The sequence below is a fragment of the Eretmochelys imbricata genome, chromosome 4, assembly GCF_965152235.1.
Source record: "Eretmochelys imbricata isolate rEreImb1 chromosome 4, rEreImb1.hap1, whole genome shotgun sequence".
NCBI lineage: Eukaryota > Metazoa > Chordata > Testudines > Cheloniidae > Eretmochelys > Eretmochelys imbricata.
The window spans coordinates 45,530,807-45,602,895 of NC_135575.1; positions in this window are offsets into that span (position 1 = coordinate 45,530,807).

A 72,089-nucleotide genomic window follows, 5' to 3' on the forward strand; every position below is an offset into this window, starting at 1 on the left:
GGCTCAGAAGATGACCTTAGCAGGTGTATTTTGAATGGATTAGAGTGGGATGTGTACATCTCAGGGAACTGAGGAGGTTATAGGAATTGAGATGGGAGATGATGGGGGACTGGAAGGGAGATTTCTTGTCTTGACAGAAAAAAAAGTCATATGTTGGAAAGGTTGTGCAGCAAGGAGTGGTACACTTTGGATGTGACAAAGATATGTGGGGCAAAGTAGCTTTGGTTTATTTCTCTTGGGAATGACATGTATCACTTCTTCCCTACAGAGAGAGTTAAAGAACATAAATGCTAAGCACAATACAACATACCTAGTCCAAGTCTAGACAAAGCCTCCCTAGGTAGAAAAAATCTTTTAGTTGTAGGTCTACATTCTGTGCTGGTTCCTCTCAGGAGGTAGCAAAAGTGGCTTTAAATCTCCTGGATTCTGCCTGTTCTATGGCCTTTTCCACATTACTGGATATCTGTAGTGTAAGGCTCCATTGCCACTGTCTGTCTCACCCCTGGCATGTATCCTCTTGCCCCCAGCCCTGCCCCTTGCATGCCATTATGCTTGAGGCTGCTGTGGGGACAGTGTAGTGCTCCATTCTCCCACCCTATGATGCTCCTGTGCAGGGAGAATTTTCCCCAGAGCCACCTTTTACGTCTGCATATAAAAGCCAAAGTGGGGACCAGAATCTGGCCTTAAAAATAATCGCACATCTCTGCCAGGTCCACAGACAGTAGCTCTTCCTCTAGCAGCTGGCTGGCCAGCTTCTGTAGCTCATCTGATATAGTGTCACACATCATCTCTCTTCTCTTGTTCACCCCTCTAATTTGGCTTGCGTCCTCTTGTTTGTTTTGAATAGCCTTTGAAGTTCAGGTATCAAGCCTCCTTACTAACACTTAGAAATAATGTCAGCCTTCTAATCAAACAGCCTTATTCTCTTAGATGGGTCACATTTTTAATAATGATCTGACACTCAGATGAAGGTAGCTCCTTCCCTTGAGATCAAAGTTTATTTGCTCATATCAAAAGGGTTTGGGGTGAATACAGAGCTATACAGCACTTAGGTGTCATCTGGCAACTTCCTACACAATAGGCATCATACCCCTGCTGTGGCTATCTCTTTTTTTGTCTTTCGTCTCCTGACATCCCTTTGGCTAGCAATTCAACTAGGATACAATCTGAGACATCATTTAATTCCCCTTAGATAAAACTGAAAAGTTGCTATATTTCTTCTACATGCTCGAGTAAGATTTTTACCATGGATTATTGCATATAATGCAGATGCTCAGTCACATGCTGAGTCACTCATAGAATCAATTCCCATGCTTCTGTTAAGCTACATTATTGAAATATGGTTCAATCATTCATTGTGGGCCTCTAAATACAGAAATATGCCAAATTTAACCTCTCCATCACAAAGGTCATTCATCATTTTTATTGAATTTCAGCTGTTCAGGTGCCTTTACCTGAGTATTGGAGGTAACAATTTACTCAAATCATAATATTTTTTCCAGGAATCAGTTAAAGTGGGTGTGATGCTACCATATGAGATTCATTGAAGGTAATCAGTTCAGTCAAGTAAATTTTAGTCAAGTAAATTTCCGTATACATGCCATATGAGTAGGTGGTTACAAGACTTACATCAATTTCAATTATATGTGCTGCCTCCTAAGAATGATATGTAGGCTCCTGGGAATGGCAGACTGCACTGTTGCACATTCATTCATGGATTAATGCGGGCGGGTTAGTGGCAAACATCAATATTAAGAAAATGACTTCATCCCACACATGGCCAATGTGGAAAATCCACAATTTAGGATGTACAAGAAATAACACACCCTACTGATATTAACACAACCCGTGTCTAGTTTTATGGTGTTTTATGATCTGGTGATAGAACTTTGTTATTTTGGGAAGATATCAAAATCATAAGCAGTATCACTAGGAGGCAGAATATTTGCATATTTATTAATAAGGGATCTCTGATTAAAATAAAAGTCTCATTTATTGATCAGTCCTCTCTCTTCATTTCAAATAGCAAAACTAAAGAATTTTGCAACATTAAAAAGCTGGAGCTTACCAAAGGTGAGTGAGTTCACCACAGGCCTTGCCACTGGTAGCCATGTCTGCCTCAAGGCCAGACAGCTTTAAATTAGAATCAAAATGATTCTTTCTAGACAGTAACTCACACTGTCAGAGCTGGTCCTAGACATAGCCAGTGGTGGACAACCAACACAAGATTTTGAGTTCAAGAGTTGTTTGGATAATCATCCAAAAGTTCAGAGGGCAGATCTTCAGCTCCTGTAAATTGTCATAGCTCCATCTATGACAATTTATACCCATCGAGGATCTGCATCTAGATGTGTATCTGAATTATCAAAATATTGATGCTGCAAAACCGAGATGGAAATCTCATGTGAACCAGTTTTCTTCCAAGGTTTCCAGCACTTTGCCCAGGTCTACACTACAGTCCTATATGAGTATAACTACGTTGCAAAGGGGTGTGAAAAATCTACATCCCCTGAGTAACGTAGTTATACTGACCTAATCCCCGTCTAGACAGTGCTGTGTCAATGGGAGAGCTTCTCCTGTTGACATAGCTACCACCTCTTGCAGAGGTCCAATTAACTATGCCAACAGGAGACGCTCTCCCATCAGCATAGTAGCAGCTTCGCTAAAGTGCTACAGCAATGCAGCTGTATCCTTGTAGTGCTGTACATGAGCACAAGTCCTTTGTCTTTTGATCTTGGCAGAAGTACAGAACAAACAGTATTTTTGTGTATTTAATCATCACTTCTGGTTGTGATGGGAAACAAGCAGCAGGGACAAAATATTTATCCAAGCATTTCAGAAAAGTTTGGTTAATTTCAAATCTAGAAATGGGAGAAGGCTCAGGAGGGAAGGTACTTATTTTCTCCACACTATTTACCTTCCCTAACATCTATCTCCTGCTATCCCTAGCCTCTTCTACTAATAAACTCATTTTCTAACAGCACTGTACAGATTGTTTGGCTGATAGGCATTCAAGGAGCCAGTATGAGCTACTTGGCTGTTAATAAATTTACTAACTTAAATAAGCTAAAGCAAAACAAAGGAAGAAAAAAAGAAAAAAAAAACATATCATGCAGCTAGCAAACCTTAAACTAAGAAGAGATAAAACAAAAAGAGTGGCAGTTGGTCTTTCAGTGCTGCATGGACAACAGCCAACTGGATGCCAGTTGCTTAGCTGCTGTGAAACAGGAATACCATCTTGCTGTAAATACTTGTAAATAGTCTATCACTAGCAACAGAAACAAACTGATTGTACTGTAAAATACTATTCTTACAATGTCTACTCTGCATGTGTAAACTCTGGGAGGGACAAATGTGAACCACTCACCAGCTGGCCTTTAGAATTTAAATGAGCACTAGCCAACCAGATGAACATGGATTATAGCCAGTAGGAAAAAAAAAAAGTTTGTTCAAACAATGAATAAATAAAAATAAATAGGAAAGTCCTTATTCAGGCAAAACTCCCACAGAAGTCAGTGTGATGTCAGGATTTGCCTCAGTGATAATGCATTTTACATTTACTGTAAAACCAGTAGCAGGCCTAAAGTGATAAACTCATTAATATTATGGAAATTAATATCCGATATGGGAACCTGAAGAAGGGATTAACAGCCACCACAGATACACCTTTCTCCTTGACAACTTACTTTTCTCAATCTACATAATTGTGAACAATATATGACAACTGTTGATGACAAGTAAGCACCACACTGGAGCCCTTGCATTTAAGACGGAGGGTGACTAAATTCTAATAGGTTTGTTTTGCACTGTGGAGCAGTTAGACCCAGGGGGAGAACTTAGTTCCCATTACCAGCAAACATATTTGAATCAGCTCACTCCTGACATAAGTAGGACCAACTCCACTCATTCCAATGAAGTTCAGCCTCCTTACACCAACAATGACTCTGGCTCATTGGCCTAGACCCAGTGAGATTCACGGGCATATACCACCAGGAAAAGTAATAGTGATTTTGATTAATAATGAAAACACATGGTTACATTAATGTATTCGTAGAGGAGTTCACAGACACAGAAAAATTCCCATCTGGATAGGAATCTGAACAGTGGAACTTGGAGCTATCTTGCTGGAATTCTGAAGCATTACTGCATCTGTCAAAGTTTTGCTTCTAGTTTTTATTTTATTATTTTATCCATCCAGGTTCAAAACAATATAAGCTATGCCTACAGTATAAAACAAAAATCAGACTAGGAAAGAAGATCCTGAGTGTCTGCTTACTCATTTCTCATCCAGCAAAGAACTAACACAATTTTGGAGCCCCCTGGGAGAATTTTCAAAAGCACTCAGGGTTGTTCTAATGATGTTCCCATTGACATCAGTGGGAGCAGAGCTAAGCTAATATTTAGCTCTTCTGAAAATCTCACCCAAAATCTTTCATAACTGATTGGAAAGTAGGATATACCTTTCATCCTGAAACTATTTACTGTTTGTTTATGTATATGGCTTCTATGTGTATGGGGGGGTATTAATTTAATTTTTCAGGGTTTATTTTTAGCAAGCTGAGTTTTATATAGATGTCCAAGAATTGGTATTTTGGAGGCATTGTCTGTATATATTTCATATATTACTCAATACAGTAATATATATATAGAAGTACATACTTACTACAATATATACTGTAATCTCTTTGTAATGATCCCTAGTGCACTTTAACGTAGTACTGCTTCAAACAGCACTGCGCTAAAGCACACTAGGGAACTTTTAGTGTACACCAGCAGGGTCTACATGGACCAGTGAATGTGAAACACTTTAGAAATCACCCACACAGACACCCACCCACCCACCCACACACCTATGCAGTCCTCCGTGTAGACAAGCCCTTAGATAGAAGACGCTTTTCCAGTGTTTATTGAATAAGCACCAGTTTATTTATTTTTATGGAGGGATGTTTTATTGCTGTCTATGGCTTAAAACCAACAATCAGAAGCCCTATTTATGTATTCAGTGCTACCAGAATGCCTCCATCCATGCCATATAGCACTGCTATTGTATAACATTGTATAATCCCACCTCAGTCACTCCTAGGATACACCTGGTTTGTCAAGGAGGGAAAACAGGAAACAGTGCCAGTCAGTCCTTTGGTTTTCAATTGTCAGCAACTAGCAAGCCTCAAGCTGATCATTTATTTGCAGTAAAATAGTAAACATTATCTCAACATAGACATTTTATTCAGTGTTCTATTCCCCCATTCTAATGGAACATTAGGTTATAACATGTCATTGCCATATTTTCTATTATGAAACAGCATTAATTAATCAAAATAAAATCAAAGTGACTCTCAAGGATACTGACTAGTGCAAAAGAAGTGGGCTCAGTCGTCAGCGGCTTTTATTGTTAAAGGCAGAGGCATCTGCTGTACTCACATATTACACTAAAATTCCATTTTAATAATTGTTGCACCCAGTGGAGATACATGAGGAAAACCTACTGGAATATAATCCACACATGTTTCCCTAGATATTTTAGTCTTTTGGTAAAGAAAGCATGATACTTTAAAGTAAATAAGTATGTATTTTTTTAAATGTCAAGTTCTAACAAATGTCCAGGTCCTCAGCACCTCCCAAACTTTCTTTTAACTTTTATGTAAATGGAGTTTGAAGCTGCCTTAATTGCAGCACCGGGAATTCCCCTGGCATTCCCTAGCTAATCCTAGCTCCCTGTTGAGGTGGAGTGGAGTGTGATATACTCCAAAGATCTTGGGAGCTGTTACCCACCAATGCATATTAGAGCATCTCTGAAGTAGCTCTACTTGAGCCTCGGAATATTTCCTCCCATAGCAATCCTCAGTACTATGAGTAGTGGTGGAAAGGTGATGTAAAACTACCTCTGGCCTCCTTTCATCCAAAGTGTGCCCAGTGCTGCTTTCACCCAGTGTCTTGATATTTTTAAACATGGGGCTGGGGGTGTTTTGTTTTTAACATTGCAAGAATAAAACTGGTTACCATATCTGCTGAAGGATTTATCTCCATTAATGTCTATAAATGAATCTTTTCATTTGGGGGTTCCTCCAGTGACTTCCACTGGTTTTGGATTGGTATGTCAAAATAAGTTATTGAGTGAGACTGCCACCAAACTGATCTCAGTGCAGAGTTATTACCAGGGCCCATCAAAACGTTTCACAGAGCTCAGTTTTAAACTGAGAAGATTCCTATTTTGTCAGGGATTGCAATTTTCTCTCTTTTTTTCCTAAATTTTTTTCACATAAACTTCCATTATAGGAAAAGATGTTCTTCAGATGTGCTGTACAACTGTCTTTGTACCAGGTTTTTTACTGGATCTCCATTAGGATCTGGAGCAGTGGTGGGCAACCTGCAGGATGCACACGGCTCGTCAGGGTAATCTGCTGGTGGGCTGCCAAACAGTTTGTTTACATTTGCATGGCTGCCTGCAGCTTCCAGTGGCCATGGTTTGCTGTTCCCAGCCAATGGGAGCTGTGGGAAGTGGCACGGACCTCAGGGACATGCTGGCCGCTGCTTGCTGCAGCGGCCATTGGCCAGGAATGGCAAATCGTGGCCACTGGGAGCTGCGGGCAGCCGTGTAAATGTAAACAAACTGTCTGGCAGCCCGCCAGCAGATTACCCTGATGGGCCACATGCAGCCCACGGGCCACAGTTGCCCACCACAGTCTAGAGTGTTCTTAAGGGAAATCTTTGAGTGTGGTATAATTAAATGAGACCCTAAGATTTCAATAGTGAAATTCTTTAGCAGCCAGAATTCCCACTGACTGGATTAATGAATGAAGGAATAAGATTGTATTGCCATCAGAACTACAATTAACACTGTTTATTAGTTGTGTTTAGCATTAATTGTGGAGCATTTTGCTTTTAAGTACTCAATATTTTCATTCTATCCTTCAGTATCTTTCCTATTAAAGGTAATTTTTTTTACCAGAAAGAGAACAGTATTTTTGTTTTTGTAATCGTTTCCATAATCCACAAACTACTGCAGAACGATCAAAGACTTAATGGTCCAGTTCTTCAGCAGGCATACATTAGGGCAGCTTCATTGATTTCACTGCAGCTCAGCTGATTTATTCCAGCTGAAAATCTCCCCCCATATTTTAAAATTCCTCTTCACTGAAAATTGCAAAAGAATGTATTCAGTGGGGATTGAGGGATCATATTTCACACTTATGGGATGTAGTAGGAAATGACATTGATAATCAGACACATCTCGGTATCAGCAGGGGTAAAATCCATAAAGAAACAAAAATGTAAACATTTTTCTTTTTCAATTTTTTATTCAAGTCTTGTTTCTGAGGAAAAAGGATAAATTAAGTTTGTATGTTCAGAAAAAAATGTTTACAAAAAGAAAAGATCAAACAGTCTGACTAACTTATGCGTAAGGCGCATACGTGTGTATTGTTGCAGCATTTTCTTTTAGAGAAGAATGTGCTGCTTATTTTCATTAAAAAAAAACCACAGTAAAAGCTACCGCATATTTAATTTTAAAGTACAGTGCATTATTAAGGTAAAGATAATGAAAATATAAGTAGAGAAAGAGAACGGGCTTTCATCTTCTCATAAAATAAAGACTGTTGGAGCAATTCACTTTTGTCTTTCTTGGGAAATATCAAATAGAGTTGTGATGAACTCTGGAGTACACGTTGATTAATGAGCCTAATAATCTATTTGTTCAGAAGAGCTACTGAGACTTGAGCTGATTTCTCTCACAACTTCTCTGACTAATGAAAGTTGTATTACATCCACATATTTGGCACATAGACGCCAAGGTGACAGGACTCTTAGAAATACTTAAGGTAGGAGGAAGATGGCTCGGCAGATAGATAGCCCTGTAAATATCCTTTTTACTCCCATTCATTGATTTTGTTTGGGGTCTCCTATGAATGACTAATGTGCTACTGCATGGCTTAAGGGCAAGAGCCCAGAGCTAAGAGTTGTAAGAGCTGGGCTCATGCTTGGGCGCTTCCATTGACTGGCTGTGCAGACTTGAAAAAGTCACTTTGCATCAGTATCTCCATGAAAGCAATAGTATGCAATCTACCATCTCACAGGGGTGTTGTGAAGATTCAATTAATGTCTGTAAAGCATTTCTGACAGGTGAAGCTTCTTTAATTGATCATGCATTTTATTAACTACCTCATACAGACGACACAGCAGTTTCCCCCAGTTTCACTTTTACAAAAAAAAAACAAAAACAACAACCCCAAAATAACAAATAATAATAATCTTTGTTATTTGCTTCGAAGAAATAACCAGTCAATGACCAATATGAGCTGTCAGCCAGTTACTTGACCTAGAGCGTAAAATCAAGTAATTAATTACATTTTTGAGCTCTCAAGTAACATCTGAGTGCTCTATCCAATATATGTGACCCTGTGCCTGAGTCCCAGAATGCATTGAGAGTGTTGGCTGTATAAGGGCACAAAGGAAAAAAAAAGAGCTGCAGTTCCATGGCATCAGGAAGACCAGGGACAAAAGAGGCTGTATATCACCCTTGAACTCCTCCAGTCTGCAGGGCAGCTAGAGTCTGATTTAGCAATGAGCATAAATTAGAGAACATGCCATGCTACTATAAGGCTACATCTACACTTGGAGCTATGGGTGTGATTCCCAGCTCACAAAGACACATTTGCACTAACTGTTATTGAGCTAGCATGCTAAAGATAGCACTGTAGCCATGATGGCATGAGCTAGCTGCCCCATGTATGTACCCACTGAGTCCAGGCAGATTTGTATTAGGGATGGCTAGCCTATGCCACTGCTGGCCACTTCCCATGCTACCGCAGCTACACTACTGTTTTTAGTGTGCTAGCTTGATGAGAGCTAGCAAAAGTAAGTCTACGCAAGCTGGAAATCACACCCCTACCTCCAAGTGTAGACATAGCCTAATTTATGCTGTCTTGTAATAGCCCCCTGGCTAGGACTTGTTATGCTGTCTGCAGATCACTAGCACACAGCATATTCTGCCCATGTCCCCTTCCTTTCCTAACGTACCCTCATGCTGGGAGGGTCAGAAGATGGTGTTGTATAGCCTGCAAAGTTGGGGATTCTTCCAAATGGGAGACCCCTCTCCTGCCCATTTAAAGCAGCTTTGTGGCCTCTTTGCCCTGCTTCAGTGGTGCAAAGGGGCCATAGAATGGGACAGATTCTGGCTCATAATGTATATAGTATTACTGAGATGTCTTATGTGGAAATGTTGTTGCAGCCTTTTCTTTTAACAGACTAGGTAAGGCAAGTTCAAACTTCCAGTTTCCAAACATTATTTATCTTCCTCTTATACCTTTTCCAAGTTCTCTGAAGGGCATACTCATCATTGCTGTGAATTGTTGACACGTGATATTTTATGTACCTAAAACTCCACTATCATTATCAGGCTGGATAGCCACAGTGGACTGGTAGGAGTTTTCCAAGTAAGTTACTACTATCGGATTGCCTATCATGAAACGTCTAGGGAGTTTGCAAGTATGGACACTTCTAATAGAGTAACAGTAATTCTAACTTTTTTATATTTAAATATCTGATGATTTCCCCCTTTTAAAATAACGTTTTAAGGAAGCTCACTACAACAATCTTTTGTGAATTTGGTGTATCTTTAGTACATCTATTTTTGGAAATATCAGGAAAGCAGATGAAGAGGAGAAAAGGATTTTGGTTGAAGCAACAACAATAGTTTTACTTTTCATTATATAAGATGCTACTATATTTTCAGTGAAATTGTGAGATTCTCCCTCTCATCTTTTTGAGAACTACTCTCTAGCAAATGTGGGAAACATGCATTTTCCCTATAATACAACTTTTCCATTCAAAAGCTGGCAATAAAGACATTACATCTGACCAGCCACAGATTTTAGGACGTTTGCAGTTCTGGCCATTTCTGAAAACCACTAATGAGGACTCCATAAGGTGGTTTAGATAACCACTGATACATGGTCTCTATGGTCTTTGTTCTACAACACATTTCTAATATTTTTTTCCTCTTGTCCCAGGGGATGTGCAATGCCATTGTTTCTGAATATATGGCAGTTATCTTAGTGGATAAAACAGAGCATCCTCCCTGTTTACCACGATTCCCCAGAGCTTTTAAAAGGTGAGACATTGTTTATGGACTGAATCCTAGCAGTTCATCTGACTGCTCCAATTGCCCTATCATCCAGATATTCCAATACTCTCTTTCCAATGGGTCTCCAGCAAAATTCAAACTAGCATCCTCATTAACAATGTAAATGCTCTTGGGACAACTGAGAGTTCAAATATAATCATCTTTTATTGGTGCTACCTCCATGGACATTTAGAAATGTTTTGTAATATGCAATGGTACACACAAGTAAGTTTGTTCACCTCTAATGAGCAAGACAATCTTTTTTTCTGACTGTTACTTCCAAAGCTTTCAAACAATCCACTTGAAAAGATTTTTTTTAAGAAAGCTTTTAATGTCTTAGGTTTAGGACTAGGCTGAAATCTCTTGGGGCCTGTTTACAGTCAAGAGAATGCTTGCTTAGCTTACATCTGCTAAACTCCCTATAATTTCTAATAACCCCAGTTTTAGGTACTGGGATTTCTGAAGAACAAAACTTCTATGTCAAACTGGATGATTTAGGTATTATTGTCTGAGAGGTCATTTCCATTTTGCCTCTGCTTTCCAATCCACTCTCCTCCCCCCAACCTAAAAATTACCCAGCATTATTTAAAAGCTTCTTCACTTCCTATGCATCCGATGAAGTGAGCTGTAGCTCACGAAAGCTTATGCTCAAATAAATTGGTTAGTCTCTAAGGTGCCACAAGTACTCCTTCACTTCCTATGGGTATTTATAGCATTTTATTTGTTACTGAGGGCTTGCCATTCCAGATGTAGCTTCTCTGCTTTAAAAAAAAATTCAATATAAAATTATCACAAAAATCTAACCAGAAAGAAAAGTTGGGAAACCTTGTTGTTTGAACACGGCTTTTTCAATCTCTGAAAGCTGTAGTATCCTTCCTGCTTGTCATCATGTGAGTCAACATGAAGTTTGAGTACTTGTTAGCACTGAAAATCTACTGCTTTCAGACAGGATGAGAAGTCCCTTTTACCTGGATGTGTTTCAGTCTCCTGAATGGTGTTCTGAGTCCAGATTCTTTGTAGAATGTTAGGCAATCTACTCTATATGTCTTCAGATTTGCTCAGAATCCTAGCATACAAATATATTGATATATCAGATTCTCTTCACGAGAAGATGACCATCTGTGCAAATTAATACTGGAACTTTATTTCCTCCATAGCGTTCTTCAAAGAAGCTCAAAAATTGTAATGCTTCAACAGCCTCTGTATAATGCTAAAAAGCCAATAAGCAGTAATAAATCTTTAAAAAGCCTAGTTAGGATGGGGGGGGGCGAGGGGAAATCATTGAGATAGTTGAAGATGAGGAATGTGAGGGACTTTGGAGGTGCATGCCTGGAATGCTAGTTGAATTACTTCAACCTGACATACACTTTAGTAGATGAGTAATCACCTCCAAATCCAAAGTTTTCAAGTCACATTTTAGGGAAACTGACTACATTCAAATAATTTTATTTTTTATGTCTTACCTGGCTCTTTTCTTTGATCTGTTTTTGAGTTGGGGGAGGGGAGAATAAGGGCATGGGATACCAAGTTTCCCTGGGTATTGTATTTGTTTGTTTTGGCTCCCTGCTAGTTTTTGTGATCCCATCAAACAGGACGGGTACTTGCACAGGTCAGAAATCAGGGGCAAGGACAACAGCACTGAACTCACTCAGATGCACAACAGCTAAGCACCTGCAACAGCAATTTTAGTTTAGTCCTGTCCCCAAAGGGGTACAGAATTGCAGGATTTGTCCAGTGCTACAGAAGTCCATATGTACTGGGACTTGAGATTCAGTAAATCCCAAATACTGAAAATCCAAACATCCCATGTGAACATTTATGTATTGTTTGCTTTTGATTGGAATGCAGGTACACAGGGACTAGATAGAAAATACCCAATATTAAACATTAACCAAACTCTACTTTGAAAACAAAATGTAGGCATCAGAAGACCCATGCAAGTGATTTCTATCTTTAACCATTCTCTCGCCCACATTTACTATGCAAAGGAAATTTACCATGAGCTAAAATTTCAGAACTTCAGAACCATCAAATGAACATTTTAAAACTTGCAGTTAATGGGGCTCCCAGTTTGGTGACTTATTTGCAATTTTAAGTTGAAAATTATGTTTGCAGCTTACATTATACATTTAGATTGATTAAAGGGAGACTAAACAATTAGTGATAATGTATGTGTGTGTCAATTAATGTAGGAGAGAATCTAGTCATTCCTCTTAGGGCTGCTGACAGGCCTCAGTGGTTTATAATTAGGAGAAACATAGCACATTGAAGGATTAGAAGCCACTATCCTACAGGGCAAATTCATTATTGTTAATATACATTTCTGATCCTCCGATGAAAATTTTCCAGGCATGTAGATAAGATAAACAGATCATATTGGATCCCTGAAGTATTTAAAGTAGATTTGTCAATTCATGCAGAAACAATGAAGCACACACAAACCAAAACCACTGACAAAAACAGCTGTGGTAGCCTATTTATTGCTGTTTGAGTTAAAACTGTTAATAGACAACTATATGAGCTAAGTTATGGCTTTGAGAACCAGGCAGTGGAAGGGACTGGGAAGGGGGAAAAGGGCTGTCATTGCATCAGTGCTTTGGAAGGAAAGATTACATTACCTGAGGCACAATGACCCCTTGGTGGTGGGGGAAGTGCTTTGGGCAGCAAAATCAGTGTACTCACCAGGCACTTGCTGTTATACAAGGGGTGGGACTGTGGCCCTCTCTGCAGGGTAGGCCTGTTCTCTCTGGGTTGGCCTGTTCTTCAAGGACAGGCAGCAGTCTTATCATTCACTGCTGGGCAGGAATCTTGTGAGGGAAAGGGTCCTTGTATCCCAACCCCACCAGCCAGTAGGGAAGTCACAATTTAGCCATTCTGCAGCCTGTTTGTGCATGGAGCAGGTTATAGAGTGCTTTTAACATCTCGTTGTTATAATGCAATACTTTCCCTTTAGCAGTATAACTGCAAGAGCAAACCTTACATGAACTTTATGACTTTGATCGTTTTCTTGTCATCTTGGGAGCTGTCAGAACTAACACAAAATATACTAACATTCAGAACCAGAGAATCATTTCATTCCCGTAGTGGATTCCAAGAACTTTTCTTCTGACTGGACATGAAAGCCAGGTTATGATAATCACACTGTAGGGTGTGGCAAATGATCAGCTACTTTTCAGTTTTGATGCCTGCAGACTGTAGAGAGGATTGAGCTACAAAAGGACAGATTCTTCTCCTACTGAAGACAATAGCAAAATTCCCATTTATGTAATCAGAAGACACAACACTGGCTTTTTAACAGTATGGCCAAATGTTTAAACCTGGCTGTCTAGTTTTAGAATCCTACCTCCATATTTAGACATTGAAATAGAAGTAATGTCCTGATTGTCAAGTGACCTTTGAAAATCAAACCAAAGCTTCTCTTTAGGTGCTGAAATATGACTAATTTAGGAAACCAGTTTTGGACATTGGCTAAGATTTTCAAAGCAGCTTGGGGATTTGGACACACATTTTCCATTGAAATTCATGACAAGTAAGTGTCTAGATCTCCTAGATTGCTTTGAGAAATTCAGCATTTGGCCTTAGTGACTGGGAACTGTTGGCACTGAGCATCTTTGAAAATCTGGCTACTTATTTAGGAATCAAAATATGGGGTTATCTGCCATGTCCACATTACATATACAACAGAAGCAAAATAAGCTCCTTTTACTAACAGGCTAGTTGAAAGGTTTGCCCAAAGTGTGTTGCACTAGCAAGTGTGGCAAATCCCTGTGCAATAACATTCATTAAATGGTGGTGTTTTGTCTAGTCTAGTCCAGGTGTGATAGGGGGCTTAGAGGACCAGGCAGCCTAGTGATTAGTATACCCAACTTCCAGCCCCTTGCCTCTCTGTCAAGGCCTGTTTCTGACCCTAAGCAGAAGATTGTCCACTCTCCATGCTCTTCTCGGGCCTCAGCTCTTAAGGGAGCAAGGAGGACCTGGACCCTCGCTTTCCATTAGGCTCCAGCCCAAGGCCCTGTGGGAAGCAACACCAGCAGGGGCTCCTCTGCAGCAAGTCTAAATCTGCTGTCCTGGGCTACTTCCTAGCCATATGGCCCTTCAGTTTGGGGCATGACCCCCATAGTCCAAACAGTCAATCACTTAACAGAAAGAGTTCAAAAGAACAGGACCTGCAGGTTCTCAAAGCAGGGGAGGAGGTGGCTGGAAAAAGCTCTGCCCATGGCCTTACCCACACTGTGGTCCCTTCTCAGCCTCAAAGTTTTGTCTGGCTTCCTGGGGAAGGATTCCTCTCTCCTGCAACCAGTCCACTACCCTTTGCATGGGTTCTGATCTCCTTTTAACCCACTCATCCAGATGGTGGATGCTCATCAGGTCCTGAGAGGCGGGGCTACCTGGGCCCAGTATTGCTTTTGAAGCCCTTCAAGCCAAGTGCGGGGTTTGTATATCCCAACACAGCAGGTAAAAGAACTTTGTTCAGGAGAGCTCTGAGAGGGCTAGAGGAATTATATCCTCTCTGTAGTTTACTCCATGAGCTGTTGACCCTGTGTTCTCCACTAGGCCCACGAAGTCTTGACTCACTGGTCAAGCACCTGATTTTCTGTTGGCCTGCCCTGCTCCCTTCTTCACAGACCCACCTCAGGACACTGCTCTATTGTGTGCATGGGACATAGGCTTTCTTTGCAGTCTCTCTATGATGTGTCTCTTCCCGGAGGCCTTATGTATACGGGGCATCAGTGGACTTTGGATCAAGCCTCTGCAAAATCAGGCTGGAGCAGGATTTGACCCTTAGACATTAGGATAGATTGAATAGGTAGAGAAGAGCAACTACTCTAAATTAGTTCCAGAAACTAAGGAGGGACCTCCCTACCATGCACAATTCTAAAAGCCTCTGTAAACTGATGGTAATTTTCACATTAAATATACATATACAGACTGGAAATTTGTTTGATAAATAATTCTAAGGTCTAATACCAGTGAAGAAAGAAAACAAGGTGCTAAACTACACAGATTTGGTTCTGTATTTTATATTATTTTCACATATTTTCCACCTTTTGTTTGTTGATTTTTTTTAGTCCTTAACTAATGTTTTTTTCTCAGCTATTGAAGCAAACTATTCTTGCAGACATCACTTGCTTTTTTATCCCTCTGTTGAATGTACACTGTTCCACAGCAATCATGTATTCATCCTTCTGGCATGGTGCAGAGGAATTTATCAAATTAAGTTTTATAGATTATAGTCCTTAAAATTGATTAGGATCAGATGGGACCATGGTCGTAACACTGCTATCAGTACTTTTCCCACTATAATCTCTCAAAATAATTAATGGCCATTCACATCCTAAGGTCAAGGGGCTAGACTTGGATGAGTTTTGGGGGTCACTTGTTTAACAAAATGTGTACAATTTTAATAGTAGAAAGCACACAATGGAAAAACAAATTATTCTCATGGCAGCCTGGAGTATGGACCAGAATGATCAAACATAAATTTTCTATATTATAATGAAATCCTTTGTCATATTAGGTACATGCCACTGATGGTAAAAGGGGGGACAAAAGACTAGGGTTGAAATAAATTGCTGCATGATAGACCTAGAGTCAATATCAAGTCAGATTTTCAGGACTGGCGGAGCTGCACTCAGCGCAAGCCCAGATGGGGTGGCCAGCGAAGGATTGCCATAAGCACCTCTGCATTATCTTCTTTTTTTCCCCTCAGTTTTTAAGACTTGTCCTCTGACCTATCCTTGACAGAGCTACTTGCAACATGTGAGATGATACCACTGTCATGCTAGTAGACTCACTACGCTGCAGGCCCTCCCCGAGAAGAGGGAGGAATTGGCTTACAGACACAGTTGTATGTTTTGCACCTGAGAGAAGGCTGAAAGCAGGAAAGCAGCAAGAGGTGTTGCTGACTGACCTCCCCAAGCCAGCAAGCCAGGGCTGGAGAGGGCTGAAGGCAGCAAGCAGCAGCAGAAGGAGGTGCCTGCAGGCTCTAAACTGGAGAGCGGGAGCTGAGGGCTACAGAGGACTGAAGGCAGGGGAGCAGCAGTGACACTTACTCAGGGGATTAATGAGAGGGCTGGGGCAGTGAGGGATGCTCCCCTGGTGAGAATGATCTCCCAGCAGAGAGACTATGTATAGGGGATTACTCCTCAAAAGAGAAGAATTGCACTCCAGCTGGAAGAGATGGGGTCAATGTTCTGGTAGAGGGACAGAAGAGGACTGACGTGGATCCTAGATATGGCAGAAGACACTGGAGTGTTGTACTGAAGGACTTCCAACAGAGAGACCAATGAGGGAACTCACTGGGAAGAGAGGGGTTTTAAGGACAATATTCACTGTGTGTGGGAAATGGATTATGTTTGAGAATTTTTGTTATGGACTGATTTTCACTATGGTTTTGATCATAAATCAGCCCCAAAGAACAGTGTGGCTAAGTCATGAGAGCTGTTGTGGAGTTACTGGGGACTTAAGGAGGGAAACTGAGGCAGATGTGCCAGTCACGACGTGGCCTGCCCGAAGAGGGTGCTCCAGGCAGGGTTGCGCTATGACAATCTCCTTCCTTGTTCACTATGCCAATCCACACTCCCCCTGCTATTGTTAACAATAGCCAAGTGAATGTCACTATGAAAATATCTGCTTCCTGAAGCATCTCTGGAGAGATCAGGATGATTTTAACCCACTTTCACCCTGCAGATGGAGCAACATGGAGCAACAAGTACAGACAACAAAGGAAATTAGATCAATTAACTGAGAGGGGAGAGGGAGAGGGACACCCTAGGAGTGTTTCAAAATGTTTCCCACTATCCCCAATTATTTGGGAGCAGTAGGGGTCTCGTAATATTGGGAGCTCTCCAGTGGTTTGGACCAAAGTTGCTTCTGCTCTCCAGAAGCAATGGTTCTAATTTGTGTTGCATTCTCCTTTCTGCCAGAGCGTGCACAGTCGGAAGCGTAGTACCAAGCAGAGCAACCATCAGAGCAAGCATGACCCTGACAACCATACAGTTGGAGTGCTCCCAGGACTGGGGGATATCTCCTCATTACGGACACTAAAGATACTGCAGTATCCTATGGTAAGGGCACTAAATACTGCATCAACTAAACATTGTATTACAATGTTTTCTTTTCTTTAGGGGTTGGGTTCCAGAAACTACTTAAGCCCTCTTGGCCATAGTGGTCAGAGGTGTAGAACAAAAATGCAAAATTTGGTGCTAAAAGCAACCTCTTGAGTTATCTTGCCAAGCATCTTAATCTAGCCCAGCAACAAGGGAACATTTTAAGCATATAAAATCAGACTTCCATCTCTTGGCATGCAAAGAGCCAGAATGCACTCTTGTGCTATAGAGGGTGAATGTACAGTGGCAGCAGCTGCTATAAATGTTGAGGCAGCATTTTGTCAGGCATGTAAACTGGCAGCATCAGAGGAAATGGATGCTGCTGAACGAGATCTGTTTTGACATTAGGAAGCTGCCCCTGGGTACTGTTTGCAGATGGAGGATATTGACCTTTTGGTGAGTAAGTTCAACGTCAAGTCTGCTAGGAACAACATTCCTTTCCCTGTAAGTGAAAAGAATGTGAGACCGCTTTCCAAAACTCTGTTTGGTTATATATCCAGCTAAACCCTTCCAAAGGTAAAACAATCACTCAAACCTCGATTCATGAATATTTCCACAAATAAAAGCCATTTGCAATGATTCACGGTGCCATATTATTTGTTCTTCATGAGCATTCCAACAGCTACTAGTTGCAGATCCTGGAACGATTATTGGGTCAAAATTTTATATCAGTTATTTACAGTTCATTGTTCTCTTGCTTGAAATGTTTCAATCACCCAAAACAGGAAACAGAAACAGTACCATATGTGTTAGTGACCAGACATACAACAAATATAACAAATAGCCAAAGTGTTTCCACATGTGTTTCTGAAGTTTCTCAAATTTTAAATTTGGAACGGAAATAGACAGATAAATAAAAGAAATGTAGCTATATGTGAGCCTCAAACTTTGTCTTTATTTACTGGGGGAGGGGATATGATCGAGGTCTATAAAATCATGACTGGTGTGGAGAAAGTAAATAAGGAAGTGTTATTTACTCCTTTTCACATCACAAGAACTAGAGGCCACCAAATGAAATTAATAGGCATCAGTTTTAAAACAAACAAAAAGAAGTATTTTTTTCACACAATGCACAGTCAACCTGTGGAACTCAGACTCAGACTTTAAGGTCAGAAGGGACCATTATGATCATCTAGTCTGACCTCCTGCACAATGCAGGACACAGAATCTCACCCACCCACTCCTGCAATAAACCTCTCATCTATGTCTAAGCTATTGAAGTCCTCAAATCATGGTTTAAAAACTGCAAGTTAAGGCACCCAACCAACCTTAATTCTGCCCTCTGCTGACACCATAAAGCCAGAGGATGTTTTGAAGGCCAAGACTATAACAGGGTTCAAAAAAGAACTAGATAAATTCATGGAGGATAGGTCCACCAACGACTCATTCCCTCTGGGGCAGCTGGCATTGACCACTGTCGGAAGACAGGATCCTGGGCTAGATAGATCTTTGGTCTGACCCAGTATGGCCGTTCTTGTAGTCTTATGTTCTTATTTGCTCATTGTTTTACCACACAACAGACTTAAGATGGACATTGTTATGACATAATTTTCAAGAGACATTTTTAAAGGTGTTCCAGTTATTCATTTAGAAACCACAAAGAATGTCAATAATATCAGGGGCTCAAAAGTCTCAGGACATATTAGAGTATTTATATTGTCTGTATCTACACAAGGGATTTTTTTCCCACCATTGCTACCACCAGACCAGTTGCACAGCCTGTACAAACAAGGAGCACTAATGTGGACAGGGTGCCAGAGGGCTGTTAGCATTTTATGCAGAAAGGGTGAAATCCTGGCTCTGTTGAAGATAATGGGAGTTTCAGAGAGCCAGGATTTCACCCCATGTTGTCTACTCCACTCAGACCAGGTCTAGATGATAGGGTGGTTAAAATATCATGCCCACCCATACCCTATTTAAATTACGGTTCCCATCATTGCTGGAGGAAAATTTTAGGAAGAAAAACCTAGTGCAGACAAGGCTAGGGAGCAAAAATGTTTTATTCTGTATTTGAATTAAAGTTTCACAAAACACTTGGCTATCTTAATTTCCACATTCAGACTCCAGACCAGCCAAGGTTTGTTTGCCTTTGGGTTTCAGTCAGAAAAGTTCACACTGCACTCAGGAGTAAAACACATTGGCATGGGCTGTGTGTATAAGCTTGTGGGGTGACGACTGGGGTCTAGTCAGTACTATTAATCTTTTGCTCTTATGAACATTAAATTCACTCTCAATTTTAGATAGATTATACAAGTTTTATTTTGGTGTAGAGCTTGCATAATAGGTCAGATACAAGACACGTTACTCACATAAAGTTACTCCTATATTGTGGTATTGGTTATCTGTTGTTAGCAGTTTCAGTTGAATGTATTTGCCACTTGATATTCTGAACGGTTAGCTATAGAATTTTATTTTAAATGAAAATCATCTGTTTGCACTGAAGAGATGGCAATTGTCAGAGCAACGTCCTCCATGTCTTGCATGACTTGGTACTGCAGGTACTTATTGGATTGTTAATACATCATTTCCTCTATTTCCATTATAGTACATTGGAAATACAATAAGCTTTTACAAGTTTTTTGAGATCTTAATAAAACATTGTTTTATTATCTATTTCTGATAGTTTCTGATTCATTTTTACCTTACCCATCTAGCCCTTTGCAAAATGCCTTAACAGACAAAATATTTTTACCTCCAAACATTGCTTTATTACTGGGCAGTGGGATTGTATGGCACTGCCTTTGCATTTGTGATCATTGGAACAATGGACAGGCAGTTTTCCATAGTTCTGGTAGTAGGAAATATTTCACTTCAGGTAGAGGCTGACTTAAAAGAAAACTCAATTTAAGAGGGGCATCTAGGTGGGAAAATATTAAATTTGGAAAGCTTGAGGTTTGGTCTTGTCATCTTCCTTCCTTCATTCAAATGTGCTTGATAGTCCTGGAAAATGAAGTTCTCTTTGACCACACAACATGTACAGTATAAGCAGCAGTGGTATAAGCTTCATCACATTGAACCAGCCCCCCAAACTAAAATGACCAATACTAGCACAAGTGTATAGTTCATTTTCTACACACGCTCAATCCCTATTTGTTTGACTGTCATCATGGATGTAAGCATCAACTGTGATGTGAATACGTTTCTCCAATCTGCTGGGCTGAGACCACACCAACTCATTTCATTCAGGCCACCACACCAGCCTTCAGAGAAGCCCTCTGTATACAGCCATCAGCAGATACTATAACCAGAGAAAATATCCCAGGAAAAGAAGAGAACTGAAAACAAAATTGCATAGCTGGAGTTGGTAACAAAAAACACATGACAATGCAAACTACATCCGTGTGTATAAATATTTGCAATCACTAGCAGTATGACCTAAAGAACAAAGGGGACTAATTCCCTGCTGCCTAGTGACTGAAATGAAAACAAACATTTGCTAGAACCCAATCCTCACACAGCCGTGCTTTCAAGTAAGTAATCTCTTATTTATATTCTGTTCACAGGATGACCTTCGCTCTACTAATGATTGGCATTGCAACAGAACAAGCCCTTATTTGGGATACAATATTTGGGAGCTGAATGGTGGATGCTGCCTGCTGTATTCCGGAGGAATCACTATTTTTTCTATGTTTTTTCTTCATCGTTATTATGTATCGGTGTGATTAATACAAAATGAAATACAGGCTCGAGTTCCTGTGCTATGTTCCTGCACATCTAGCAGTTATTAGGCGATGATTCGCTGGAAGGATAATGTTGCCTTTTCTTTCTATGGGGAAAAAAAAACATTTGCAGGATCATGTCTGGTGAATCAGTCACAGAAGTCACCTGTTGTCATTAGAGCGGAATGTATCATGAAGTCTTTTTATCCCAGATATCGCTGCCATACAAACACCATCAACTGATGAGATTGGATAGATTCAGGTATCTGAGCAGCAGTACGTACTGGCAGTTAGTACACTGGTCTGAGAGTTCGGAGACCGGGCCCTGCCAATCGCTATGTTTGTAGCCTTGAGCAGGTCGCTTAACCTCTTTGACAGCTGATAATAATGCTCAGCACCTCGATATAATTGCTAAGTATGATCATTATTGTTATTATCTTCATTGTTACATCAGTTCTCATTAAATTCAGGAGGAGGATTGCAGCTCCCACTGTGTGTGAGCTCACATAGATATTAGTGAAAAAGAATCCGAGAGTTTGCCTGGACCCATCAATCTTAATAGGTCATTTAGCCATGTAATTATTCAGCCGGCTTCTGGTCTACCCCCTTTCTCTTGACATGTGGACTCCAATTTATTTTACTGCTAAAACCTGCCATATTATCCACCTGGCCTTTCACTTGAACTTGATTAGGCATGTGGTGTCTCATCAGTTTTAAAGCTTGGAAGTCAGGATTTGAAGTGAGCAATAAAGCAATGTAAGAAGTGGTGCAGTAAGGTAAGAAACAAAGAGAAAATGTCCCCAATCCTTTTTTATTTTATAAGTTGCTATGGGTTTGAGATTTTAAAACAAAAAGCATATTGTCTGTGTGTGTGTGTGTGAAACTCTGAGTGACCAGAGCTGGCTGTTAAACCACTAGATACATTTTCTGAGGAGATGAGGAGGATGAACAGAAGGAAACCAAGGAAAGGACTGGCTAATTCATCCAAAATTGCTCTTAGGACTCTAGTGGGGTGCTTGCTGCAGCCCCAGCTCTGATATTCTTTGAAATGGTGAACTTTATCCTCCCATCCATGCCAAGCTAACTCTGTTGGTCAAAGCAAGAGGCATGGAAGAGGGAGGACCATGCCTTGCTCTGCACCCTCATTCTCTGCACCCTTTTGTGATGCTAGCACCATCAGTGGCTGGGAGCAGGCAGGGCTTCCAATCTATAAATGGGATTTTGTTCAGCCCCAATGCAATGATTCAAGGTTGACTTTTACTCCCCTTGTGCAGAGAGTAGTCCTAAACACTGTACAATTGCTGTATTACAGGCCCCCTCCTTTATTCCATTTGCACCTAAAACTCAAACTGACTGCAGTAGGAGTTTTGGATGTTCAAAGAATGTGAATCAAAGAGCGTGCGCGCGAGAGAGAGAGAGAGAGAGTGTGTGTGTTTTTGGAAATGCATTTGTCCATCTTTGAAAAGCCCTGTTCAGATAAAGGCCCCATTTATATTCCTTTCAGTTACGCATTAATTCCTCCACCTCTAAGGATGATTGACTCCTTGACAACTGAGACATATGCTGCCCTTAGAGAACAGTGCAGTTTATCTAGGGGATGCTGCCTGCTGAATCTTCACCTGGTCATTCAGACCCTTCCCCCCTGCCATCCCCCTCTGCACATAGGCAATATGGGTAGATTACATTTGCAAATGAATCAAATGCCTGCTGTCAGAGTGGGTGAGAGGATTAGTTTTGCATATGAAGAGAGAGGTGGCACTGCATGCTGTCAGGCTCATTATGGAAGTGGGCCCCTTCTGAAGCTGGGTGATTTGGTAATGACCTTCCCACTTCATTCTTCCTTTGTTTCTTTAACAACTCTGTGGCAAAAGCCAGATTCTCTAGTCTCTTGCATATTCCCTTCAGAAACAAAGAGGGCTTCATTTAAAAACAGGTCAAGAAATCTGATACAGGATCCAAGACAAGCTGTATTATATAGCAGAAATATGAAGATTTATTTATTTATTTATTTACTGAAGCATAAAGCCATATGTCCTTCCATGCCCTTAAAATAGAAAGTGAAACGCCACTGGTAATCCCACTTACCATACACACAGGCACACCAACAAGCCATGAATCATGAGTCAGATTCTCAATGTAAATCAGTGTATCTCCATTAACACCTGCTGAGGATTTGGGCCCTTGTCTGTTTGCCTGGTAAGCCCTTCAGCACAAAAAATATGCAACTGTGCTGTATTCCCTGGAAAAATTGGCAGCTCTGTGATATACGCTGAAAAAACCCACCCCTATAGTTTTAATGTGCTAGTTAGACTGTTGTAACTTATATTTAGTTATGAATCATCATGAACTGTGATAAATTAATAGATTTTTAAGGGAAGAAAGGACCATTATGATCATCGAGTCTGACTTCCTGCGTAACACAGGCCATAGAATTTCACAAAGTGATCCCTGCTTCAAGCCCAGAATTTTGGGTTGAGCTAAGGCATCCAGTGTAGGATCGGACATGACACAAAAGAAATATACACACACAAAGATTTTAGCCATTTAAAAAATTGCAAGAAAATGAATGCGTATGAAAGAGAAATTAATAGCACACTTGGTAAGAATCAGGCACAGGACTGTACTACTGCACCTCAGCCCTGTCCGGCCACGCTCCTGCTATTCCAATCTTGAGCTTCTCCAGCAGACTAGTGTGCCAGATTATAGGGTTGTTTTGTGATAAAAAACAAATTAAGCCTGAGATTTGAACTCAGATCCCCAGAGAGTGACATGCTATTACACCCACACCAGACTCTTCTTCTTCTCATAACAATAGATTCTAAAAATTATATTTGTCTTACAAAAGATTCTGTAATTAGCAAATATTTCAGGAGTAGGGTGGCAGCAAGTATTTCTGATCAGCACATGCCACTCTCTGTCCTTTGTTTTATAGCCATTATAATCATATATAATAAAACTATATTTCACATCAACAGTGCCATGATTATCACATATTAAACTGTCTTTAAATTTAGAAAAAAAAGACATTAATTTTCTGAAAAAGAATTGTCTGGTCAAATGTTCATTGCCAAATCATATTTACTCAGGCAACCATAAGAATTTAGCAGGAATCTTGCCATTCATAACTCTGATTTTATTTCTGTTCTATCTTCAAAAGTAGAAATAAAAAATACTAAAACCATTTTTGAAGACAGCAGTAACATGAAATGAAATGTGGTTCTCTAGCCATTTCCTGAAGGCTATAAAGTGTAAGTTTTAATATTTTTGTTTTGAAATTAATTTATTAGTGAAACGTACTGAAAGGATAACCTCAGAATCTCATTTTAGTCAAAGTTAGCCCTTTCTTCTGTTCACCAGCTGTCCAAGAACAGATCACAATATTCAGTGAATTTCTTTGTTGTTCACATTTTTTTGGTAAATGTTTTGTGCAAAGATTTCTATCCAGGGGTTGCTTATGATCTGTTAACTACACATATTGCTGAAAGTGTTCAGTGTTCACAATTTGATATTTGACAGATGTGTTTGGTTACGTAGGTCAATCATTTGTGCTTCTGTTCCCTTATTGAATGTTTGTAATTTTTAAAACCAGGAAAAGAAGATGGCTTGGCTTCAATTATCAAAGGTCTTTGATTTGAATGCCTCAACCACTGGGTGCTCTATGGCCATTGGCCTGATATTTCAGAAGTGTTTAGCAGCCACAGAGCCAGCTAACGTCAGTGAGAGCTGTACGTGTTCAGTTCAAACCTCTGGAACTCAAGCCCATAGGGTCTCAGGGTGAGCACCCAAAAATCAGAGGCTGCTTTAGATAATTTTGTCCTAAGTCACTGAGGCTCTGATTCTGTCAGGGACAGGGTGACAACTCTTCAGTGTGAGGAAGCAGAGGATAAGGAGACCTGGGGATTGTTTTCAAGAATAACTATGTATCCTAGCCATGTATGGGGATTTGATTTAAAAATAACAGGATTCATCCCCGACTAGGGAGACCGAGAGAGAGACTTAAAGCACAGGAAGCAAGATTTGCTGCTTGTTTACAGAAGATGTTGCATTCAATTGTCTCTTGTTACATTCCCACAAAGAATTACATGTGCATGCCAGAGAGGAGCCTTGTTTGTGAAGGGCAACAATTCTTTATTACTCCAGAAAAAAATGCACATGGTTGTTGTGATCAAACAAATGAATTTGTGGATGTGAATAGTGTGAACAAAACCTTATTCATATGAGTGTTTAGGTAAACGTACTAAAAACTATACAAACTCAGTCAAATAAAATCAGGTATACATTTTAATGCCATATTTATGGACCTACGTTTTTAACTATTCACTCAGCTCTGCACCTGAGCTACCAAATTCTACATTGAACAGAAAAGGATTTCTGGTTCCTTTTTCAATCCTACTACCTAGAATACTTTTCTTTTAGTTCCTGATGTTATATTAAATCCCAAAGCACTTGAGCCATTTATTTTTATTTCTGTGGATTCTGTGGATTTCTATGGAATGGGTTTCATATTTCATTGAAAACAGTTTCTTATTCATAAATGCACAGAAATTATTTTTTCACCTACAGCAGACAACATTTCAAAAATGAATTTCTAAGGGTAATCATTTCTGTCCTCCAGAGATTGCTAACAATCTGGATATTTCTTTGTTTCAGTAGGAGAGGACAAGGGACAAAAAGGCCAAAACTAAGTGAAGAAGAGACAGGAGTTGAAGAATCAAAGAGAGATTGGATGAATGTGCATAACTTGATTTTCACTGAGTTTCTCTTCCAGATGGTCACACTGATTCAGAATTCCCTGGAATTTTGCACACAACTTGAATTGAGGTAAATCTTTTTTGAGCTTTGAAAAATTATAGTTTGGGCTTTTTCTTAGTCCATGATTTTTCATTTGTATGCACCTCCCAGAAGCTAACATGTTTAATTACCATGAGATAGATTGTTCTCACAGTTATTAATGCCTTAACCAGAAGCAGAAAGGAGGAGAAATTTCATTAGATAGATTGTTTTGGAGATTTCCAGTCGAGTTTTGCAGAACCAAGAAGCCTGGATACTTTCAAGAGTGCACTGAGAAACTTTTGGATATATATCTGACCTGGAGATCTGAAACTTTTCAGCATCACCTTCCTGTAGGCTCTTCCCTAGGAACATGCATCAGTTCATCATCCCTCTTATCAGAACATGAGTATGACAAGTCCACTGTATTCCTCATGTAGCACTCCAAAGTTATGAAGTGTATGCTAGTGGAAATGCAGCCTATTGTTTTACATGTCTGATTTTAAATGTCTGATTTACACAAAACTGGATGGAATGCAAGGGATATCACTTCCAGCACCCTGTCTCCTTAAAATGAAGTACTCTGCTGAAAGTTCAGAAAGATGCAACTCTGATGAGCAGGGTAGTGGTCACAGCAGAGTTTGGAGTCTTGGAAAAACACTACAGGAGATGGTTTTGGTAAGCCATGTGCATTGGTTGTTTCTTGCAAAAAATTCAACAAAATGCTCCAGTTTGAAAAAGAACCCAGCTCAAAAAGTGTACCTCTGTGTCCCTTCCATGCCAGGTTTACAATAAGAAGTGACTAATTTGCTGAAACAACCCTGTGAATGTAATCACCCTTCCTCCCTTTCCCCAGCCCTCTCAGTCTATGCCCTATGATGATCCTTTTATTGCCCTCCCACAGTTGCCACAGGAAATTTAACTTTAACCTTTAGCTGCTCTTCCATATCATGACACTGGAAAATGAAAGAGGAGAAGGAGGTTAAATCCTGAAAGCAGAAGAACAGGGATTGACATTTGGACCTCCATGTCAGCTGCACTCATGCTGATCTCTAACTTTATGTTTGGCATAGCGCTGTCCTATCCTATTACCACCATTTCATTCATTTTCTCTACCCTTTACAGATATGTGAAAACAATACATATCTTTAAAGATTTTGTTTTTGAAAAATAAGTGCAGGTTAGTCACTAAGTTTAAATTATTTTCCTTCCCAAATCATTGATTAGGAGGCAGGATGAAAAAGAAAAAGAAACCAGATGTTGTTTGTGCACTTGAGCCCCTGCAGGGGTATTATTTTACTGTCCTGTTTTCCCCCGTTGGTTTATTTGATATTTTTTCTGCCCATGGGACAGTTAAATCTAATTTTTTGAGGATCAGAGGGAAGCCATTGGAACTGATGAAGCTGTCACAAGTGATGAAGATAAAATGGACTCTGAAACGAAGGTTTGCTAAATTTCTTACTAGTATAAAACATTATAAGATCTTGACATCTTAATGAAGAGGGCTTGGATTACTGTAATGAGTACACAGTACAGTAGTCACCATTATTATCAGAAGCAATAATTTATCAACATTTAGAACATATTGGTGTCTATGATTCTGCAGTTATTTCCATTGTACTTACAAAACTGGTATCTAAGATACCAATATGTGGCTATTATAGAAAAATAATGACTTTTTATCGTGACAGCCGATATAAACTGCTGTAGCTCCATTGAAACCAAACTGAGGATAAGACTCCAAGTCTCTCTGTCTCAGATTTTTAAAGGTATTTAGCGTTTGCTCTGTTCAGCATTGCCCAAGGCCTAAGTGACTTACACAGCTAAGTCCCGTTTACAAAAGTGATTTAGGCAGTTAGAAACCTATGGCTAAGTCTATGCTTGGAGCTATGGGCAGGGACAGATTAATCTTTTGTTTGCCCTGGTGCCCAGATCGTGGCCCTGCCCCCACTCAGCCTCTTCCCCCCCTGAGTCCCCACCCACTGCTCAGACAGGGCGGGAAGGAGTGGAGAGGAGTGGGTGGCGGGCAGAGCCTTAGGTGTGGGCCTGGTGCCCTGGCATCATTGTAAAGCTGGTAAAGGCTAGGGATATGATTCCCAGTACACATAGATATACGCACACTAGCTCTCATCTAGCTAGCATGCTAAAAATAGTAGTGTAGCTATGGTAACACATGTAGCGGCCAGCAGCATCATGGGCTAGCCAACTCGAGTGCATACCCATGGAGTCCAGGCAAGTTTATACTCAGGGTGGCTAGCCCATGTGGTTGCTCACCATGGGCTGTGCTACTGTGACTAAACTGCTATTTTAGCATGCTAGTTTGATACAAGCTAGTAATCACCCACTTAGCTCAAAGTGTAGATGAGTTTAAGTCTCATTGAAAGTCAATGGGACTTAGGCTCCTAAATTCCTAAATAACCTTTAAAAATGGAATTTAATCACCTAAGTCACCTGGGCCTTGCAACCCTGAGTGGAGCAAAGCCTAAATAACTTCAAATATCTGGACTTTTGTTTCTGTGTTTTGACGCATGTCTGTACTTATGATATTGGAGGTGGAGATATGTGAATATGGATGTGTTGTCTTCAGCATAAAACAATGCACCACTAATTATCTTCTCTAGCATATGGTATAGTTGAGTATAAAAGTCAGAATTCATTATTCACCTCATCCCCACTATCATTTGCTACACGTATTACAATATGCTATTCACTTCATTCTTCAACTGCAAGATCCTACTATCTTTCATGGCAGGAATTTGACACATAGACCCTATAGACTACTTCAGTACAAAAGTCTACCATGCATCTGAGCCATCTGGATAATCTCCTAGGACTTAAAGCAATTTCTTTAAAGTTTAGTTCATGTGATTAAGAATCCAATGGCATTCTGGAGCTCACATAACCTCTAGTACACTTTTTAAGAAGTTTTGAGTTTCACATAATTTATCTGAGTTTTGAAAACTTCTCCTTTCATCGCCATTTTTCAAAGAAAATAACTTTTAAAGTATTTTTCCCTGATGAAATAGAAATCAGTGCCATGCAAACAAAGACTCTGGTTTGAAAGTAATTCTTGCCCTGCTGATAAGATAAATAAATGTATCTAAAACTTGATGCTGCTAAGGCCCCAATCCTTCAAAGACTTGTGCAGGTGCATAACTTTGCACACAATGAGTGGAGTCCAAAATCTATTGAAGTCCATGGGGGTTTTGCCACTGACTTCAGTAAGGCCAGGATTTCACCCCATGAGCAACTCCATTAAACTGAATGGAACTACCCACCATGCCTAATCTAAAGCATGCACGTTAGATGTTGCAGGGTTGGTGCCCAAATTTGTAGTTATCTAAATTAAGAATCCATGATTTTCTAAGTGCCAGTTGACTTCCCATGTTTGTATTTTGTGTGTATGAGGGAGTATGAGTCCCCAACCTAATTAGGCAATCTTTTATTTGTAATTGTACTATAAGAGGGTGAATTAATTTTTTAAAAGGTCCCATTCATAACAAGCTCAATCCTGTAAGGCGCTGAGCACCTTTGGGAGTTGCTCAGTGTCCTGAAATCCCATTGATTTAAAAGGGAGCTGAGGGCACTCAGTTCCTCTCAGGCATGTAAATAGAACTGATCAAATCATTTCACAATATGAAATGTTGATAAATTTCTCCACTGAAATGTCAAAGGGAAGATAATTTTGTGAAAAAATTCTTTACAATTTGTTCCTGAATTTTTCAAAATCTTGTAGAAAACGTTTGTCAAAATCATGTATTGCAGCCAAAAAAGGCAACAATTTTGCAAAACATTGTCAATTTGTTTGGGGGGGGAGGGTGGTTGGCTGATTTTTTTCAGCCAGTGCTATACGTCTGAGATGATTTCATCCCAGTCATATTCATGGATTTAAATTGTTCTTAACTGTTTTTTTTTCTCATCTCTACTATTCAGAGATTTGTTTTGGAAAGAATAAATAGATATTGATTTAAAACACACAGCATAAAAATAATAGAGGTCCAGTGCCTATCCAGTCAAGCTTAGCTGCTATCCAGATGGCTGTGAAAATAAAAACAAGCAGAGACACAGTGTGCATTATACTGAACACATTATGAATTAAGGGTTAGGGCAAACATTTTGCCATTACGTTTTGGGGATTTTTCACCATTGCTGGGTGGCATTTAGTAGTCAGCACCCAAACAGAGCAAATCTCACAATGTTAACATGTTACGTTCAATTAAAATGACTAAAGAAAGGAAAAATATGAGTTTGCTGATTGCTTATTTTGTTTAAGAAGCTGTCCGTGTATAATATTTCATGTAACAGTGGGTATCTTACTGTATTTCACCAATCTATCCATTTTCAACATTTAATTTCAGTTGGATGCATTTATATTGAACATAATGCACAACCACAACTAAATAGTTTATATTAATTTAATGAAATCTCTCTTTAGTCAGCACATGGCAACCGACACTGATTATTGACTCATCACAATAGTGCACACCTCAGGGCACTCCTTCTGACTTTGAAATCATGTTTATCACTAAATTCAGAAGCAGAGACAGATATCCCCACCACATTAAACCAGAAATAAAATAAAGCAGTTAAACAGATCTAAATTTCCCTAGAAAGAAATTTCCTAGGAAAGCATATTTTTTTCTTTATCATATTTACCCATGTACCGCTTTAATAAACAAGTGCAGCACACGTGCAACGCATTCTGCAAGGAACAAAAGACGGACTACTAAAAAAGAGAAAGGATGGAGTGGGACTTGACTTACTGTAGCTAGTCTCATCCCAAGGGGAACAATGTGAATAGCAATAAAAAGAAAGCTTCTTTAATAACTTCTTCACATATGCTCACTGATAAGTTGCAGGGTTTTTTTTTTTTAAAAAGTTATTCACTAACCACATGAAAATCCCTTTGTCCTCTGATCTGAATGGTTTTGGGATTGTTTTCTAGGTACACTGGAAGTGGATTTTTATGCTTGTCTGTGTTTATTGCTCCATTATTGGACTAAATATTTAAGGCCTATTCTTCCAAAATAAAAATATGCTGAAAGAAACTGCAATCTCCATTACATAGAAAGGACAGGCCCATAATAAATTAAGTATGCAAACAAAGGAGAATAAATAAATGGATGCAAATATGTCTTGCTCTCCTGCTTGCCATTGCCTGTTTCACATTTATCACCCTTTTTTATCAAAGCCGCTCCTGCTCTTTCCAAACAATCAGCAATATAAATCTGGATTCTGTTGGCACCTCCATGGCTTCCCCTGAAATCATCCTCCACCGGGACAGCAGAGGAAATGGAAGCTGTGCACGTATAGCTGAGAGTAGAATGTGACCCTTTAGGGTAGGATTATTCAAAAGCACTGTGTTGCACACTGCCCTGCTTTATAGAAACGTCTCAAACAGCACCTGTATTTTCAGCTGCACTCACCATATAAATCATCAAACTCACGGCAAAGAATTACATGCCAGGAACGGAAAAGCTGTAAGGCCTCAATACAGGAAAGCACTTAAGTATGTGCTTAACTTTAAGCGTGTGCTTAAGCGCAGTCCTAAATAGGGATGCTTTTCTGAATCAAGGCCTAACAGCTGGAACCATCACAGTTTCTTCCACAATAATGGAAAACTCCTGCCATTAAAAATAGTCTGATCTAATTTCCAATTAAATCCAAAACTGTTATTAAAACAAGATGTTCACTCAAGCCTTGACATTCCAAAGCAAAAGGCCAAACATCTTGTTACTATTGTAACAAACTATTTATGACAATTAATGGTCACTGATTATTGAGTACGGAGAGGGGAGTTTATGGAAAATTCCATTTAAAGTTAAAAAAATACAGGTGCCAACAGAAAGAATCTCTCTGCTCTAAATTAAAGTAGACCAAAAATAAAAATAATTTAGTACTTGTTTTAATTTCTGACATACGCCATGTGGCATTTGGAACATCAGAGTAAGCAATGATAGCACTGCTTATTCGCCTCTCTAGAATTGTGCTGCAGGGCCATCATCATGTTGTTAATACCCTTGCACCATAGTCCTCTGTATTCCTTCGGACACATCTGCCATGTATCATCCTGACAGCTGCACAACCATTGCATTTATGTTTGCATGTAAGCTGAATTCAATAGCACGTGTGGTGACTACGGTCTCGGAATGTAATTACAGTTATTGCATAGCTGTCAGGAGCTTTGATTCTTTTATTTTGTTCGGCTCCTTCATTCTAAAGAGCAAAAGAAATAGGTAAAAGTTATTCCAGACTAATACCTTAGCTATAATTCTGATTTTGTACTTGCCAATCAGTCAAATCAAATAATAAAGACCAGTCACAGTCCTCAATATGGATTTTATTTCACTACCAAATCATGAGCTGTGCTGATGTCAAAAGGATTGCTTATCCATAACACAGATTATAGCATAAATATGTTAATTGTGGCAGCAATTTCATCTTCACGAGATTCCCACAAGGCCTTTTAGCCTATATACTCTAGGCAAACCAATCTATTGCCAGGTTGTCAGGGAGGGCAGAGAATCTTATAGGTCCTGATTGCCCCATCTATTACTATGATGTACTGTACTTGGGAAGTAAATGGTACAAGCTGTTACACCAATGGCAAAGGAATTGCTACTGTGCACACATGAAGAAGAAAGCTTTTTATGTGCCCCTTTTCAGAATGGAGGCTGATAGGCAAAGGCAAGCAGTGTATACAGACTGAGCCCAGAAGATGGGAAAGACTGTGTCACCAGACAGAGGACTAATCATGGGAAAAAAACAGCACCATGTATTCACTTAGTCAATGCAGTTAGAAAGGCATACAACAAAAGAGTAAAGTATATCAGCTCCAGGCAGTGGCTTTCTCTGTTGTCACTGTGGTCAAGATGACATCTGTGATATTAGCTTAAAGTAGGGGGTCCACCCAAAACATGGAGGAACAATGAAGCTCATAGCTCCCGACTGCTTCTTGCCTCTCTGCTCTCACATCTTTCTGGTCTCCTCCTTGCAACCCTGGTGTGTTTAAACTGTGTAATGCAGTGTTGCCCACCCAATGTGGCAACCAATCATGTTGCTATGATTTTTATCATGAGTCTCATGATATTTGTTGTTTTTCTTAAAGTCCTAGCTACTGGAGTCACATTATTGCATGAAGAAAAAGAGTACTTGTGGTACCTTAGAGACTAACCAATTTATTTGAGCATAAACTGTAGCTCACGAAAGCTTATGCTCAAATAAATTGGTTAGTCTCTAAGGTGCCACAAGTACTCCTTTTCTTTTTGCGAATACAGACTAACACGGCTGTTACTCTGAAACCTGTCATTATTGCATGAGAATCTCAGCTTTCTTTTTTCAAAAGTAATATCCTAACCCTCATGATTACAGAGAAAAACTTGAAAACATAACCCCTAAAGACACACACACACAAAACCAGAAGGCAAATAAAAGAACTCAAAATTATTGTGTGTTTTTTAAATCTCATAATTTTCAAACCATTCGCATCATTTTTGAACACCTTGCATTGGAAATACTGTGCTTGTCTGATGCTTCCATGTCCTTCTCACATTTTCAGTTTCCGACTTCCTCCCATACCCCTTGCCTCAAACCCTTTTCCTGACTCAGTCTGCAGTGCCTCCATAAAACATTTCTATCCAAAGGCCTAAAAACCCTACTCGTTGCCCCTCATTGAACTGTTAAATATCTGCCTGAAAACCTTTACGTGGAAACTGAACAAAACTAATGGATTCACCCAGGCACTTGCAGAACTTCACAGTTCATGCACATGCAGAGGCGAAAGTGGGCCAGTATGGCGTACTGGTAAGAAATGGCTGCCGGTACGGGCCCATACACAGCCGACATTAAAGCACTTCAACGTCCCTGCCTCTTTTGCCCCCCCCCACCGCCCCGGGCCACCGGGGGGGGGGAGGGGCAAAAGGGGCAGCTGCTCTGGAGCCCAGCGATTTAAAAGCCGCCAGAGCTCCAGGCAGCGCGGGCTGGGCAGCACTGAAGGGCTGGCTGGGGGAGGCTGACCCCTAGCCCCACCCTTCTGCCCGATGCCCCGCCCCTTACACCTGAGGCCCCCCGATTTCAGGGGGCCTGGGTACTGGTAAGACTTTTAAGTTACTTTCACCCCTGCTTACGTGATTTTACTGTTTCCCTGTGCACCTCCTGCATTTTCACCTGTTGTATCTAAACCGTAAACTCTTTGGAGCTGTGGTAACAGATCAGGTATCTGCAGCATGTGCCATTACTGTTCCATCTGCAGAACTCATGACTTGTTAATTTGCTTGATTGGAGGCAAATCAGAAGGTCCATGACTTTTTTCAGTTTGGCAGACTTTCCTGACGAGAAGCCCAACATTGGAAAAGCATGAGTGTTGCAGGGCTGGGGTGAGCAGCATTGGCATAGCTCTGTGGGGAGGCTTGCACAATACCTACCTCCTGTGCGCTTGGCTCAGTTTACAGCTATTATTCAGTCACTTTAATGAGCATTAAATTCACCCACAAACATTTTTCCTTGTATTGCTCTTCTTTCTGTCTTTCTGTTTAAATCTCCTCTCTTTGAGACAAATTCATTCCTGTCATCAATGGAGCTTCACCAGCAATGAACATTTTTGTGGGGGTTTGTTCCTTTTAGTCTCAGTATGAATGCTTATGAGTCTTGATACAACCCCATGGCAATTACCAGGTTTTTTTGGATATATTCTTCAGCTATCAAATAGCAGGCCTGAAACTTTTCAGAGTTGGCTCTACCTGCCCAAGGCCATACTGGTGGTGATACCTGTAAATAATGAAGAGGAAAGAATATTGTCCCAGTGTGCTGGGAGCAGCTTTAAATCTCTAAAAGAGTGAATGACAATTCCAAACGAAAGGCTTTCTGAATTGAATAGCTATCATGATTTCAAGTGATGCATATGAAAGGAGAGATGTTGTGTTTTCTCTCTATGTTGCATGGTTATACACACACTCTAAGGGAGGTAAATCTGTGTTAGATGTGTTAGCAGATTTATAGCTTGCTGCTCCATACTGGAGGTTATTCAGGGAACAGCACAGAAGTTCCCCATGCTGTTATTTTAAAACAGGTTTTCTATTACAAGCAAGCCATACTTTGATCATTGAAAATATATATATCTGTTGCACTAATCTTTAAAGTTTGACTTATCCTGACAATCCAAATTCAATCAAAATTCAAATGTATGATCTATTCTTAACTGCAGAGTGATAGTTTTTGCAATACGTTTGTAATCTTAGACCCCCCTCCACGACGAGGAGCCAGAGTGAGAGTTACAGATGGAGGTCTTCATCTTAGGAAAGAGGTGCCTGTGCTGAATGTATAAAAATGCAGCAGACATGCGCTACATGTCCTTGAGTAGTTTCAACAGGGGGCACTTTCTAGCAATGGGAAAATTCACGTTTGGCAGAAATGGCAATTTTTCCTACTTGCAGGGTGAAAATGGTCCTCAGATTATCCCATGCCCCTAAAAGGGATTTGTCATGGCTGTTCTCTACATTCCTATTGGGTGCAATATATTATCACGGCAGGATGTGGTTTGGCCAGAAAAGGGTGTTTTTAATGAGCAAGAGAGTGTTGATCAGTGTGCAGTTATGAGCACAGAATTTTGCCCTGAGGTTTAGGAAAATAGGAAATATTTTATACATGAAGGAGGTGCACAATTGTGGATTCTCAAATTCCCTCTCTCCCTTTGCACATAGATCTCTTCTAGAAATAATTTAATTTATCTGTATGGGCAATTTCATCTCACAACAGGCCTGATCCTGAGAGCTGCAGAACATTTCCAGCTCCCAGGGAAGTTCACTGGAGCCACACAGTCAGGGAGCTGGAGGGATGGCACAAGACCCCAGAGGCACAGTGCTTCCTGAGAGATGCCGCTGTGTCTCTACAGACCCCTGAATCCAGGGGCTTGGTGTCAGACCCCTTACTTTTTCCATGGAGGAATTCTGCATATTGATGAGGAAAATAAATGTAGTTGAAGAGTTTACTCCGTTGGAGTCTACAAACTGGGCCCATGTCTTGTGTTCAAAAAATTCTAAATATTAAAGGCTCCGAAACCTATAAATACTTCACACTAACCTAGTGTTGTTCTTCTTGGCTTAACACAGGCCACATAGTTCTTACAAATTCCTAGTTTCATATTTCTCAGGGGGTTATTACCTAGAGGTTAATTAATCTTGTTGAGTTGCATAGAACAGTGTTTAAAGGATTACCGCATAGCTTTTCTCTTATCCACTTTATGCCTTTGTTAGCAGTTTTCGACCTTAGTCATGGTACACTGCATTTCCTATGGAACTGACAGTGTTTTCAGTGACAAGAATTTGACATGCTACATGTAACAAGTATTAGAAAAGAAAGGGTACCACTGCACTAGAAGATAAATAGACAGACAGCTCAGACATTTCTTCCTGCTTCTGGAAGAAAAGTGACAGAGGAATGGGGACATTTTACAAATGTAATTTGGATAGTTGTTTGGTGTCAACTTTAATAAGGTATCTGTTGACCCTTTCTTCCTTTTCAGTCACCTCCCCATATTGCTCTCTAGGCTTTCCTCCTTATCTACTTCTCTTGCCGTCCCATATATCTTTTTTACAGCCCTATCTGTACCCTTCTTTCTCTTTCACAAACACACTCATTCAGGGCTTATTCCAAACATGTTTACATTCTGTATAGAGGTTTTAAAATTAAATTAAAATGCATCCAATAATTAATCACCTTTGTAATGCATCAACTTTTTCAGAGTTCACAGTACCTTTCCTTCAGACCCAATAAAGCTGACTTCATCATTTAAAAAAAAGAAAGAAAGAAATTACAGATTCATGAACACAGAAGAAGAGGATGAAGTCAGGCTCACCAGCAGGAAGATATTTAAAACCATTAAAAAAAGACATTTCACTGTAGGCAGGCCAACAACAAAAGAAAATGGGAATTTGTAGCCCAAGCCACGGAGGCAATACGATAAGCCAAAAAATGTTGGGATTTTTTTTCTGAAGGTTAACAACTGAGCCATTTTAAAAGCACTGTTGGGAAAACCCTGTTCCCATTCAAGTCAGAGGGAGTTTTGCCATTGATTTTATTAACTCCAGGATTTCAACTTGTGTCTTTAATCTCGTTTTTAGATTTCTCCACAAATGTCCCAGAATAATTCTATACTTGGAGGAGATGTGGCATGTGAAATTTCAGAGGAAGTAGGCTGGATGGCATGGAGTAGTTATGGGGTGGTTTTGAATATTGGACTTATAATATAATGGGAAGCTAATTTTAACATTAATTATGGAGTGGATACTGCTGACCTCTGCTAAAGGAAGTCCTAAATGTGTGTAAAAGTTAAAGTGATGGGATAGCATATGGTACAATGAAAGCTTATAATTTTGCTTTAACAAGAAGAATTGGAAAGTGATTGTGATAATTTGCATTTCCCTTTTGCAATACTCTGAAACATCTACAACATTATGGAAGATATTCTACAATACAGAAATACTAAATACTGCTATCATTCAATCAAACCATCAGCCATCATTTATATCAATCAAACCACAAGCTTTTGTCAAGAAAATAAAGAAAAAGATCTGACAGGCGGTTGGTAATTGTGGATAATATATATGTCATTATCTATGAAATGTAAGGATCAGGGAATATCCATAACAGCTATAGGTGTAATTTGTGAATAATTTGATTTACATTATCTTACTATGGAAGAAAAAAAAAGCCTCCCAAGGAATATAAAATATTAGCAATATTACCTCCTATGTTAGTTAGATTGGGTAATTCACATTAATCCACATCCCTTATTCTAGGGGCTAGTTTGTAACTGTAGACAGAGCCTTGAGTAAGGGGTGACAATAAGTTTCCTACTCCAGGAAGCACTGTGACAAAAGGGGACTCCTCTGACTTCCAGTTCCTTGCTGGTTTCCTTCTTACTCCTTGGGAGCAGTAATTTAGTGATGATCTCTTCCCCCATGCTGGTTCAGATACTCTATCCAGAGGCAGGTGGGGAAGGAGTTGGAACCAAGGCCCCACCTTTTCTCTCACCTCTGTACAGCTTCCGAGTTACCAGCCCCAGGGAGGGAGTCGATGAGTACTAGCCTTGCTTACTCCTATGTGCTTAGACCCGGGTAGCCCACACAGGAATGTGAGGTGGATTCTTATTTTCTCTTAATCCCGCAAATGGGTGCATAGTCCATGTTACAATCTAGCCCTGTCTAGCCCTACTATAGAAGACAACAGATTACAGAAAGAGAAACTCAAACATTTACTATTTGAGTTCTCCGTTTCACCTCGAATCACCCTGATTCTCAGAGTTAGAATTGTTTGGAGCAACTTTAAATACTTAAGATGTTGAGAAGAAAACATCATGTTTTTTCTGATTCATAAGGAACAAATAATTTTTCCCACTCTTCACTTACAGTGAAACAAAGTTTGTAGGTTGTTTGGATCTGTATAAATATGTTTCAATTCCAAAGATTTTCATCAGCTCCTGTATGGAACCACAGAAACCATGCTCCATATTTGTTGCTTTGTGAGTAGTTGCTCCTCCATTCGTCAGTCAAGATGTGGTCCAAAGTTGAAGGGGGTTCTCAGACCTTTATGTGTGTGTCTCTGTCTTTGTAATACGAGAAGTTCTCTGATTTGGAGATCTCTTTTTCTGAGTTTCAGCCCAGAGTGAATTTTATGCCAAATTGAAAAGCTACTAACAGAAGTGCTGATGCAGATTGAAGCCATTCTGGTAGCATGAAGAGGACTCCTTTTCAAACAGAGTGCACAGGACTGGAAAAAAAGTTTTCTACTTTAATACTATTTAGTTATTCTATCTTGCCAGGATTAAACAGGATCTCTGACTGACCCAATCTCTGCTTTGAAGGTGAAGGCAAGAGCACAGTATTCCCTGAGCCCCTGACTAGCCCAAGTCTGTGCATGTTTAATTAAAGAACTACCAAAATCCAGCTATTATTTGCTGTTCCATATCCACAAACCTCTCATAAGTTGTGATGAAGAGGCATTTGGTGGCTGCTGCTGCTACAACAATAATAATGTTTCAAGTCTAGACTATGACATATACTAACCTCACAAATATCCACAAATATCCATAAATTTTGACAATATTCTGTATGATAATAGAGCTCTGAGCACCTTTGAATACAATTAGTAATTTTATTTTAAAAATCTCCTAAATATCATTAAAGTGAACAGACATTTTTGGAATGAAAACAATCAAGGGCATTGCTAGGTTCCCCTATGGGGGAAAAAGAAGACTCTAGCAACTGTTTCCCCAGTAACACAGGAGACACGTATTAGACAGTCTCAACCTTTAAGTGTCAGACAAGTGCAGGGCTCTTTTTAGTCTTAGTGACAATTGGAATTATTCATGTCCTAACTCAGTTTGACCATGACAGTCTCAGCTATAATGAATCTCACGCCAGATTTTCATGGGTCCTCGAAAAGGAACTTTGCAATTTGCACTCCTGAAAAATAGTCCATCTCAAGGGCAAGGTTTTCATTTCAGTTATTTGGGACCAAATGCTCATCCTATATCCAAGAGGACATGTCAGAGTTGTAGAGATATTAGAAACCTCCACACCAGCACTGTGCAGCCTCTGTTCTGTAGCCGATACCACAGTTCCATACCACATGGGTATATTTACAGTGCAATTAGACATCCGGGGCTGGCCCATGCCAGCTGCTTTGGGCTTGCCAGGCTTGAGCTATGGGGCTGTTTAATTGTGATGTAGACATTCAGGTTTTGGCTGCAGCCTGAGCTATCGGACCCTCTCATCTTTCAGGGTCCTAGAACCTGGGCAGGGTTTGACAGAGAAAAGTGATTTAAAAGGGAAGTGAGAGTGAAGGAGTTGTCCATTGATCATACAGCCACATGTATAATGTGCAAACAGATTGAGAAAGAGTTAGTGTATTTACCCAGACACAAATGAAAAGCAGAGAAGATGTGTAAAGAAAAATGACTTTGTGACTTTGGAGTCTTCTTCAGGATATGAAAATAAAGCAAAGTGAACAGAAAGGAACTGACTTCTAAGGAAAAGAGGCAATCTGAGACACTGTTTAAATATCACAGATATAAATTGCTTTCCCTGAAAAAGTAAAATTGGTACAATATTGAGTCTTCAATCTTCTACAAGTTTTCAACTTAGCATATGCTGAAAAAACAATTTTCAGTCAGAAAACTAGAGATAGCATTGCTCTTGATACATACAATATTATTTTTTCCATTATACTTTTAATGTCAAATAATTTAGAGCTTACTCAGAGAATGCACTTAAGGAATAGCTGTATGAAGAATGTGTATGTAACCCCATCAGTATCAATCAGAGTTCTGCCACAGATCAGGAACAGCATGATCATGAGCCGTGGTTGCAATTTGTCACATTATTATAGAACCTGTAATCACCAGTGTATGACAACTCATCAGGGGCATAACCTGTTCCCACTGAAGTAAAGGATAGTTGCCTTTGTTGTCAAAATGGGAAGAGGATCAGGCCTATAAGGGGGATGACAGTGTTGTGGCAGGGCTGCTAAGAGTGCGTAAGGCATGAGGCGCACAACACAGAGAAATCAAGCCCTAAAACATTCACTGGTTCTTGGCTTCTGGGGTAAAATTTCAAGCTGCTGATTCTTTTGAGAAACGTGTTCCCAAAGCAAAACATATCACTGTGCCCAGCTTCAGTGTAGTTGGACACAGAAACTGCCCTGGTAAAGATGTAATCAGTTCTTTAGAAGTTACATATCTGCAGTGATTTTTTAAAAAGAATGAATACCCATTAAAGAAACACAAGGCACCTTCATCTTGACTACAGCCCTGATCCTCCAACTTCTTGTAGGCTGGTGGCCAGACAGTTATGCCTCTGCATGGTTTTTCATAGACTTCAGCAGGGTTCTGACAAGGTAAGGAAGTCAGCTTTTGTGTCTGACGTTGCAGGATCAGGGCCTAAATGTTGTTATTATCATCTGATGGTTTTTTGGTGGCCTATGTAAAAGAATTTTCCTCCTGGACATCTTTCTCCATCACAGAAACTATCTTTTATAATTAGAAGTCTCAGCACAGAGGCCAAACACTAAACAGTCATGAAGCATGCACGGTGTTTTCTTCTTAGCAACATACAGGTCTCAGGCATACTGGCAGTATGGTGGCATGTAGCTACATTAGAAAATATGTCCCTATTTACAAGCACTGATGCAGCTGCTCAGGTTCTAGCAACAATGTAGGTGCTTGTGTAGCTAATGTAGACAAGTCGCCGACATTTTTGCCACTGCACCATGAAAGTAGATGGCAGAAATGCCTGAGCCCTGTCCTTGTTGGTACTTATACCACTTCTGGCACCACTGGAGCTGAAATGCTGCAACATTTTCTGGTGTTAACAGATCCTGTGGGGAAGCTTGTGTTGTCATGGCCCATTCTGGGGGTTGAAGGCTTCAGCTCTTAGAACAACCAGTCAAGCACCTATCCATGTAGTAAATTCATTACTTAAAAGGGTGTGTAGATCTTGAACCTTATTTTAATCAAAAGGTTATATATATATATATATATTCTGTTCAGGCAAGGTGGATTGTCTTCAAAGAAAACTGCATTTTAATAACAGTGCCAGAACTGTGTGAAGTAATTTCTGTTTCAAAGGTGCTTCTTGGGACTGCAGATTCAAATTACTGAAATACATTATGGCTTTCTCTGGCAGCAGAGCATAGTCAGCACAGAGCACAATAGCATAATTCATCCTGGAGAACATATCAAACATATGTACTGTACACTAACTGTTAGAAAAATGGATTCCCTTTGTATCGTTGCAGTCACAACGCTCTTTAGTATGCAAAAGGAAAACATTTTAAAATGTGGAGACAAATGAAGAAAGATGATGGAAGATCCCAGTGTTGCAGAGAAAGAGAAAAATCGAGTTTCTGCATATACTATAAACAGCAATAATGACACGGTGCACCAACCGACATCAGATCACATTAAGATGATAAATTGACTAACTGGTGTGACCTGCTTGAGAAAGCAATGAATCATTTAATGCAGACACTAAGAAAAGAATCTGATTGCAATGAGGTTTGCCCTGCAGAAGTTAGCCAAAATGTATTAAATGTTATATTAAAACAAATGATTTGGGGCAGATTTCCACCCTGTGAAATCTCGATGCCTTCAGTGAGGTGGACTGATGTGTAAATCAATGCAGAATATCCTTGATGGGGATGGGTAACAAGAAGAAGGTAGATGAGGTAGGAAGGGGCACTGTTTTAGAAAGGAGAGTTGGATCAGAAACAGAGAGAAAGAAGGAATAAATAAAGAAGAGTGAGACTAACCCTCCATCCTCTCCCTAAAAGAAGAGGAATTTTAAAAAGAGGAATTAATAATAGGGCTAATAATAATAATAACTAAGACGGGCTCTTGAGAATAGTGTGTGTGTGAGTATAAGTATACAGTACTCACAGGACATGTACCATTTATCACCCCGACCACATTGTTTGTATGTTGTATCCCTTTCCCTCACTCTTTGTCTGTTGTTTCTCTTTTTAGATGTCAATCTCTTCTGGGCAGTCACTATGTCTTTCTGTACAGCCCCTACCTCATTTTGGGTTCTGTGCCCTTACTGTTATCTGAAGAACACATATAAATTAAGATAAGTGCACACTCCTGTTTATTCTTCTATAATTCAATTCAAGCAATTTATATACAGTTTTCACATTGATTTGGTATTCTCTACTTAGAAACCTAGTAACAATGCTTTTAGGGCCATATCCTGCCAGCTCTTCAAAGGTACTTCCACATGCGGATGGCTTGCATGATTGGGCCCTTATTCCAATTCAGAGTCAGATAAGAGAGCTTATCTCATCTAGTCTTGATACACCACCCCTTTTCAGCACCCTGCATTCCCGGGGGGGGGGGGGTGGGAGAGTAGGTTGGTTAGGCAGAATCAAGCTGCCTCTATTTGTTTATATAGGGCTCAGTTCTACAATCCTTACTTACGTGGTTTGTCCCACAGAAGACAATAGGATTATTCATGTAAGAAAAAGTTGCAAGATTGGGTCTACAGTGGGTTCAGTTTTCTAACTTGGGCACCAAAGTTAGCATGTGCAGTTCTTTATTTGGGCATTCAAGACAGCAGTTAGAGGTGGAAATACCTACTTGAGGTGCCTACAGTAAAAGCCAATTTGAGTGCCCAGATGTGAAATAGGGAGTTTCAAAATGAAGGGGCCAGGCTTGAAAGCTGGACTCCTGCCTGCAAGAGATCGGATAGTATAATCAGAGCTTTATAAATTGTTTTTTCTAAAATCCCGCAAATTAGAATTTGAAGGTTTGGACAGGAAATTTACCCCTTATTTCCACTGTATTTCCTGTGTTCAGGCCCCCCACAGCTCACACCTTTTGGTACTAACCACCGTCTGTATTAAAGCCCAGATCATCATACATAGTCTATCAAGACTCCATGTATGAACCAGATCGGATGAACAGCAGTATGACCTAAGAAACTGAATACCTTACCAGTTGACCTGGGGGATTTATTCTTCTTCCAGGGACCATAGTTCAAATCTACCCTATCGTATCTCAAAATATCATTGTGAGTAGACAGCTGAAGGAATGAAAATAGGGGAGAGCCAAAAAAAGGCATAGTATAAATAGAAACTAATATTAAAAGATATGGATCATCTTCAGACTGTAAATAAAAGTATTCCCCTTTCCCCATCTCACTGCCTGAAAAAAGCATAACCCCTGATATAGAACCTCTAATCCTATTTTTTTATTGTGTATTTTATCAATCTTCTTTTTTAAGCTTTGTAACCTGAATATGCGCATTGACAAAACTTAATTCCAATGCATGAGAAGAAAATGCAAATGAGTTGCATGGCCCTATAACTCCAGCAATTTAGGCATTATGCTTTCAGTTATCGCAGTCGATAACAGCGCAGGGAAAAATAAACATTTAAATTTGTAAGATGGAACACAATATCCAACAGAGCTTTTTAAGCTGACCTGTGTACACGTATTAAAGTATTGATTGCCTGGTGTTTTCAATCTTGCAAATTCACAGCTGGCACTGAATGAATAAATATAATGTAAAAGAAGAGAAAAAGGACAGGGGACGTTTACATCTATAATTATATATCTATCTAGCTGGCATGTTTTTAAAGAACTTTTGGCTGTAGCAGCACATGAATACATAACAATGGATAACCCATTCAAATTGGTGTCAGTAGTAAGAGTAACTAAATAGAGGTGGGTGAACAATGTAAAACATTATGTGTTTGTGGGCATTCGGACTTGAAAGAACATTTTGATTTGACCATATCTGCAACCTTTTCATGTTCACTTTCCTCAAATATTCAATCGTTCAAGCGTCACTAGCAGAAATGCTTACAAAAATGAGCTCTTAACTTGAATGCTTGAATATTTGCCAAAAGGGAATGTCCAATTGCATAACTAACGAGCAGCAGTGAGAACTGTGAAGTCTGAATATGATACTTAAATATGTAAATTAAATTTGCTCTCTCCAGGCCTAATTTGACAGCCACTTTCAAGGGAAAGACTGCATCAACTTCAATCAGAATTGGATCAGGCCCTCAGTTAGTTACTTACACAGTCCATCCAGTTGGGAACAGAAACACTGTTACATGATTATATCTGTAATCAAGCACTGTAACCCATGTGACTGTAACCAGCAAAGTACAAATATTCACAATTTGCAGTTCTATTATTTGACATATTCATTTTGTATAATAATATATACGAAAATTTTGCAATTGCCCAGGGATACATGCATGATCAGAAAATGTGATGAAGTTTATCTGATAAATTATTTACTGTGGATTATATGTTCAGCTCTAGCCCTAAACATGGACAATGTTCTTCATTTTCAATATATTGCTAATGAGGGACAAAATTCACGGTTTTGATTATTTATTCAGTTTGGCCAAAGTCTAAATGTCTGGGTGTAGATTTTGAAAATACCAAATTTGGAGATTCTTCACATGGGGAGTTTTGGTTCTGTTCATTATGAAGATGAGAGCTATTTTGTGAATTCAGATCCAGATTTCAAACTGTTCTAAAGTTTGAAGGGTTTTGATCAGCAGTTTTGATCTGGCCTCTTTCTAACTTTGTGGGAATTTTATTTGGAAAAGAAGAGTTAAACATTTACAATGAGATCTCCATTTTCAGTAAGCAAACATTTGTTGTTGTTGCTAAGGAAATTTACAATCTCTCAAACAATTCAGTCTGAAAAAATGCCAAATTTTCACTTTTGCAGGGAGCAGTGGAAATGTGAGGCAAAAGTGCAAAGTATTTTGCTTTTGTGAAAACAATAAAAATGTGACTCTTCACTAGTTTTGGCAGTAGCAGGGATTGTTGTGCCCAGCTCCATCACCTACCTGTGAACATGGAGAGCAGAAAATTCCCCACACAATGAGACATGTGGATATATCTTTTTCTGTACCATTTAATATAAAAAATTCCATGTAAGACAGCGAAGGCCTGTGAGATTCTACACCTGAACTGAAATGCACAAAGGCAACTGCCTCTCAGATGCCACACAGCAGACAACAACTCCACCACATTTAAAGGTACAGTATACTGAAAACAGAACAACAGCATCTCGTTGCAGTTACATAGGACCAACGTCTGTGCTGGGGAGAATTTTACCTTTTACAAACATATTATAAAATTAAGGCAGGACATGGAAGACATACTAATTCTTTTGTGGTAATCCTCAGCTTTCTGAGTCTGTGACTTACAGGACGTACAGTATACCCTTCCTGATTTTCAACATAAACAAATCACATACACTCACAGCAGGCGGAAGAGGTCAGCTACCAATGCCTTTTCTGTGCATCCTGCATACTGCAGCAGCCAGGACTCAAACAAGGACACTCAGGATCCCTAGATAGCAGCTCATTTCCAGGTCAGCGGTAACTTCTTCCTGCCTGGAACAGACAGAGGTTGTGTTAAACTTGTCACAGCTGGAGATTGCACTTGCATATTTTACCTCTGTCTGTGAATGTATAAATATAAAGATGTAGTCTGTAAATACATGGGACAGAATTTTTATGCTACTGTGCCATTTTGTTTTAATACATTTGTGTTGGCTGGGTTCTAATATGATTTGATGAGCATAGTGGTCTGAAAAACTCCCTGTCCACATCGGTGATGGAAACCATATTTGAACCATGCTAGCAACAATAAGGTTTTGTTAGCACCATTTCAACCCCTCTGGGGAAAGTGCCTTGGAAAAGCCAACTGTTAGAAGTCAGTGACATTTTTATCCCGAAAGGTGTTCTTGTTTTGTTTTTTTGTTTGGGGACAGGAACACAATTGGTACAATTTTCAAAAGAGTCTTACTGATTTATGAAAAGTCTTGACTTTTAAATAGGACTTGTTTTCCTAAGCATTTAAGCACTTTTGAAAACTCCACCCAACATTTATAAAGTGCTATACCAGCTGTGCTCTTCATGAGGCACATCCCTACCACCGGAGGAGAGCAATGACTGCAACTGAGGCACTGTTGGAGGTGGGGAGCTGAGTAGGTGAGGGAGCATGGAAGAGGGATAATATGGAGGAGTGTGGATGCAGAGATTTCAATCTCCTCGGGTGATCCACTGTTGGACTGGTGGCTGAGGAGCTGAAGGGGATGAGTATTTAGGGTGACATAGGAGAATCATAGCTGGGGGATAAGGGGTGCATTTCTGGAGGTAGGGGAGTCTGAGTGGGGCATCACTGAAGGGAACATGGAGTGGGGCAGAAAGGGGATTCTCAGTTAGTTCCTAAAGTCGTGAGGTGTGTCTACCACCTGGCTGGATGAGTTATCTAAATAGCGGATAGAATCATTTGCACTGAAAATTGATAATTTTACCGTTCAATAGGCCATTTGAAGTTTGCACTTGGAAAATATTCAAGTATGGATGCCAGTAATGCTCATGAACTTGAATGTTCATGGAACTTGAGAACAAACGGGCTATGAAGATGTGTTACTTGAAATTCACTTTTGAAATCAAATGAATATTCTTTGAAATTCTTTGCCACTATTTGCTCAGTTGCATTGTTTGTGTACTGGAGGAGATCATTTATTGATATTATTAAATTACAGTACTACCTAGATAGCCCAAATAAGCTTGGTTCCCCCTTTGTATTAGGGCATGGTAGGGAACATACTAAGAGATGGTCTCTGTCCCACAAAGCTTACCCTCTAAGGAGACAAGACAGCTTACTGTACACTGTAAAACTCCATCCTATCCAGGCTGTACTTAATGTTAGCAATCATTATGAAACTAATGAAGTCAGAATGTGGCCTTTGATATAAAGAGTCAGGAGCTGTAATTACACAATAGCTGAAGCTTTGCTGTTTTTTGGAATGTGTATAGAGGAGTATGAATACTGATGAGGGAAGCTGTATCAATGAAGAACAGCTGGAGATGAATATTTCCTCCAAAGAAAAAAAATGAAAACAAACCACAAGCATAGGAAATGACTTTTAAGTATACAGATCTGTTGTACACTATAGCTAAATATTTCTACCTTAGCAGAGAGCAAAAACTGCCAAGTCTTCCTGAATATAGGTTCCTCCTTTAGGCATGTCTACATAGCAATGCACTGCAATGTGCATTGCCTAATGTATCTGTTGTACTGCACGGCAGTAAGGATACCCATACTGTAGTCCTTTGAATAACCCACATGCCACTTCATTAACTAGTACAGCCACTTATTTTATTTTCAAACAATGGTAATCACTCTAGATATCTCCTTGAGGGGCACTTAAATGACTTACTTGTGTTCATTATTTATAGATCAGAAGTTTATTTTACCCATCAAAATTACATGTGCTTTTCACTTACAGACAGACATGGCTATAAATGGCAATTAGTTACAGGAGACAAAAACGGATTTCCCAAAGCAAATATTAAGTTCAAGACTTTTTGTTGTTGTTGTTGTTATAATGGACATAGGAATCGGGAATAATGGTTATGTCCTGGGGCTTTTATGGGAGGTTGGAGACAAAAGATGCCAAATGCAGAATTGAAAGAGATATTTCATATCTAAAATATTTATTATTTTCAACCAAGTACGTACACTTCTTATAGCTAAATGAATGGGGATGAAGATATTACATAATAAATGGAAGCAACTGCCTGTGTTCTTATCATCCAAGAGCTTCAACCAACAGCGAACAGAAATCCTTCCACTGAATGCATCCGATGAAGTGAGCTGTAGCTCACAAAAGCTTATGCTCAAATAAATTTGTTAGTCTCTAAGGTGCCACAAGTACTCCTTTTCTTTTTGAGAAATCCTTCTGTTATTTTTAGTTCTTTGCACCACAAACTTGCTTAAAATCCCATGTTGCCTGACTGCAAAATGAGTTTACTTAAATGTGAGTAAAGAAACAGACTTGGGAGGCTGGGCCTTGAATAACATCTTTATCTTCTAATACATTTTCATTCCCTCTGAACCCTCAGACTCGAATATTCTTTTCTCATGTGCCCCTTCTCTCCTCCCTCCCAAGATGTAACAGACACTAGCTGTAATGCAGTGTATCAGACACAAATAAAAAATTCTCTCTGAAATTCTGCTAGGCTGTATAATAAATTGGTTTTATAGGCCTATAAAACAACCTTAGTCTGTGGGCATTTGAAAATAATGGTCTCAATTAGGATTTGTAATGTATTCTGGGAGATATCCTAAGAAATGTGGCAGCAGACTCATTTTTCCCCTCAAAATGATCACCTGCAGTGTGTGCAATAAAATGCTAAGATGTAATCATAAAAGAGCCAGTGCAGGATCCTCTCTAATATGTATGCAAATACCACATCTGTCTGAAAGTTTTGAGTCATATGATAAAGCTGCTAGAAATTAAGATCAGCTTCCAGCTACTACATAAATCAAACCAACCACTCTTCTCCAAATAAGGTGCCTATTTAGGAAAGTAAACTATGCTTATTAAGTAATGATATGCATTGACTCAGCTCAGTATCATTCCATACAACACATACAGCATGGCTCAAGCATTTGTTTACACATTGTCTGAAACCCTTCTGCTGCTCCCATTGTCTGACTGAAATCAGGTCTGATATACTATGCTGTACAGTGTTACTTAAGACAGCGGAATGCTCAGTTTCTTTTGTTTACAAAGACATGCTCATCACAGTTTAGGGGAACCACTGAGTGCTAAGGGCCAGTGCACCAAGTCAGGGAGCCACACACAACTCAGGTTAGCTCTCTGGAAGAAGGAATCTTTCCACGCACTGGAACCCAAGGCTCCACAGTTTTTACTGAAGACCTCAAGCTTCAGTAAACCCTATCATTGTGCTGGAGTAGGTCCACAGAGTGGGGGGGCGGGGGGGCGGGGACAATAACCAGTGAATATACAGCAGTGGATCCACCAAACCTTCCCAGCTCTGTTCGAAAATGGAAGATGTTGGGATTGGTGGCATACATGGAGCTGCCCAAATGTTGCCCTCCTTGTGCAGAGGAAGTACACCAGCTCTGCTAAAGGCAGTGCCCTCCATGGCTGCATAGAAGGGGGCAGAATTCCCACACCAATTAACATCAAATCACTTAGAATAAAATAACGGCCATCCTTCTTTGGGGGAGGGACTATCTTTGTTCTGTGTTTAGAGTTCTAGGTGCTTTGATAATACAAATAATAATATACATTTTCCAATTCTCAAACTTAATTTTCTTTGAGGATTGAAAAAATATTACCAAATTAAAAATGTACCCTATTGACCCCTATTACCTGAACTTCAATAAATTATGTGCAGTGATAAATAGTGACCAGAATGAAAGTTCTGGGGAGAAATCCAGGAAGGTCAAATTAAACCAGTCAGGGCCAAGTTTTGATACTCTTACTTACACTGAGTGGTGCCTTATTCCAGGAGTAATGACTACTCATGTGGTAACATACTATTCAAGGTGAATAAGCTTGTTGCAATCTGGCCCTCAGTGACTGAGAAAAATGTCCCTCTGGCCTAAGCAGAAGGAAGTTTCTTTGATAAAACATTTTTTCCTGAATATCTGGGGAAGGACTGGGAGGAAGAGTTACATTATTTTTCTAAGTGCAATTGCTCTCTTGTGCCTTGGGAAGATTAAACATTAAAACCAAAATATAACATAATTGTGTACAGATTCCCAGCAAATGTAATTCATACCAATTAATGGAGCAAGTGGAGTTGGTAGCCTGCTGTTTGTCCCACCTGCTGAGTGATGTTGCCCTTCTAATACCCTATCCTCTTCTTTCAAATGTATTTATGAATTGCACAGGGCACGCAGAATCATACAAATGAAAAAAACCTTCTAATCTACCTCCCTGCCAATGCAAGATTCTTCCCTATTGGGAAACTGGTATTTTTTTTCCAGTCTAACTTTAAAGCATGAAGCCCTGAGAGTCCCTTGGAAGATTGTTTCACAGAATAATTGATGTCAGTGTCAGGAATAGAGCTGAGAAAATAATTCATAGCAAATAATGTATTCAATGAATTGGGGTTTTTTTGCCCATGGAAAGCCTGTCAAAAGATCATGATTCCTTTGATTGTATCCACTGTTCCAGTTATTTTGTGTAAAGTTTTTACTCCAGTGTAAAAACTTCACTGAGAGTGCTTTATACTCAGAATTTAAGCTGCATTGATAGGTTGTGGTTAGTCACATGGCACTGATTTATATGTAATTCTTACAATCAGGCGGAGGACTATCTCAGGAAAAAAAGAGAAGGATTAATATGTGAGAGGCCAAATGTAAAAAGCCACTAAGATGGGCATGAGAGAAGGACACAATTCTGTCCCAAAATGGAACGGTGAACACTTCCGAGTTAAATATAGAGGAGAAAGTCTCATCATCTTCACAACACTCTACTCTTATTTTAGAGAAGAATAACGCATTAGTGTACTTTGTCTTGGTAAAAAAAAAATAATTAAAAAAGTCCATTTTGATCCTGCCTCTTTAAGTGAGGCTGACATATTCCCTGTCAGTTATATAAAGTAAATGTTGCCTGTTAAATAATGAATCCTAAAAGATCATGACTTCTCTCTGAGAACTATTTGACAATCATTCTCCTGATCTTGCTACTCTCAGGCAGAATTTATCTAAATCCAAGCTTCTAAACAAATCAATAGCTCACTAAGTTTTGAAGGGTGGGGAGGTTGAAAGTTTCCCTGAAATGTTTCATTCTTTAGATGCTCTTTCTTACCAGGTGCTGAGTACTTTCTATGCCCTCAGGTTCAACTCTTTGCAGGATCAAGACTATAAAGAACAAAATCTTACAGGAGCAAAGACAGAAGAAACAGGTCTTGGCTGTGGTCAGACTAGCAGACATGCTTTATATGTATAGCTTGGCCAAGACAGAAAGGAAAGCATGGGTGTACAGTGCTTTTCATTAAGAGATGTATTTGTCTGAATGAGAACTACTTCTCACTCAATCCTGCTGATTTGAAATAGTTGGATTTTCAGGCTTTGGGGAGCTGTAATATTATCTTTGTTTGTGTTTATAGTATAGAGAAAACAGAGCAAAACACTTGCTTTCATATCAGGGATGAGTGCTGGGTAAAAACAGAAATGGGAAGGATACTGTGGAAATAATTCAGGTAATACATTTTTTCCCTGAGGATACCTCTTTTAGAAATTACCTCTGGACTCCCGTGTGTTGTTGTGAATTACCTTCTCTAACCCCCTGGAGCACAACAGATTTGGAGAAGCAAACTCTGCTGACATCTGTAGGCCACTGCTCCCTTCCCTGCTTAACAGATGGCAAGTACAGGTCAATGAATTTTGATGTTTACAGCATTTCAATTTACTAAGAAAAAAAACCTCAGGCTTGGCTTCTGGTATTTGAAATGATAAGATGGCTGTGAAATGCATTAAAAAAGGATTTCACAGGCTGTTTAGGGGATGGGCTTTTTCTGTGGGTAGCAGTTGTTTGCTACAGCTAGCTGAGCACACATATCAAGTGCTTTGCTGATGCTCTTTTGGTATGCAGGGAAGAGCTAAGATCGGCAGGTGTGCTGACTAAATCAATATCGTTTTTATATGTGCCGGGTCAGCTGTTTAAACTGACAGAAGCTGTTCACTTGTGTCTAGATGTGAAAAGGTGAAACCTGTTTTAAGGGACTAACAAAAATTGGTTACTTAATGGAGGTAATCTACTCCTGTAACAAAGCCATTTTGTAACCATTAAGTAACAAGATACAGCTTGGGTTGGTCTTTTAAGCCAGGAGGTTGCCTAACAAGGATGGTATCTTGTAGAGGTTTTACTGTAGTTTTAAGTTCATAAACAGTCATAATGAGTTTTCAGTGGGATTTAGGCACCTAAATAGCTTTGTGGAATTAAGCCTAGGTGGCCATTTTGGCAGAAAGACTAAGGATTGAGTGGAGGTGGAGACTGAACTAACCTACTACCTGTAAATATGGCCCTCCACACCAGGGTTTAGTAGTGTAACATATACTTGTCATAAAATATTTTTCCAGTGGTTAAGTATATTTTTCCAATATCCTTTGTTGAAAATGCCTGTCTATTATCCACAGTTATTTGCAATGCTCACTTGTCCTTCAGTTATTATTTATTTAAAGTAGGGCCTATGTGCTAGGTGCTTTCCAAACACTCCCTGCTCTGAGGAGCCTGTAATCAAAGGACAGACAGACAAGCAGACAGATTTGGAGAAGAGGAATACCAGTATGTGATTTGTATACAAGTCAGAGGCACATCCCAGCCCAAGAGCCGAAGGAAGGGTATACTGAGAGTGATCACGTGTTAATAGGGCAGACTTTGTAGTGGGAGAGTGGAGCATAGGAATCAAGGATGGAGGAAAGTTCAGTTATTTCATTTTGCTTCCTTTCCCTTTCAGTTGATGAATATAAAAAAAAAGGGACAGATTTACATTTTTTGCACATCCCATTTAGTGGTTGCACTTGCATAAAGGTTGGTATGCATATAAGTCACTCTTTGTGTACATTCAGAAGTGAACCCACCATTTGAAAATCTACCCCAAAAATGATCTTTTACTTGCCACTTTCTCTGCTGGTTTGCAGACTTTTATGGTGCAGCTTGCTGCTATTATGTAGGAGATAGAAACAAACTTGGCCATCAAAGCAGAGTGTACTGCTGTCCCTTCACATGTAAGCTATCAATTATTTGACAGGACAAGCTACTGAAATGTAGCACAGCATTAATGTGCTGGATTATGGAATGCTAATAAGGCAATTATTACTAAATCTAGAGTTGGATAGTTCAGTAGGAATCCCAAAGGGAGCAGTGAACAAGTATGGGGGGAAGAAAACAAGAGGTAGAAGATGTGCCCTTTTGCAACCTCTGTTACCAAAGTCCCACCTGTGCAATTTCTCTTAAAGAATTCTCATTTATAAAATATGTTCAGAGCCATGAATTTCAATGAGAACATTGGGAATAGAAGACCTCAGCATCTGACCTGACTCTTCAAAGCTAACTAAGTCAGTCAGTTTAACTTTAGTGGTTGATGAACCTCAAAAGGTTTGAACGGTCCAATACTTATACAATGCTTATCCAAACCTCCTGAGTCAATGAAGTTGGGCTGTCAGTCTTACTAGAATAATCTTTTCTGATACTTCCCTCTTCTGACCGGGCAAGATTTTCTACAATAACATCCTTTCTCACAGAAGTTTGTCACTTCCATTACCACCACCACTGGAAATTGGAAGTGCAAATAGTTGCCAAAATGAAAATGAAAGCAAATTAAATTATTTCTAATCTTGAAAAAGTCTAGTTTGGGCTTGGTTCTAGTTCATTCACTAATCCTGAGTTACCTGAAGAGAATTCTTCAGTACTTGCAGTTGCCCTCTTTTCCCTTGCTCAGAAACCTACTGTTTGGTAGCAAACTAGCAAATAAGGATCTGCACAAATCTATGAATATTCATGATGTTGTCCTGAGAATGGAATTTTGTCACTTATTCTGCAAAAAGTACTACAATAGTGGAAATAGCAATATTTCAACCTGAATAACATTTGTAAATATTCATGAATACTCGGAGAGCAAATTTCACTAAGTTTTAGCAAGAACCAGACTCCTATTCAGAGGTACCTCAGTCTCCAGTGATAACATCCCATATTAAAGATCCTCTAGGACATCATCCTCCGAAGAGGAAAACTCCCCAATGAGACTTCAAGGACAAAATATTAATGCAAAATGGCACTGTTCACGGTTTATTGTTGGAACCTAATGTCTTGAGTTTTGCACTGTGATTGTGCTTAGTAAGTACATGCCATGCAACACGTTACTAAGACATCTCAACACTCCAGGATGCTTTCAGAGAAAATATGACTGCAGTCCTCTACTTGTTTGTCTCCCAGGATGCATGTTGTTTATATATTGTTGCATTAGCTTTAATTTCAGCATGCAAGAAACATGTACAAAATCTCCTTCCAGTGCTCCTGTAACTGCAGTGATAAGGAGGAGGCTGATTACTCCGGGATGCTCATAATAATGTCTGTGAGCTGACAGCCTGACAAGTCCAGAGGTTTCATTTTCTGCTAGTACTAATGCAAACTGAACTACTGAATTACTTCATGAATTCCTGACTCCCAGCATCACAAGGTCAGTAAGTTCATCTCAGAACGGTCTTTTTCGCGGTTGCCTGCCTGTTCTGCAGAATTCTACTATCCCTCTTTTTCTCTGAACTGATAAAACCTTGCCATTTTCACAGATTGTTACATTTCAGCCATGATAACTTACTGATGGTCATTTGTGTTCGCTGGTCTTGATCTACTCCCTTCGGTGGCTGTTTATCTTCTGTTGGTGCTCAACACTTAAAAAATCTGCTATCACTTTTTCGATTTTGTGGTCTTTCTAATCAATTTAATTCCTTCCTGAACTCTCCATTTTCAGTTGTGTATCCAATGTTTATAGTTTAGTTCATTCGCTAAAACTTTTTCATTAGGTTTGTAAAATGCTTTGAAATTTCGCAAAGTACCGTATATATTAATACACAGTAACTTAAAGAGTAAATGCAGTGATGGGACATTGAAAATTCAGCTTTTTACCCTGGGGACCTGTATTCAAATCCTAATTTTAGATCATACAGAACATGAAAATGTATGTGTTGGTCTCATTCTACTTGTCCTTACCACAATAACCTCCATACATATTGGTACAATTTAATACTATTTATCAGTCTTTAATTAAGAAAGACCCAGGATTGGCATAATAAAGGACAGGATAGGGGTGTTTTGGCAGTCCTTGCACAGGGAAACTATTACATGACTGTCTACACTGTCATGAGCGCTAATTTTACTTACTTTATTTTAGAAAGAGTAGGAAATAATGTTTATTTTTTGTTAAAATTCACTTGAAGTTATAATTTTTTCAGAGGGCCGAAGTTTTGTAAAACACAGAGGGCCTGAGAGCTCAATGGTGCTATGCTGATTTACATGTGCTTAGCATCTGGCCCAAGGAAGATGCTAGTGCAGCTGGAGGGGCCACTGCAAGCATGCATCCTATCTGAGAATGACCAGGAATTCCCCCCCAGAAGGTAGGGAGAAACCTAGAAAAACTAAAAGAAAATATGAGGAAATAGGTGGCTGGTCAGTCGGTCTGAAGGTAGGGATGCCTTGGATAGTAGCAAGCACCTTCAAATGTCATTAAAATATTATAAGGAACCTTTCCATCTTGGTATGTTATCTACATGATTGTTTAGTGTATTTGAAATAAGTTAATGAGTAGTGACAAGCCTAGAAGCAGGCTGGGGATCCTCAAATAGGCGTACAGTGGAAACAAAACATCTGCTGTAATGTGTCACTGGTGGCCAGCTGGAGAAAAACACAGAGATACAGTTCAACATCGGGAACCACTTGTCTTTATCCTCCTCTTCTCTGAATCTACTATTTTAGGAGAAAGGGGGTAAAAAAAATCAGCAATCTAAAATGCTGCTTCTGTAAATCAACCCTTAAAAGCCCTTCTGAAATGGATAAAGAGGGCCACATATAATGCAGTTTCTAAAGCGAACACTGAGTTGACTCACAAAGCTTAAAAGAAAATTAATTTACACTCTCCAACCTGCAGCCTCAACTGTCAAGGTTTCTGATTCAGCGCTGCCTTGAGGCTGAGCTTCCACACGTTGTGGAAGAGCTTGAAGTAAGGCTTGATCAAGCACTGACAGCTCTGAAACAGGGGACTTGACACTTAAGATGACTGAGTCGATGTATTAAACGAACTGAAGTGAATCTGTGTTCCCAAAACAATTAAAAAAAAAACTGTTTATATAACAATTGCATGGACAATTATTTCCCTGTATCTCTTAGTTCCTGCATTTATTTGCCCTGCATGTGAAAGGGCATCTGATATATTATTGTTGTTTATAGGCTAGTAAAGTATTGGGAGATATAACAATACAAAGCTATCTTTGGACCAGGGATGCTTCTACATTGCAACCAACTACATTTTCTTACAAACCACACCCTTACTCTGCTATGGGAAAACATAGCTGGGAGATGTAGCACTATTATTTCTCCAGCATCCCAACATGCATTTGTGCCTTTGTCATGGTAAAGTATTTTTATGCTTGCATTTTCAAAGATATCTAATCAGATGAGCATCTGCAGTTGAAAGAACAACAGTCCAAAGGGGAAATTAAATTCATTCTCTGCTGAGCTAGTTGGTAACAGTGAAAACTACTATAATCTTTTAAAATTTGTAAGAACAACAGAGCATCATTTCAGGCTGCCCTTAGAGGCAAATATCTATGGGTGCCTGGACAGTACAATGAATTCATTTCCACCTCTCTTCTCATCCTTATCTGCAGGAGGACTGCCTGGGAAGGACCAGCTCTAAGACCAGAATCCTGGAGAAGACAGATTCCACTCCTTCTTCTCCAATTTCTGAGTAGATGGATGCTGGGGGGGTCTGAATTTGAACTGTTTGATTTTTAATTTTTGCTTTCCATAGCTCCCTGGAAATAGCTCTATCCATAGCTGTTTGTATGACATATACTAGTTTTTTTCTCAGGTTCCGGGTTCTACTAAACAAGATTTTACTTTGCGTGTACATGCGTAAATGTTTTTACAAGTAGCTTGGCTATAGCTGTTGCTTAGATGTTAAGAATACTGTGTCCTCTATAGCCCTAGGAGATATTAAACTGATTACCCCATACTGCTTTGTTTGCAGGTGCCTCTTCCCTTGTTTCATGCATGTTACTGATTCAAAATTGAAGGTTCAGGGTTTGATCATGCTATAAGATATAGAGATGGACTCCTCTAACGGAAGCAGTGGGAATGATTCTGCTTCAGAGCACTCTGGCTATAATTCCAACTAGTCTTTGTGTGGACCTTGTGTGGATGTCACAGATGAAGATTGCTTGTGCTCTCTGCCATACCAGGCACTGTATAAGAGCCCGGCACAATCCACCTGTAAGGAAAACTCCCTTACGATATTTCAATGTTTATGGTAGGTCAAGTCTTGTCAGTTCTTGAGTACAGATTTAAAGTTATAGGTGAGAACTCAAATGTAAACACGTCTCCTCCTCTGTGCACTCTCTCCCTCTGTCTAGGAATCTTAGTATCTTGAAGGGGCTAGCAGCTCTACTGGAATTAGCTAGCAGCCAATCTTGTGCTCAGGTGATTGAACACTGAAATTGTGTCCCACACCTGTGAGGGGGTATAGAAGAAAGTGGAAAGGGCTCCTTGCACCCTTCCTCTTCCTTGCACAGCCACTCAGCGCCAGGCACAACCCACCATTTCACTCTCTTGGATAAACAGTATTCTACAGTCTGAAAAATCAAAGGTGATCTTTCTTCTGATTTACCTTTTTTTATATTATCATCATCCCCCAGCACCGTGTATCACAGAGTTGTACATCTTTATGTAGATTTGTCTTTGCTTATACTATTATACAATTTATTAAATCAACAAAGAGAATGAACCATATTCTCCTTACTGAAGCAGTTTAACTGAGAGGACAATTTGGCGCATGGTATTCTAAAGAATAAAGTGAGTGAACAAGATAAATTGTCTTATTTCAGGAATCCTATATTGGGCAGGGAAATAACTCCAGAGGAATGATAAGGAACAATCAGTGAGAGAGATGACAATTTTAATCTGCTGCATAACTTTGCTTCTTTAAAATAAGGCAGAACACCAGGTTCCTCCTTTCTGTTTTTTGGCTGATGCTTGAAAGTATTCAAACTGCTGTGTGCTAAATATCTGCAGCTGCATTCTGTTCTATGACTGAACCAACTGCAGACTGTCATTTGCTTTAGATAGGCAAGAGGTGGGGGAAGGGGGATTTATTATGGAGGCAAAGTCCACAGCATTTTTACTGAGAATTTTTTCCCTATTTTTTTCTCTTTGTAAGGTCCTGTCCTCATGGTTTTTTGGGAGAGGAGAAAGAGGGGGCACCCAGCAGCATGACAACAGTGCTAATAACTAAGGAGTTAATACTTGGTCAAATCCTAGGTTATTCTGGGGACAATTGCTTTATGTAGCAAAAGCCTGAGTACACTTTTTCCAGACCCACACTAGGTGGGTTACTTGGTAATTGAGGGGTATGGGGGGAAAGGTAAAAGGTGGAGAGGAGGAGGGAGAAGGGGAGAGATTGAAGATATCATGACACAAATTAATCTTGTTGAAGGATTTGGAGGAGCAGAGGGTAATGATAGGTAATGAGGGTTACTGGCCAGTTTGCGGAGTTTGCTCAATGCACAAGCTCTGAATGAAAGGAAATACAAAAGATGTTTGTGGGAAAAGCTGTGGTTGTGTGGGCATCAGTGGAAGAACAAAGAGGATAGAGGATGACTGTGTAAAATTTTCAAAAGCAATTAAGTGATTTAGGAACTTAAGTAGTTGAGAATAGGATTTAGGCTCGTAGGTCACTTCCGTGTTTTTAAAAATGTTATCCTTGGCACACATTTGTGCACAGCTGGTGGGATCTGTACACATGCCACATTTTTGGTTGGTTGGTTGGGTTTGGTTCTTAAAGAGGATTATTTAATTAATTTACTCATTACTTGCATTACATTGCATTGCATTGCCTAGGAGCCCTAGTCATGGATCAGGACCCCTTTGTACTAGGATGCTATACAAACACAGAACAAAAAATAAAATGCCCTCAACCACAAAGAGTTTATAAACTAAGTATCGGCTACAAGGAAAATATTTTGCAGGATGGTGGTGAACTACTGATTTTGTTTATCTATGGCCTACAAAGCATAATTCACAGTGCAGCAGGTGACATTGCAAACAAGCAGGCAAACTGAATGTTTAAACCTGGGATAGAATACAAAGTGCCACATTTAGAAACTATTTAGGACTGAACACTGCTGAACAAAACCCATAGGGGCTTAAGGAACCATATGTTGTACATGTCTTTCTTTTGTAAATGTCAGTGATAGCAGGTGGAGTAAAGAGAGTAATGGGAAGGTCGTGTGCCAGCACTTCGTCTAATCTGGAGCATTTCTCTCTCCCTCTTTGCCCTTTTGTCATAAAAATTTCTAGTCTCTGTGGGCCCAATGTGCCTTTTTTAATAGTGAGTCAATTATAATATAACAACTGTTTTCACCAAAACGTTACTTGATATGGCAAATTTCAAACATGATAATTTATTTATTATTTTGAATACTGCCACTCAGAACAGAATGTCTCTATTAGGCCATGCGCTGAAATAAAATAAAATATATCAATCTTAAATTGATTGAAATATCAAGCACTCAAAGTTCATATCCAGCCAATATCTGTGTTCATGCCTAGGTCTGGTTTCATTCATTTAGAATAAATGCCTCATTGCTATACAAAATGCAGAATTTTCTCTCTATTGGTGAAATCAAGAGTCTAAGCCAATGGTTCAAACATTCACATCACTTTTATAATGTAGGTACAACACTTGAATTTTTGGAACAGTATGATTATTAAGTTATTTGAATTTTAAATTATTTGTTTTTGATTATATATCACATAAATATGTTCAGTTAATGAAATATATACACTCTATACTTTACACACTATTCTGAATACTGATTTTTATAGTGAAATATGATTGATAAAATGCTAGTGAGATAGAAGAACCCAATTCCATACTATAGAATTTTTTACATAGTTTTGATATTTATGTTTATACCTCAGTTATGGGGAAGCCTCAAATGGCATCAATCTCTGTAGAGGAGGTAGAAGGAACATTGAATAAGATGAAGAATGGTAAAGCTGTTTGTGAAGATGTCATAATCTGTTGATATGATCAAGGCAGTTGGAGATATTGGAATCAAGTGGCTTCATAAATTACTATGTGTTTGCAGGGATCAAGCAAGGATATCAGATGGTTGGAGAATGGAATTGACTGTGCATCTTTGGCAGGCTAAGGTTGATGCAAATTATACAAATACTTATTTGAGCATCACTCTATTAAGTCAGCCTCTCAAAGTCCTTGACAGAGTTTTGGAGGTAAGGTTGAGGTGTAAGGTGAAGGAAATTATAGGAGAGGTGCAACATGACTTTAGAAAGGGAAGGAGGACTATAGATGCAATATTTGCAATAAGACAGAAGTTTGAAAGAATGATAAATGGAGGGTACAATTGTTTATGTAGCATTTATTTATCCTGAAAAAGCATATGACTTGGTCCCTTGGAAGATGGTGTTTGGAGTATTGAGATGGATTGATGGTCAAGAACTAAGGTGGTAACAATACATGGAATTTTGGAGAGTTTTGAGGTGACAGTGGAATTGAGACAAGTTAGTGTGCTGAGTTCACTTTTCTTCACCCTAGTAATGGAATTAATTAATAGGAGAACCAATCCTGTGAAGACATGGCAAAAGCTAATATATGCTGATGATCAGGCCCTTTTGACTAACAGCAAAGAGGAATTGGTAAATATGGTATCAGAGTGTTTGAAGATCATAGTTTGAAGTTAAACACAAAGAAAACTGAAGTTATGCAAGTAAGAAAGGTAGAAGAAGAACTGCTGATTGAATGTTCAGGAGAGACCCTTTATCAGAAGAAAGAATTTGTGTACTTGGGAAGCACAGTTATTGCCAACAGAGAGAGATCTGGAGAATTTGAAAGAAGAACCCAATGTGTATGGGCAGCAGTGAGAAAGCTGTCAAGGATGTTGTGGGACCAGCAATTAAGTAACAAATTGAAAGGGATAGTGTATGTATTGTGTTTGTCCAGGCCTACTCTTTGGTTTGGAAACAATGGGTCTTATGGAGATGGAAGAAAAGACAAGGCAGGTAGTAGAAAATAACATACAAAAGAGAATGGAAGGCAAGTAGGAAGGCAAGTAGATGGCAAACAAAGTGAGCATGAAAGAAATCAGGGGGAAGATGAACTTTGGACTCTTTGTGATAGATATGCAGGAGACCATCCATTTGAGGTGGGCTGGACATGTGATAAGAATGGGAGAAGAATGACCAGTAGAGAAAGCATGGGAGGAAAAGGGCAGCAAGAAAGGACACAGGAGACAGATGATATGATGGAAAGACTCTGTCAAGAGAAGTTTGAAGAGAAAAGGACTGGAACTCCAAGACCTATGAACCCATGCCATGAACCGGGAGAAGTGGTGGAGAATCATTGGCATCTCCAACCACATGTAAATGGGAAAAGCAATGTCAAGAAGTGAAGAAGTGTGTTTGAGGTTTATGTTTAATTTAATAGTGAAAAAAGACAAGAGATAGAAAGAGGAAAACAGAAAGAAAAAAGACAGAGAGAAAGACAGTGGAGGAAAATTGGGGATATTTCCTCTTTCCTTATAATTTATTTAAAATAAAGCTTTTAATGGTTTTACAAACTCTTGACCAACCTCAGCCTCTCACTTAGGGCCTGATTCAATGTCCATTGAAGTCAATTGAAAGATGCTCATTGACTTCAGTGGGCATTCGATCAGGCCCACAACCAGTTTTAATCCCATAATATCATAAACAGTTAATAGACAGTTCAGGGCCCTGTTAAAGAAGAGCATTAATTGTAGTCACTAGTAGTTCAGTTCATTTATAGTGACAAGCCTGACAAGTTTCACAGAATCTCTACTTAGTGAATTGATTGAATAAGACATCTTTTCAAGAGGAATATACTACAGTGTGTCCTTCAGCCAGTCTTAGATTGAGGGTGATTTGCACATATGCCATAGCATGGTAAACTCTTGTCAGCAACTACAAGAACTATGTGACTGTTCACCTGTCAGATATGCTATGCTCATCTCAATGTCTGTGTAATATAAGATGAGAGGAGCGCTTTGTGGCTCATTCATTTCAGAAGGTATGCCATCATCCTCCAAAAGCCACACATCTGAGATCACATTAACGAGAGAAGAGGAGTGAGAAGAGTGCACCATGGGGAAAGGGAAATAGAGCCTAATTTACCCAAGAGAGTGTATTATAGACCAAGTGGTCACAATTACCAGGTTTCTTCTGTGTTTGAGATATATCACTGGTTCCTATAGTACTCCCCATTCTAAGTACAAGGAACAACTCTCAGACCAGTAGAAATTTGCAAGTGAATGAAACTTTATAAGTGCAAACCGTATATTCTTTTCTCCCACAATGGCCAATTTAAAAATATTTTACATTTATAGCTAACCTGTCAGAAACTCAGAGCACTTTATAAATATAAATGACCTGATTTCCTGTAGGTGAGGCATACAATTATTGCAATTAGAGCTGGGTTTCATTTTCCTTTGGTAATTTCCCCCTTCCCCCCACCAAAATGCATTTTTCAGGGTCTGAAACTATTGCAGAATTTGCTTTGAATGTACTGAATAGTTATGGTTGGGAAAAAAATTCAAGAATCAAAATGTTACATTTTGACACTTTCAAAGTGTTATATTTCAACTGTTTTGGTTTAAAATGTTTTATTTTGACTTTTTGATTAAAAACAGTGTTTCAGTTTTAAATCTGGCCAGTTTAAAATAAAAACCAAAACAGAAAAAAAGAAATAAGACCCAAAATGGCCAACACTGAAACAAAACACTCAAAAAGAAATTCTTATGACTTGACTGAAATATTTTGGACAACTGAAAATGAAATTGTTTTGAGTTTTCCTGTTTGACAAAAAAAAATTAAAAATTGTTTGGTTCAACCTGTATTTCCCCCCCTTATTTTTCCATTCATCCCCCAAATTGAAAAATCCTTTATGCTCAGCAACTGCATGTGTAAATGAGGGATCTGTGCCCTCAAAGGTCCAAGCCAGGCAGCTCAGGTTTCCACAATGCCCAACAGGTCCCCATAACCTTCATTTATTTCTCTCCATCTTCCCACAAGCATTTTTACTATGTAACCCTCATGCCCTTAGTTCCTTTTCTCCAAACTTTGATAATTTCCCTACCTTTAGTGATATTCCATCTGTTGGTAACGGAGAGAGTTGTTTTAGTACTTGCTTAGGTTCTAGACTGTTCATCTAATCAAATTCAGTTTGTTGCGGGGCCTTCTCTCTCTCTCTCTCTCTCTCTCTCACACACACACACACACACACACACACACACAAATTGTCCATGCTGAACGGAGGCAGAGGTATCAAAGCTGGATTTCTTTTCTTTGCTACCAAATTTGTTTTCACCATTCATAAGGAGAAGAATTTTAATATGTATTTATTTTTATATCCTATGAACTCCAAGCAGCTTCAGTTTACCCAGATAAATGTATCAAGGGCCTCCATGATATAAACTAGTGCTACTCAGTATTCTCAAAATCCAGTGCACCACTGCAGCACAGAACTGAGTAAACTGATACTAATTCACCATATGCTAACTTGTCGAGTCAGTATAACATTAGATCTGGGTAGTGAACTTATCGCGAGGCAGTCCTGTCTTAAATGTATACAAAGATCATTAATAACCAATGGAAGTAGGAAAAGAGAACAGTGCTTTAACGTTATTTATTTTATTACTTTCAGTGGTTTATTTCCAATCCAAGAATTATAGAAGACAGGTGCTAAACATTTAGTTAATTTTCTTAAAAAAAAACAGCTACAGGTGATTAAAAGCTACACATTGAAGCATACTTTATTTTCCTTTGGCAAAATGAAACCATGTAAGTGTCAATACAACCATCAATGGGTAAAAACTAATGTGCTGTGGGCTGTTAAAGACAAATTGCCAGATTCTGTCCTATATTGCCTCTTATCTAAAACAAACCATTCCACTTCCAATTTATTTAATAGGCAACAGAGTGTGATGTGGAACAAAAATTAAAATGTGGTGGCCCAAATAATGTTGTCTGGAAGAAAGTCACTGAGAAGACTGATTTAATCATAGAATATCAGGGTTGGAAGGGACCTCAGGAGGTCATCTAGTCCAACAACCCCCTGCTCAAAGCAGGACCAATCCCCAATTTTTGGCCCAGATCCCTAAATGGACCCTTCAAGGATTGAACTCACAACCCTGGGTTTAGCAGGCCAATGCTCAAACCACTGAGCTATCCCTCCCCCCTGTTGCCTACTGTAGTATAATCCTTCAAGCAGCCCCTTGCTCTGATCACTTGTTCAAAGTGAAAGGTGAACCTGAGTTGGAGTTAACTCGTTGGTTATTGGGTACCACACCATTCATCCTGTCACAGTCCCAAATTATAACATGGGAATAGTACCACTACTTACCTTACCAGGATGTAGTAAGGTTTCATTAACATTTGAAAGGTGTTTTGAGATAATAAGAATGGAAGGTGCTAAGTAGCTTCATTGTTAAGTGTTTATTAATTCATACATTTTTTGAAGTTTCATGCCTGGGATATAACTGAGTGAAAACTATTTCGCAGTGGCCACGCTGGTACAGTGACTCATTCAAGAGTGATAGTGAACAAGGGCTGACTAATAGACGGTGGCTCACCACAAATTATATCATGCAAGAGTCTAACACTAAAGATTATTCACAGAAATAGAAAAATGGTTTGCCTGGGAGTTTGGGGGAGCCACTGTGTCTTTAGAATTAAATATGCTTCCTTATTTTTGTACGGGGTTAGTCCTTATTGGTTCAGGTTGACAGGGGTCAGTGTCATTCTTTATATGTTTAACAGCCAGGAGGGAAATGGGGGATCTATTGGGATTCAGGAGCTTTTAGAGACTGCCTACAACACACTCCTGTCGATGCACATTATGGAGAGAATGGCTTAGCTTTTATTTGAAATAAGTAACTATCCATGCTATGTTTCTTCACAGTTGTATAATTAGTTTGAAGTTATAGGGCAATTTGTTAATTTATTTATATGGATTGGAATTGGCTCTCTGTGAAATACATAAGTGTAGTGTCCATAATAACCTACATGAAATGTTTTTTGACCAAGCTGAGTCTCATTATATTTGCTAAATAGAGATTTCTGTCAAGCATAGATATGTCTGTGCTTCATGAAAGAAGAATAATTCCCCTAATTTTTACCATCATAAAACTGACGTATCCTTCTGTTACATGAGTGTCTCAGATTCTTCATCCTACATAGATGGGCTCAATAATAGCTGGACACATAGGCTGGCTTTTACTTTGTGAAAATTTCACAGTAACACACAAAATATTTGTAAATTTTACAAATTCCTTTCATTTAGAAATATAGTATTGATTTATTTGATCTTTATTATGATTTTTTAGTATTTTTTGGAAAAAAAATACACCAGAAACACCTTCCTATCTTTGCTCTGCATACTGAAAGAACTTTAAAAAAACCAACCACTAAAAAGAGGATTTTAATTAAACCAATAAGAAACCTAAGACCAGTTTTGCTTTACATACATGACTCAGTCTATTCTTACCTGAACAAAGATCACTGCATGCCACTCCATATCAAATATAAAAATTGATATGGTGTTTTGGCATCATGTTGAGTGAAGAAAATAAAACAATCAAGATTAAAGACTTCTTCAAACATTGAAAAGGCTGCTATGGGGGTAATGAGTTTTCTATGTTGTTGAAGAAAAGATGGAAAATGGACCTCACATACAATGGATCAGTTAATGGTAAATCTAGCAAAGAGTGCTTCCTGAAGAAGATGCAGAGATAATCTAAAGGAACTACTTGTTCCTGCCTGTCCCAAGACAGAAATAAATCAAGATACTGCATTCTGACCATCCTCTTCAAGCAGACTGAATTAGCAGTGATGCAGACTAAATATGCTAACTCATCTTCAGAATTCACAATAACATACTTTCTTCCAAACTAGTTACATTATACTACTCTGCATGAGCTGTACTTCATTAAATTCACAGCAGGGGCAACAATGAAAGACACAGAAGTCAAACAGGATAAAGGTTGTACAACTTAATGAAATAGGATGTGACCAGAGAATTAAAAGAATCGCTATAGAACAACCATTAGAACAACAATTAAACAGATCATTATCATTCCGGCAGACTCAAGAATAAAGATTTAAGTCCAGATTCTCCGAGGTGTTTAGACTCTTAACTTTGATTGATCTCAATGGAATTTAGGAGCCTAAATATCTTTGCGGATCTGTGTCTAATAGTTTGTTATATAGCATGTTTTATCCTGTTATTGAAGTCCTTTACAAACTTTACAAGCCACAGTCTGACCTCTGATGCATACACACTGCTCCCATTGAGAAATCATTGGGAGTTACATGTTCTTTCAAGTGCAAAATTGTCTCTTTATAAGAATTATTTCACCCAACATTGAAACGCATCCCTCTCTGAGATGGGAAGTGGCAACTGTTTAACAGCACTCAGCAACACTATTCAACAGTTTGGTAATGGACTTGTAAACTACCTTATCAAAAATAAAACTATGTGTGGAATTTTTATCAGGCAGCACACAATTACACAATTGGAATTTAATAAGAACACTGTGACTGATACTCCTATGCTTCCACAGAGTGACAGAAAATCTTTGTGCGTTATTGGTGGCACTATTTCACTAGTAGATATACATCTATAGAATAGGTGTTTGTCCTAATGAATTTAGTGCTTATAATAGTGTCCATGGAAGTGCACTAAATACAAAGAACAGGTATGGTCTGAGCAGTAACAATCAATCTCCCTCTACCTCCTAGTCTATGTGTAAAGTTGTGACCTGCTAGGGCCATTTCTGTCCGTGTGAGTGAAGCTCAGTCTCTATTCCCATTCAGTCCTTGACCGTTCTTCTGAGAATGCCACCAAGAATGCCTGTTAGTCCCCATTGTTAGTACTCCCAGCCCTTTCTTATTTACAGTTTTTTTTTTATAGAAGTCACCATTTTTGTGGGGAAAATAATCTGACCTGCTCTAACCACAGAAAATCTAAAATAACAACTTTAAATCCTTATTGGTTTGGGCTGGATTTGAACCACCAACACAGAGATGAAAAGTTTTGTATTTCATTGTGATCTGGTGATTATGCACTCTTACTGTGGGATATTTTATAATCTCATATAATCAGGACACTGACAAGATGGTACCAACAACACAGTGCCACTTAATATCATGATGGGACACAGGGTTAAAATTGAATCAAAGGAAAGAGTTTAATAGAGTTTTATTAAACCACTTTTTGCAGTATCTACAGAGTTGTTTCTTAGAGATATCTAAGAGCCCAGTCTACAAGATTTAGAGATTGCAAGTAGATTTATGATGTAATATATTGTGCAGTGTTATGATGTCATCAGACATTCATCATCATCATTATGGCATATCTCAAAAGGATCCCAAATCTCCTTGCAGATCAGGCATCACCCAGTTCAATCTCTAGCTAGGTCCTTAAAATGGTGGCTGAATGTTCAGTTTATACCCATCACTCATGATCCTATTATGCCACTGAAGATTTTGGCAACCACACAATCACTGACTGTTTAGCAACATTCCTTGGTAAATCTGCTCCATAATTTACTGGTCTTCCATCCGAATAACATGCCCGCACTAAGAAAGCCACCAAAACCAAACCTGTGCTGATGGAGGTAGTTGCTGGGTTCAGATATGAACACCCTCATTGCTGATCTTGTACTGCCATTTAGGATGGAGCAGCTGACAAAGACAGAGGGAATCAAAAACATCCATCTAGTGCTCATCAAATTCACTTTCATACAATGAAGTTGGTGTAATCATGATTCTATAGAGCCACAGCTTCATGGTAAGTTTGATGTCATAACATCTCCACAGAGGCACCTAAAGGACCCAGAACTTGGTGGCCTCTGTTGCTATACAAGAATCTACATCTTTAGAGCATCCTCCAGCATTGTCTATGATGCTTCCCCAGTATTTGACAGTTGCCACCTATTTGATATCCCATCTGTACAGATTAAAACTGAGCTGGTTGTAATGTAGAGTCAGAGGCTGCTTAATGGTAATAGCAAGTGACCTCATTTTAATTGGATTAATAACCAGACCAAAATGCACTGCTTCTTGTCCAATCACAACAGCCATAAGCTGCAGCGATACACCAAACTGAGCCAACAAGGCAATGTCCTCCATGTATTCAAGGTTCATAGATTCATAGATCCCAAAGTTAGAACAGACCATTCTGATTATCTAGTCTGACTTCTTGTATAACAGTGACCATAGAACATCTCCGAAATAATTCCTAGAGTATATCTTTTAGAAAAAACATCCAATCTTGATTTATAAATAGTCAGTGATTGAGAATCCACAGCAATCTGTGGTAATTTGTTCCAATGGCCAATGACTGTCAAAAAAATTACACCTTATTTACAGTCTGAATCAGTCTAGCTTCAGCTTCCAGCCATCAGATCATGTTATACCTTTGCTGCTAGCTTGAAGAGCCCTTTTAAAATGTTTGTTCCCCAGGTCGGTATCTACAGTCTGCAATCAAATCATCCTTAACCTTATCTTTGTTAAACTACATAAATTGAACTCCTTGAGTTATTCACTATAAGCCATGTTTTCTATTCCTTTAATCATTCTGGTGGCTCGTCTCTGAACCCTCTCCAATTCATCAACATCAAGGTCTTGAAGCAAAATAGTGTTCTGCTCAATACCAACAACACCTGACTCCTCAAGCTTTTCCATCAACCAATCAATGCCAGTAATGAACAATGGTGACAGGATGCTGAACTTCCATGGAAATAGGAAAGTGTAACATGTATCTGTCATTAACTCAAATGTAACCGTCCATTTCATTACAGTGTTCTTCTGTCAACAAGATTGTCTCCCCAGGGATGCTGAGCTGCATCCTCAGATGCTACCTCTCTTGATACAGTGGATCAAAGTTCTGATGGAAATCTATAAAAAGTGTGGGACATGGCTCATTACATTCACCCTTCTTCTACAAAAGGTGTCTCAAGGTAAATATCTAGTCAATAATCGAATGACCATATGTAAAGCTGCACTGGAATCAGCACCTTCACATCATGAGGGTGTTTCTACTGAAGCTGATTAACTGTGACAATCTGGTGAATTGTCCTTGAAACCCAAATTATTAAGAATTTTTCTTGGCTGCTGAGGTGAAAATTACGACTGAAACCTTGTGAAAGGGCCTTCTCCATGCCCTGTGTGTTGATGACAAAGGTAAAATTGGTGCCTGGAATGTCCAAACATTGTCCAAAGTGACCAAATATATTCTCTTCACCAGGCAGTTGACAAGACTGAACATTGATATGTGCCCCTTATCTGAAGTGCTCTGGCTAAGAAGTGGTGAAAAGAAAGTTGAGAATTACACATACTTGTTCTAAGACTACCCCATTATGTTGCTCCAGCAAGGGGTGTCTGTTGTACTTTTACCCAATGCCCAAAAGACATTGCAGGGTGGGTGCATCAGGTGCTGGGTTCTAGGCAGTTAGGTCTGGTGGTTGGAGTGGTGGTCAAGAACAGGTGCCAGAAGTCGAGGCCAGATGCAGAGTTGGGATCTGGTCAAGGGCAGCGCTGAAACTGGGGTCCGGGGACAGGCTGTGGTCAGAACCAGGATCAGAGTCCATTGACAAGCCAAATCAGAATTGTAGTCAGAGTCCAAAACCAGGCCCAAGGTCAAAGCCAGGATGGAGTAATCCCAAATGTCTGGGGGTCAGAAGGCAGGTGCAGGGCTGGAGCAGGTTCAGAATATGGCATAGACAAGCCTGAACTGGGCGAAAACAAGGTTCAGGCAAGGCTAGGGCAGGAACAGGCATGGGATCCAGGAAAGGCTGAAAGCCTAGGGACTGTAACACCACGAGAGAGCAGGAGGGTTCCTAGCCAAGTGGTGCTGTTGCACAGACTACCTTGCAGCTCTGACTGTGAGGTTGAAATACCTGTGCCTATGGATCATCTGACCCGGACCCTGTCCAGGGATAGGCTGCTGCAACATGCACCTGAGGGATGAGTCAATGCAGACTGTGCTGGAGGGGTAAGTCATTGTAGCTGAGTGAGCAGTCCTGGTCTGGCTGCAGGTTTGTCTGACATTCAGTATCTGATTCTGTACCCACTGTGGACATCCTACCATCATTGCTGTGTATGGTCCCACCAACACCAAGGCCAGCGATGCAGCTGCAGATAGTTTTTACCAGCAACTGAACGTAATCCTTGAATGCAGGGAGGAAAGGGTAACAACGCTTGAGCAAGTACACCCAGGAAGGTTGGTAGCAGGCACAAGAACAGGAACAACCAGCGACTGCTAGAATTTGCGACTGCCAATGACATCATCCATCATCTGAAGATTCACAAATAGACGGGGTATAGCCGCAACAATTTCAATAGGACTGTTACCAGTTATGTTCTTGTTAACATTTGTTGGCAGTGAACAGTCATTGATGTACAAGTTTACAGAGGTGTTGAGCTTGACACCGACCACTGTCTTCTGCTGACAAAAGTAAATCTACCTTTGGCCAGTTAGCAGGCCATAAACAGTCCAATTCAATCTCAAACTCTTATTAGAACTGAGCTGTCAGATGGCTTTCTGTTCTGAACTGCTCAATGCCACTAAAGCATTCAAGCCTGAAGCCTCACTTCGTCTGGGATCTGATGAGGAATGGCGTTGTTTTAAGACGTCAGTGCTGACCGCTGTCATGTTGGTGCTGGGGTCTCAGCCCTTCAAACTTTGTCCCTGGATCGTGTGGAGATGCTCACTGCACTTGGGGCTAAAAAAAAAAGTAAGAACCCAATCTGAGTTTTGCAAGACAGGTTTGTTGAGAACAAAAGCAAAAGCTAAATGGGTTTGACTTCAGAACTGTGACCATAGGAGCTCCTCAATGCCAACTGGCAGAGGGCCCACGGATCTGTAAACTCCTATCAGGTCTGACTCAACTAGTACATTACTTTTATAACATTTATCTGTAAAGAGTGTTGTGTGTAGTGTCAAATGAAAGCTGGTGACACACCAATCAATAATATCATTGTGTGATATATGGATGAATGGTGTGCTGGAAATATGTTCCTAAAATATGTTTTGGCAGAAGACTTAATAAACAAGTTTGTCCTAGACAAAGGAATGTTGATATACCCAAGCCAAGGTGGGTGAGGTAATATCTTTTGTTGGACCAACATCAGTTGGTGAAAGAGACAAGCTTTGAGCTTACACAGAGCTCTTTTTTACCTGTCTGCCAGAAACAAAGGAAGTTATATTTGCATCTGAGTCAACAGGACAAGCAAATTGAGAGAAGGGTGAGGAAGACAGCATGGCATCAGCTCACTGGGACCCAAACAGCAGGGTAAGAGAACTTTATCTGGAGATACACTTGAAAAGAATGCATTTCAAAGGTTTACTGGACTATTAGGGTACAAAGACCCTCAGCATGGCTGCAGCTGTCCCAGATCAGCTGATTTTGGCTTGCCAGGCTTGGGCTGTGGACTAAAAATTGCTGTGTAGATGTTCAAGCTTGGGCTGGAGCCCCCCTTGCAGGGTCCCAGAGCACAAGATCCACCCCAAGCCTGAATGTCTACACAGCACTTTTTAGCCCCGCAGCCCAAGCTCAGTGAGCCTGAGTCAGTGTGTTGCTAAAGATAGGTGAGATATTGTTGTACCATAGGCTCTTCCAGACCATCAGGTGCACTAATATCACCTTCAATGACCAGAAAAATGGTATTCTTCTGCCTCTTTGAAAAAAGATTGATAAAGCCAAATGTAGCAACTATTGAGGAATTATGCTGTTGTCAGTCCTAAGGAAAGTATTTGCTTCCATATTAATGGCTTAAAACAGAGATGCACTTTGTGACGAAGGCCAGGATTCTTATCAAACTTTAACAATAGTAATAGATATTTTTTCTATGGAAAGGAAACAATTCACAGAATCATAGAAGATTAGGGTTTGAGGAGACCTTAGGAGGTCATCTAGTCCAATCTGCTGCTAAAAGCAGGACCAACCCCAACTAAATCATCCCAGACAGGGCTTTGTCAAGCCAGGCCTTAAAAACCTCTAAGGATGGAGATTCCACCACCTCCCTAGGTAACCCATTTCAGTGCTTTACCACCCTCCTAGTGAAATAGTGTTTCCTAATATCCAACATAGACCTCCCCCACTGCAACCTGAGACCACTGCTTCTTGTTCTGTCATCTGCCACCACTGAGAACAGCCGAGCTCCATCCTCTTTGGAACCCCCCCTTCAGGTAGTTGAAGGCTGCTATCAAAATCCCCCCTCACTATCCTCTTCTGCAGACTAAACAAGCCCAGTTCCCTCAGCC